The sequence below is a fragment of the Trachurus trachurus genome, assembly GCF_905171665.1.
Source record: "Trachurus trachurus genome assembly, chromosome: 6".
In the NCBI taxonomy this organism is placed as follows: domain Eukaryota; kingdom Metazoa; phylum Chordata; class Actinopteri; order Carangiformes; family Carangidae; genus Trachurus; species Trachurus trachurus.
The window spans coordinates 22,479,716-22,533,267 of NC_139897.1; the positions used below are offsets into that span (position 1 = coordinate 22,479,716).

Sequence of the window (53,552 nt, forward strand, 5' to 3'; positions counted from 1 at the left end):
TAGCCTGATATACTGATGGTTATAAACTACATTTTGAGTTAACTCCTCTGTGTCCAACTGTGCAGCCGCCCCCTGATTTGTAGTTGACATCTAGAGCCAGAAGATGGCGTCAAACACCCACAGAGAGAGTCACACAGAGTGGACGTGAAGAAGATGGTCCATGTTGATGCAGCAGAGCAGAGCAGAGCAGAGCACTCAGTCCGCACGCTGATGGATGTGGTGTTGAAGCCTCAGTGACACCTGCACATTACCTGTCTGAATCCGCACCTCTCACTGTAAATCACCGCTGGTTAAACACAGATTCAGACTGACTCTGTAATGAGACGTGTTTCCTCTTTAATGTTTGTTTTCCTGTGTTAATCCTCTCTTCTTTCTCACATCCTCACCGGTGCAGCTCCCCCTCCCTCCCTCCCTCCCTCCCTCCCATTGAGAACCTTGGTCTCTAGAGGTAAACCCCCCCCTCTCCTCCCATCCAACATGGCCCCGCCCCTCCACTGACAGAGGAAAATTCAGTTAATGTTGCTATAGTAACCATACCACATCCTCTCAAGCAGGCCTGTACCACTCCCATATCTCCGCACCGGGGATGCTGCCTAATGCACAATCACACACACACTCAGACACACACACACACACACACACAGAGTGAGTAGTATGATATTAAAAACACAAGAGCCAATCGTCATTTTCTTTCCAACACTTTCATTATTTTCTCCACATAACTCAAAAACAAAACAGAGTAATTCCCAGAAACATAAAGAAAGAAAGAAAGAAAGAAAGAAAGAAAGAAAGAAAGAAAGAAAGAAAGAAAGAAAGAAAGAAAGAAAGAAAGAAAGAAAGAGTCAAACTATAGAGAGAGAGAGAGAGCGTGGCATGCTGTAGCATGCTGCGGACTAACAGGGTGGCGCAGGGCATCGTCACCAGGCTGATGATGGCGTGGTGGTACAGCAGAGCTTCTTCTTTAGACCGGTTTCCGTCTGGGACCCAAAATGAAATAGAAACACACTGTTCTTCTGCCTCTCAGGGTGCAGGCACGTTAGACTGGATGTGGGGGAAACACCAGAGACGAACCGACTGCAGAGTTTGATTTCCGATCCATATAGTTTGAGAATTGCTGTCGGACAAAAAAAAAGAAACACAGCAATACATATATACTCTCTGCCGTCCCCCCCCTGCGCAACCCCCCTCCCCTTCCTCCTCCTCCTCCTCCTCCTCCTCCTCCTCCTCCTCCTCCTCCTCCTCCTCCTCCTCCTCCTCCCTGTTAAGTTGTTACCAATGGCAACAGGCTCAGCCATCCCATCCTATCATGTGAAAGGAGGAAGATGCACACACATGGTCACACACTCTGATGAGCATTCATGTGCACACAATGCAAACAAACACAAGAGGTCGATCTGCGTGATGAGTTCGAGGGACACGGGGAAAAAAACAGACAAACTGTCACTGGTGTTTTTCTGACTGAGGGGTCCTGGGTCGGTGGAGGTGGAGGTGGAGGAGCAGCTAAAGAAAAGTGGAGGCGGTAAATCTCGACATCGATCCCAAGCCACTGCTGCCGACTATACGCTATACAACACACTTCCAACATACATTTGCACTAAATTTCTCTGAGAAAGTTTGTTCAGAGCGTCGCTTAGCCCCACATAGAGACTTCCAGTTGGTTTCTGGCATCTGCTGTTTTTACTCAGCTCTCGGTGCCAAATAGGCCGTTCTCCAGGCGCTGCTCCTATCAAAACCTAACGTGTCGCATGTGCTTCTGAAGCATCTCTTTTTCTTTTCTTTTTTTTTGCTTTCAGATTCAATGCACAACTAAGATATTACAGTACATATACATGCATTGTTGTTGTAGTTGTTGCTGTTTTTGTATTTGCGCTACAAAAGCAAGGCAGGTGGCGAGTCGACTAGTATGTTTTTTTTCAGACATCTTATGCAAGTACAGTATAAAAGATGTTGTTGTCTTCAGGTTAAGTTTTGAGAGAAGCAGTGGGAGACTCTGGTTTATCAATATCATTTAGTCTTTTAAAAGAAGCCATATTTACGTTGTTATACACACTTCACTGAAGGCGGTGTTTCCTCTACATACTTTTTGGCGAGCAGTAGGCGAAGGATGGTCATCCTTATGAACTACCACCAACTCAGAGGAAGCTCCGTCCTCTGACTGGTGTGTGTGTGTATATGTGTGTGTGTGTGTGTGTGTATGTGTGTGTGTGTGTGGAGGAGGAAGAGAGTAGGAGGGAGAGACTGAGAGAGAGAGAGCACAGCTGTCAGCCGATGCTAGTAGGCTAGATGTGGATGAGCAGTGACTGTGTCCTCATGAGATGCTCTTGTAAAGTTCATGAACAGCGTGAAAGGCCACTGAGCTACTTGGAGGCCACGCACACACACACACACACAGACACACACACATACACAAACATACACTGATGGAAAAGACATCGAAGGTTGTCACAGATGCAAACACACTCACATTCTGCACAAAAAAAACATTTACTCAAATGCACACAGCCGGCGATACTGTATTTACACAGTACAGTATGCACACAAGCATGCACCCATTTGCTCAGGAGACACACAACAGAGCAACAGAGAGGACAGATGAATCAGAGGGTAGATGAAGTGTGCATGTGTGTGTATGTATGTGTGTGTGTGTGTGTGTGGGGGGGAGCCATCAACCAAGCATGTATCCAGACAACAGTGCACACTTGGCAGTATAAGCAACGCAGACACACACACACCTCGAACCATCAGTAACAACACCTGGGCAGGCACCTGGGCAGGTGGAGGAAAAACCGAAAAAAGGCAGGAGTTGTTATATATAAAGAGGTGTGGAGGGTTACAAAATAAAGAATATATCCATCATCATCAACGTATTTGTACATGAGAGAAAATGTTAATAAATAAATTCAAAGTTACAAATCTGTTGAAAACTATGATTTGAAGATGAAAAAGTCTGTCTTGTCAGTCCTGTCTGCAGACAGTGGAAGCAGACATCCTAGCTGTAATGCCAGATGCATCTCTCCTGGCCCGAGAGTCAGTCAGACCCGGTTCAGCCCACTTGAGTCCGGTTTCGGGACTAATTATATATCATCTTCCCCCCTTTGGTCCGGTATAAACTGGACACACGGTCCACCTTCCTTTTCTTCTCCTTCTTCTTCTTCCTCCATGTCCACGTCTTTGGGCTTCTACGCAACGTCGCACATCTGTTTCACTACAACAACTGCACCAAGCTGGTCCAAAGTTAGCCCGGGTTGGTTTAGCCCCCGTTTAGCCCTCCTTTGGTCCGGGTCAGTTCAGTCCTCGCACCGGAAAAACACGAAGTAGTGGGGGGGGGCGGGGGGGGCGGGTTTGTCATAATACTCATACAGTATGAATTTATAGTTGTTGTTGTTGTTGTAGCATAGATAGGCCGACTCTGAAAGCAGTGCTGTCTTTAAATAAAAAAGTGGATAAATAAAATAGCCACTCCTATGTTGAGCAGAATCACCATGACAACCAGGATAGAGCTGTAGGCCTGCGTGGGAGAGAGAGAGAGAGAGAGAAAAGGGGAGCGTGTCAATAATAAGGACACACACACACACACACACACAGAAAGCTGTTTTCAGGCGTTCATTATATCTAACCTGCACAACACATACTCACCCATTTACCATTCAAAACAACAACCAATACATTTACAATACAATACAACATGATATAAGAGGATTATTCAATTAGATAATAATATAATATGGAACATAAACTTCTAAACCAGCGTGTAGGTGGTAGTTTTAATGCACTTTCACTATTTCGAACAGAAAGGTCAACAACCCCGACTCCTTTATAACCATATTTCTATGAAAGTGTTCACTGGACTGCGTAACAGCATGTGCATCAATCACTGCTCTGCTGTCTGGTGAATTCTGGGAACTGTCACTTGAGCTGGAGGAGGAGGAGGCTCTTATACTAGTTCAGAAAATCCCACAGCCCTGGGGTTTATAAAAACCCCTTTTCAGAAAGAAAAATATGAGCGAATTCAAAGGCACAGGTGTCAAGTTAAATACAATTCTGTGACAATTTAGAGATGCAAGTTTTTTTCCACATGACAGCCTGTATTGAGTTGCCACAGTGTGGTTTATGTTCTCTTCGGAGGAAGCCCATCTATTTGATGACGTGAACAAAGTCTGTCCACATTAAAGCTATAAACCATGTGTGGTCATTGTTTCTGAGAAACTTGAGAACAAACGATAGAGTCAGCTCAGAGGTGAAAATAATCGTCACTTGTCGTGAATGATAGTGACGCGTATGAATATTTAAAGTGAAGAGGAAATTTTAACAGCAGCCTTCATGATTAACGCTCAGAACAGCAGCGGCCAATCAGAGAACAGGATTCACCTCACAGTTCATCCTTCAAAATCTAATTAATCCAATATCTAATTTTAATTTGTGTCAAATCCTCCATATCTCCAAAAGCAATTACCATGTCAAAGTAACTACAATCTAATATGCTTACAGTATAATATATTCAGGAAATACATATGGATGAAATAACTGGAAATGAAAGATAAAGCAAACTGCAGCTGGAATAAATTCTTATAAAGAGAATCTAGTGCCACGTTGACACTGAAAAATAAATGCCAGCTTTATATCTCTGATGCTAATCACCTTATTCTGGTTTCTACTTATTTAGCTTCTGTTGACATTGTTTATCACCAACTGTCTCAGATCTACTCGTAACCAACTCAGGAGACACCCAGAGTTGTTTTACCTTCAAAATAACTTCTAGGTTGTATGTTTCTTAATTTGTTTTATCTGCTTTCTGCTTGAGTCCATTTTTTTTTTTTACTTTTACAAGTTTGATAAACACAAGTCCCGCACAGAATTATTGTTTTGAGCTATACTCAGTATTTCAGGAAGTTCATGATATTAAACAAAGTTATGAACAAAGTTATGAAGTGATGAAGAATGAAACTTATTAAAGGGATAGTTCAACATTTTGGCAAATTCCCAATAGTTTTAGGAGTAGGTTCGTTACCTTTAATTGTCGGTGCAAGCTGTTTTTAGAACGGCAGAGCAGAGCTGCAAGCTGTTCAGAGCTACACTACGGAGGCTAATGGGATTCCTTGGTTTCCCTCATCAAACTCACCAAATACACAATCCAACAACTCCAAAACGCTCTGGTGGACAAATTGTGACCTGCACATTCACCACGCTATGAGATAATAACTGAACGTTACCAGACAGAGTTGTTTTAGAGGTAAATTCAAAACCGCTGATGCGCGTTACCGTCGGGGGCAGTTTTTCGGCAAGCAGTCTCTGAATTTACCTCGAAAACAACTCTGTCTCGTAACGTTCAGTTATTATCTCATAGCGTGGTGAATGTGCAGGTCACAACTTGTCCACCAGAGCGTTTTGGAGATGTTGGATTGTGTATTTGATGAGTTTGATGAGGGAAACCAAGAAATCCCATTAGCCTCTGTAGCGTAGCTCTGAGCAGCTCGCAGCTCTGCTCCGCCGTTCTAAAAATAGCTTGCACCGACAATTAAAGGTAACAAACCTACTGCTATGACAATAGGGATTATGGCAATGGGCCAATTTGCCAAAATGTTGAACTATCCCTGTTAGACAAATAACTAAATCCAGTGTTGATTCCACCGGTACGCCCACTTTCTCCGACAGAGTGAGGTCAGAGGTCGAGCCTGGCTGTGGCCCAGCAGCCTGTAGCTGTTGGGGGGGTCGGTGTCTTGCTCAGTGACACTTCAGCAGATGCTTGCTGACAACCTGAGTCACGTGGGTGAAGGCCAGTCATTCTGACCACCTGTCTACCTCTGGGTAAATATGTAAAAGTGAATATAGTATATTCACTGACATTAAAGCAGATATCAGCTTCACGGCCATTTCGGCTAATGCTGCGTTCAAGGCAGGCTTTTGAAACCGTAAGTTACAGCTTCAAGTCACAACTACGACTTGGTAGCGTTCCAGGTAACCCGTAGCTCGTGTTTTTACCATCCTGTTGTCTGTGAAAGTTCCCTATAACGGCCACTCGTAACTTCCGACCCGTGAACTCGTACCAGATCGAACTGGTATGACTTCACAGGAAGGAAAAACACAAAGTACGAGTTTCTTTGAACGCACCATGAGTTAGCAGCCCCCGCCCTTGTCAGGCATCAATTGGTCCTCGTGCTACGTCACCACATTCACGCGCATCCCTTGGCTGCACACACAGCCCTTCATGCCGTTCTCTCTCCTCATTGGATAACACTTGTATCCCACAAGGAAAATTTTCTCCTCGGGTTACAGCAGAGCAGAGTGACGGAGAGACTCGTGTTTAGGCTGAAATACTTCATGTAAGTGATTGCTGACGGAAAATAGGACTATTTAGGACTTATATTAACAAAAACATTCCACTGATATCTGCTTTAATATCATTGATGCAGCAGCTTTTTTGTTGTTGTTGTTGTTGTTGCATTGGTATTAACATGGAGCAGCCTATATTCTGGTTTTACTAAAGGATTAATCAAACAGGGAGGTGCAGAAGACCTATGTTTTTAATTAAGTCTACTACGGCTAAAATGATTTTAACAATAGCTGCAGCGGGAGAGAGAAAATGGGACTCGGAGTAACACTACACACTGATATTAAGCTGCATCAGTAACATTGTTGTAAATGAATCAGTCCAGAGTGGCTGCTAACAAGGTTTCTGCTGATCAAACCGGCGATAGGCTTATCCCAGATCTGTGTCAAAGTGATTACAGGACCACAGGTGATGAATCCTCTCATCATCCGTCTTTTCTGCCTCTATTTTATAAGAAAGTTATTTTTAATATGAAGCCACACACTTCAGTAGTATCCTTGACATTTAGACATTCGTATAATTTTTCACACAGGAGCTTCTATCTTTGAGTGGTTGGTTCATTACTGAGCAGTTATGATAATTATTTGGTATTTGTGTGTTTATTATCCTTCCCTCCCGGTGTTAGAAGACACATTTGCTGTTGTTGCTTTTCAGTGTTTTAATATAAACATTTAAGGGGCTATACAGTAGTTTCAGAGTATATTTTGGGGGCTTTTTGCCTTTAAAGGGGACCTATTATGCTTTTCCAGCTTTTCAGACTTTTACATATGTTTAAAATGTTGGATAATGGTTCTAGAGGCCGTGGAAGTGTCATATCCTGAGGTTAATGCATTTGGAGGTAAACCCTGCTAGATAATTGGGATTTCTCTGCACACCTGTTACACTCGGTTGCGCTGAGTTTTTTTTGACATGAGCTCGCGTCTACGTCGATGCGTGCCGGACTCCCCTACATGGTCATGCCGAGGTCTCTGCTCCAGCCGGCCCCGCCTCCTCCCATGCTGCTCTGTTGTGCCTGGTGTCACAGCGGAGAGCGGAGCGGACTACTTCCTGCTTCTTCCCTGCATGTTGTAGCGCTGTCGCGCCACTTTACTGAGTTTTATTTAGGAGTTTACGCCAACGTTTCATGTAAGTGAAGCTGTACCTGTGTGAGGAGCGATGTACCGCCGGGGCGACGTTGTTCGTCGGACCGACGTAACGCTGGACCACCGGAGCAGCGGAGCTCCGCAGCTGCAGCGGCTCCTCACACAGGCAGAGCCCGTCTGCAGGCCTCCTTGGCCGGGCAGGCGTCCGTGCTCATCGCGGTAGAGAAAACCCTCGCTAATAAACATACCCGCAGGTTTTTTAGACGTTTACCGCCGTGTGGTTAGTCTGTTTAGCAGAATGTTGGTCTCATTGATGAAATCTTGTGGCAGTTGAATTATTTTGAATGAAAAGTGAAGCTGTGAGAAGGAGGAGGAGAGGAGGAGCAGTGCTGCGGAGCTCTGTAGTCTATTGTGCACAAATCACCACATTTACATCAATAAATAACTGTTTTACAATGAACTGACCAGTCTGCATATATTTTTAATTTATTTTATATATTTATTTTTGCATTTTTATATTACATGTTACATGGTTACAGTAGCCTACATGGCAAAGACTACTCTATACCATCTTTGGTTAGGGTGAAACTAGGTCATGGGCACATTTCATGTCGACTGGAGATCTGGCAATTTGCCTACTGCAGATTTAGCTTTTGTTTGCATACTACATTTTGGCCAAATCAGTATAGGTACTAGTAGTAGACATCGCCATGGTAACGCAATGCTGAGGGAGTGGTTCATTTGCATTTAAAGGGAGGGGCCACTGAAACAGACCGTTTTGCACAGCCCTGTTTTTGAGAATGCTGTGATGTTTGATCTTTGGGGTATTTTGACCGAAGCACATCACAGACATGTCTTTTAGACACCCAGGAACTATTTTAGTTTGTGCAAAAAGGAGCATAATAGGTCCCCTTTAATTGATGGGAAAGTACTGTAGAGAGAGACAGGAAATGGGGAGGCAAAGAGAGGGGGAATGAGGAGCAAATGCAGTGAGGACTGTAGCCTCTGCATCTCCTATTTAGCTATACGGTGGCCCTTTAAGTTTCACGAAAAAAAGAAATAAAAATATGGATGGTTCGTATTCTCGTGTCACTTAAAGCCACTACAAAGAACTTTTAACTGGATATGCAAAAAGCCTCTTGTTTCTACTGATGTCTCTGTATAACCTACAACAGCAAATGACGCCATCGGTGGGATGATAAGCTATTTCTAAATAGTGTAACTCTTAACCTTCGGGAGGCAGTGGTCCGCCGGACGAAACGATTTACGGCATTCAGACTGGAGAAGACGGCACACCTGAGCATTGGGTTGTTGCTACGCCAGCCAGTAAAAACCTGAGCTCAGTTTCATCGCTTTATTTTCCTCACGGCTGCTAACTGTAGGATCGGCAAAGAGAGAAACACTACTGCTTTTGTCAGCAGGGGTCGCCACTATCAACACGAAATGAAAAGTTCTTTGCTTTGAATCTTTTTAGGGGAAACACGTTGAGGCGTCGCAGTTTATGTTGGTGCATTTTCAGCACACTGCCTTTAGTAAAAACCTGTATTTATTCATCTAAGCCTGTTCCACAGTGATGCATTTTTATATTAGTATAAGTATAGTATAGTATAGTATAGTATAGTAGTATAGTGCTTTGAAAACCCAAATGCAACAATCATTCCTTCTTCACTCCTCCAGTGTGACTTGACAGGCTTGCCAGTTGCCACTAAAAATGCTGAACTCACTACTACTGTACTTAACTGTTGTTTACTTTTCCACAACAGTGCTGGTTTATTCTTTAATCCTCCTGGTGTGTAAATCCTGCAAATGCACAGACAGAGCACAGGGCAGCAGCCCTGAGGGATAGCAAAGGTCAGGTTAAGTATGATCGCAGAGCACAGATGTCTGAGCCCTCCTCGCCTTTGGTTTCCTTTTCCCTTTGCCTGAAACTACGATGAACCACTTTGCTGCCATTAATTAAATCTCTGCACCAGCTCCCTTGACCCCCACCAAACACCTTTTTATAACAGAATGCACATTATCACGAGGATGAAGTGCTGGCACAGAACAAATAATTTCTCAGCCCACTGACATCTTCCCCTGGGCACAGAGCGCTGACACTGTGAAGCATCCATTAAAGACAAGCGTCTGAGATTCTCCTTCCTAACATTTACAGTATATACGGCTGAAATCATCATAAGGGCCAGTTTTAACAGCACTATACTTTAATCATTGTGTTTTATATTAACACTTAATCAATTGACCGAGTGGTGTGAAAATGATCCATCACTGAATTTTACTTCCCAACGTCCATTTAGCTAATTTTTTTTGCTAAATTTTATTTAATGCGCTGCATTTTGTTTCTTTTTTCACTTTTACCACTTCCAGCAGCAGATGTTTTTTGGCAGGCAACCTCTTATAAGCCAGATGTGCTCCACCTGCCTAGCAACACAGGGCAAAGCCAGATGTTTGAGACCAAAGCAGAGCTTAAAAAGAGAGTGAATAATACTGGACTTAGATTCATCAGGTGGTCCAGACCAAATGATGCTAGCCCTTAAAGGGATAGTTCAACATTTTGGCAAATTGGCTCATTGCCATAATCCCTATAGTTTTAGGAGGTTTGTTACCTTTAATTGTCAGGGCAAGCTATTTTTAGAATGGCGGAGCAGAGCCGCGAGCTGCTCAGAGCTACACTACGGAGGCTAATGGGATTTCTAGGTTTCCCTCACCAAACTCATCAAATACACAATCCAACAACTCCAAAACGCTCTGGTGGACAAGTTGTGACCTGCACATTCACCATGCTATGAGATAATAACAGAACGTTACCAGACAGAGTTGTTTTAGAGGGAAATTCAGAGACTGCTTGCCGAAAAACTGCCCCCGACGCAACCGCGCATCAGCGGTTTTGCATGAATTTACCTCTAAAACAACTCTGTCTCGTAACTTTCTGTTATTATCTCATAGCGTGGTGATTATGCAGCTCACAACTTGTCTCCCAGAGCGCTTTGGAGTTGTTGGATTGTGTATTTGATGAGTTTGGTGAGGGAAACCTAGAAATCCCATTAGCCTCCGTGGCGTAGCTCTGAGCAGCTCGCGGCTCTGCTCCACCGTTCTAAAAATAGCTTGCACCGACAATTAAAGGTAACGGACCTACTCCTAAAACTATAGGGATTATGGCAATGGGCCAATTTGCCAAAATGTTGAACTACCCCTTTAACTACAGTATCTGCCTCACACACACCTAAACGCTCTGGATGAAAACTAGTTCTTACTGGTAAACTACATGTGTATGAATTAAATTAATGTTTATGTCACAAACCTATTTAATTAATTACAGACATACAGATACAGCAAAGTCCTAATAGTCCCATCATGAAAATAACCTCCTACTTCCTGATCCTAATCTGAATTTTGAAGCTCACATATAAAGTGTCACCAACATGGCCTCTCGTTTTTTTTTTTTTTTTTGTATCATCTTAGGAAATTCTGCAAAGGTACAGCCATATCTCTCCCACGCAGATACCGAGAGGCCGATGCGTGCTTTTATCACTATCGGGTTTCACTGCTGTGCTGTAATGCCTTCCCTTTTTTGTGTGTGGCCGACCCATGAAAGCTTTAGATAAACTGCAGAGAGGCCAAAATGCAGCAGCATGTGAGCTGACTAGTATGAGAGGCCACACACACACACACACACACACACACACACACACACACACACACACACACACACACACACACACAAACACACACACACACACACACACACACACACACACACACACACACACACACACACACACACACACCTGTTTTAAAGTCCCTCTGGTAACATATTCCTCTTTGTACATTTTTAGATGCTGGTGTTAAAAGGGGAGTTTTTTTCCCTTCATACTGTTACCAGGGGTGCTAATGGTGTGGTGTTGGGTCTCTGTAATCAATATTACAAAGAGCAGCAGCTCTATATGAAAAGATTTGTGTGTGTGTGTGTGTGTGTGTGTGTTCATGATCTGCCACAGATAGACGAGTGTATAATCCTCTGGAGCCGTTCGCATCACAATCAGTCGACGCTCTTGCTCTTGAAATCAGTAATCTGTGTATCAACCGCTCAGATTTAACTGTAATATTTCATTTCTTTACTTCGTCAGCGCGTTAAGTTTTGTTATTGTCGACCATGATGGTGTCGGTCGGTCGCCTCGGGGACGCATCTTCCAGTAAATATGAGCCTCTGGGATGCACAGAGGTTCGTTTGTGTGTTCCATGATGACGACTGGATGATGTGTTTGAGTGGACACGGAGGTACAGCAGCTATTTTGGAAAAGAGGTTTCATGCTACACTGGGTACAGTAAAAGAGAAAAGCAGCAGCATCTTGTGTATTGTTGTTTCTGCATAATGAGCAATCTTACACAAAATGACGCACAAGGAATATAGTTCAATTGATGGATAGATTTAGAGAAGAACCAGTGTGTGTGTGTGTGTGTGTGTCTGTGCACATGTGTCAGAGCAGCCCCAGCGTTCCCACGGTGTTCGCGGTGCGCTCCGAGTGTGTGTATATATATCAGAGTGTGATAGTATCTGTGTATGTGCTGTGAACCTGTCTTACACAAATCTCACTTTCTTCTCTGCGGCTGCAAACACACACACATACACACACACACACACAACAAGCACCCCACCTCCATTCAACCCCCGCTACCCCCCTCCCTCCCTCCCTACCTCCACCCCTTCACTGACACACGCCCACCGATTGGCCGCTATTGAAGCAAGGCATAAGCTGTTCCCTAGCAACAGAGCGCTGGTTAACCAATAGGGGGCCTTCTGTGAGGAAGGGGCTAGTTTGCCAATCTGCTGTTACTAAGGTGCAGAGAGGACCGCCGAGGTTCTCTCTCCGCCTGCATGCATGTGTGTGTGTGTGTGTGTGTGTGTGTGTGTGTGTGTGTGTGTGTGTGTGTGTGTGTGTGTGTGTGTGTGTGTGTGTGTGTGTGTGTGTGTGTGTGTGTGTGTGTGTGTGTGTGTGTGTGTGTGTGTGTGTGTGTGTGCATGCATGTGTGTGTGTTTAAGGCTGGTACTAAATACCTTAACTCACTGCTTGGGACATATCAGTGTGTTTAAGTTTGAGTTGTGTGAGGGAGAACGGAGCTACATTTAATGGTTTACACATAAATATTGCATGTGTATGTGTGTGTGTGTGTGTGTGTGTGTGTGTGTGTGGGATATTATTCATAATATGCTCAGTGTATGTCTGTAGCGTACGATGTGTGGTTTGCGCTCGCTGCTGATTTTCCTGTTGGTTTCATTAGCTAATGCCGCTGCCGTATTATCATCCAGGATTAGTGTGTTTGGGGCCATCCACCAGGCTGAGTCAAGACGTAGCCAAAAAATTATATTATAACAGCGTAATCCCCTCTGCTAGCTCATACTGCAGAAAAAAAAAAAAAAATCTTTCTTTATTTCACAAGGTTAAACCTTGTGCCTCTCCCCCAGGATTATCTTAATATGTGGGATAACATTGTGTTATGTCATTGGGGATGGGATGTATCCTCATGACAGTGGGCAACAAATCCTTTTAGTCAAATCAATGTGTGGCAGTGACATGACAGATATGACAAATGCACCGTACAGCTGCCGACCGTCCAGTGAGAAATTAAGGCCAAACAAAGCCACGCAGAGGTTGAAACTATGAAAACCTGAAGCTGCTAGCATCAATGTTTTCATATTTTCAATGACTGGTAAAATGACTACATGTAAAAGGAAATGGGTTTCTTTTAGTGGGAGAATTATCAGCGTTTTTTTTTTAACTTTGTAGATGTATTGTTTTGGTTAGATTTCAGCATCAGAAGGCAGATTAAATTAGATACTAGATCGTGAAGAATTTAATCGATATTTCCCTTCAATGAAAAACAGCAAAATGCAAAGTTATGCTTCATCATGGTTGCGAGAAACGTCAACAAATGGATGTTAACGTTTCAACAACACGTCTCTGCAGGGTGTAAATTGTAATTGCATGCCGAACCCTCTGCAATGTCAACTTTATAAGATAAGGTTTTCCCAGTTTAATGTGAAGGACGTTGACACGGAGCCCCATGTAATGAGCTCGACTCCACCCGACACATTAAGAGTGAAGTGGAATGCGAGCCAGGCGGCGTTATTGCTCAGCATCGGCAGCACAGTCTTTACTAACGCTGCTGCAGCTGAACGGCCGAGTGGCAAAATCCCTGCAGCCAGGTTCTAACATAACATCTGGCGGAAAGCCTTCCCGGAAAAAGTGGAGCCTGTTGCAGCAGCAGCAGCAGCAGCAGCAGCAGATTATTGCTTACGGTTTTGGAATAACATGGTCATCAGTCATAAATGGGTCAATCACAAATGGTGCAATGTTCACAGTGCCGACATGCTTTGGGCCATATTGTGCAGCATGATCAGCTTTACTCTTCACTGGCTAAATAATTTAGAGTGGAAGCTGTAAACACTGAAATATTATCACTTTTGATGCTGACATGTAGGAAACGTTTACATCCAGCATATACAGAACAATGTTATTGCTCATTTTTAGAGTTGTGTTTTATGTGCACCTGATGAATCTAGGTCCAACATTAACTAACTTCACCGGAGGGAGATATCTGAATTTTGAATTTGGCTCTGTAAATTAGTTAGTTAGTTAGTTAGTTGGTTAGTTTCAGTTTATTTCGGACATGTTGAAATAAATAAGAAATAATACAGTAATGGACAGACTAGACATAACAAATAAATACTTTACAAAGACAACACATGAAAAAAAAATAATAATAATTGAAAATGAAAATAATTAGATTTTTCATATCCGAAAAGGAGTGGGAAGAAGTGAAACTTATCTACTCCTACCCCCTATTCATAAATTAACTATCAAGCTTCCTTGTCATTATAATCTATACAACAAGTTAATTTAGCTGGATTTTTTCTAATATCACTAATCTTTATCTCTCTAATATATAGGCATGTACATATATAAAGAAAGACATATACAAACACACACACATACACAGACAAACTGAAGACAACACCAACAGAGCAACAAATAAAACTAAGTGAGTAAATACCCAAATAATTAAATAAATAATAATACATTTATACCTATAGTGTAATGCCTGCACATGAAAAAAATGTTTTAAAAGATGATGATGACTGATGTTTTAGTGTTGTATGAAGTGAGGTGTGATATTATGGTTGCACAATAACAACCCCCCCACCCTTTCTTATCTCTTCTGTTTATGTATAATGTTTGTAGATTATTGTGATTATAAACATGTTTCCTATGATAGCAGTGCTATAGTTCCCCAGCATTTAATTTATCGTTAACAGTGTAATTAGAGTTAATTAGCCTTTAATTTAACCGTGTGTAGCCTTTGAAGCTGACAGATTGTGTGTAAGGTATATTTTGTTTGTATACTATGATTGTAATTCATCTCTGTGTTATTATTGCACTGTGCTAATCTATGATTTATTTATGTGTTTATTTATTAAATATATTGTGGTAGCTGTGATAAAACTTAAGAACTGAACCAACGTGAGTGTGGAGGAACTTCTGATCCTGAGGAAATTGCCTGCTGACCCTCTCCACAGGGAGGTCAGAGGTCAGACTCAGAGCTGCAGACGTAGTTTCCTGAGTGTGTCTGCACCGCCGACACCTCGGCAGAGTGGGAGCTGTTTGTTTGGCTCTCGGCTCGTGCCGTGCCACATAGTGCTGCTAACCCATAACAGTGCACCCAAAAAACTATTTAATCCTCTAATCCTCTAGGCTGTGGGTTTTTTTTTTTTTTTTTTTAAGCTGGGAATATTCACAGGGTTGCGGGTTTTTGTGTAGTTGTATTTTGTGTCAACAGGCTCATAATTGTGGCAGCGTTATACAGCACATTAACACAGATTAAAAGCTGCAAAAGTCAACTCTGCTCCAGTTGAATGTTTGTAGGAAACTGTTTATTTACACTGGTCGGGGACACTCAGTCCCAGCCTGTGGCCTTAACCCTCCTGTTTTCCTCCTGGGTCTAGGAAGGAAGGAAGGAAGGACGGACAAAGGGAAAGATGGGAGGAAAGAAAGCTGGAGGGAGGGAACAAACCAGGTCAATTTGATCAAAAGAGGAAGGAAGGAAGAAAGGAAGGAAGGAAGGAAGGAAGGAAGGAAGGAAGGAAGGAAGGAAGGAAGGAAGGAAGGAAGGAAGGAAGGAAGGATTGTGGAAGGAAGGAAGGAAGGATTGTGGAAGGAAGGAAGGAAGGAATTAAGGGGAAAAGGATTGCGGAAAGAAGGAAGGGAAAAAGGAAGGAAGGAAGGAAAGATAGATGGTAGGGAACAGACTGGGTCAATTGGGTGAAAAAGGAAAGAAGAAGTAAGGACGAAGGAAAGGAAGGGAGGGAAAGAAGGACGGGAAAAGGGATTGTGGAAGGAAGGAATGGGATTGTGGAAATAAGGAAGGGAAAAAGGAAGGAAAGATGGAGGGAGGGAACAAATCAGGTCAATTTGATCAAAAGCGGAAGGAAAGAAGGAATGGAAAAAGGATTGTGGAAGGAAGGAAGGAAGGAAGGAAGGAAGGAAGGAAGGAAGGAAGGAAGGAAGGAAGGAAGGAAGGAAGGAAGGAAGGGATTGTGGAAGGAAGGAAGGAAGGAAGGAAGGAAGGAAGGAAGGAAGGAAGGAAGGAAGGAAGGAAGGAAGGAAGGAAGGAAGGAAGGAAGGAAGGAATTAAGGGGAAAAGGATTGCGGAAAGAAGGAAGGGAAAAAGGAAGGAAGGAAGGAAGGAAAGATAGATGGTAGGGAACAGACTGGGTCAATTGGGTGAAAAAGGAAAGAAGAAGTAAGGACGAAGGAAAGGAAGGGAGGGAAAGAAGGACGGGAAAAGGGATTGTGGAAGGAAGGAATGGGATTGTGGAAATAAGGAAGGGAAAAAGGAAGGAAAGATGGAGGGAGGGAACAAATCAGGTCAATTTGATCAAAAGCGGAAGGAAAGAAGGAATGGAAAAAGGATTGTGGAAGGAAGGAAGGAAGGAAGGAAGGAAGGAAGGGATTGTGGAAGGAAGGAAGGAAGGGATTGTGGAAGGAAGGAAGGAAGGAAGGAAGGAAGGAAGGAAGGAAGGAAGGAAGGAAGGAAGGAAGGAAGGAAGGAAGGAAGGAAGGAAGGAAGGAAGGAAGGAAGGGGAAAAGGATTGCGGAAAGAAGGAAGGGAAAAAGGAAGGAAGGAAGGAAGGAAAGATAGATGGTAGGGAACAGACTGGGTCAATTGGGTGAAAAAGGAAAGAAGAAGTAAGGACGAAGGAAAGGAAGGGAGGGAAAGAAGGACGGGAAAAGGGATTGTGGAAGGAAGGAATGGGATTGTGGAAATAAGGAAGGGAAAAAGGAAGGAAAGATGGAGGGAGGGAACAAATCAGGTCAATTTGATCAAAAGAGGAAGGAAAGAAGGAAGGGAAAAAGGATTGTGGAAGGAAGGAAGGAAGGAAGGAAGGAAGGAAGGAAGTAAGGAAGGAAGGAAGGAAGGAAGGAAGGAAGGGATTGTGGAAGGAAGGAAGGAAGGAAGGAAGGAAGGAAGGAAGGAAGGAAGGAAGGAAGGAAGGAAGGAAGGAAGGAAGGAAGGAAGGAAGGAAGGAAGGAGGAAGGGAACAGGAGGGTGAAACTTGCCTCTCAGAGTTACGTCAGTGCGGTGTGTGTGTGCGTCTTACCGAGTTGCCTTTGCTCAGCGTGAGGCCGTGGTCCTGCTGCTCCGGCGTGATGGGTGAGGACTTGAGAGGGGGGGAGAGGGTGAGGTCCCGGCGCAGCGGCCGCGGATCCATCTTCTCCCCCGGTCTGTCCAGCTTGTGCACCGAGTCTTTACTCCCCTCCTTCCCCCCCTCTCTCCCCTCTCGGTTCTTGTGTCTCTGTCGCGGCGCGGCGTGCGAGCGCCCCTCTCCGTGGGCGTGCGAGCTGTGCCCCTGCGGCCTCTCCTCGCCCCCGTGCCCATGGGGCTTGTGGGTAGTAGCGGAGTCTCTGGGCTGTAAAGGCTTCATCTCCATCTCGTAGTTGCTAATTTTCTCCTCGTCCTGCTCCAGCAGCCGCCCCCCTCCCCCGCGGCCGTGCACGCCCCTGTGCCCCGACGACGTCCAGGAGGCCGACGACGACGACTCTGTCCACCTGTCCGCGCGGGCCTGTCTGTGATTGGACGAGCCGTGCTCCCGCGACTTGTGATTGGAGGAGCTGTGTTTGTGTCCGTTGGTCCGACTCGCCCCTCGGCCGCTGACCGCGCTCCCGCTTTTTGACAACATCCCTCTCCTTTTGTCCTCGCTCCAGCTGTTGGCCCGCGGGTACTCCCCCTTTCCTCCTCCTCCCCCGCTGCCTTCGCCTCCTCCCTCCATCAACACCTGGATCTCCGTCTTCCCTCCCCCAGCTTTCTCCCCCCTGTCCCCTCCCTCCTTATTCCGGTCTCCGTGGTCGACGGCGGTCTGCCGGTGGAAGCGGGCGCTCTTGCTGCGCTGGGTGGGCCGGGCGGGGGGAGGCGGGGTGTGGGGAGGCGAGGAGGACGGGGGGCTGAGGTCGGGGGTCGCGGCGTCGTTGGAGGGGTCGTCAGATGCGCCGCTCTTCACGTAGAGATCGGGGCTATCGGCCGTGCCGGCGCTACTCGACAACCCCTCTCCCTCCACCTCGCTGGACACCTGGCGTTTGGGACGCTGCACCTCCATGCCTGCAGGAGACAGACGGACAGAGAGGAGGTGATGCTGCAGTCATATCATATTTTAAATGGGACTTATACTCTTTACTCAATTTCACTCAGCTGTCAGACGTCCAACTAAACTGTATTCGAAATGTATTGCCCCAAACTGATCCGTGGTCCTGACTGTCGGCTGTCTAAAAGTCGCTCAAATGAGCTCTACTGAGAACAAGCTGTTTCTGTGCCTGCACCTTTAAGTAACATGGTTACTGTACACGGCAAAGATTATTACCACTTTATGACTTAAAATTGGTCGGTATTTCATCAATTTAGCTCAGGAGAAATAGACGTGGTAGGTGTTTTATCGCGCTGAGGGGCCGGCTTCACTCCCGTCGTGACATCACCACAGGAGCTGAGTCTGAACAGCCTGTTTTAGCACCGTTTTACCAGTCGGTGGGCTGCAGAGTCGATGCAGGACCCGTTTGCTTTCCTCATTCTAGGAGTTGGTAGGCTCAGGGAGGATCAGTTTATGTATGTAGAGACCAGAGAAAACCAGTTTTTCATAATATGGGACCTTTAAATGGGACATATTATGCAAAACTCACTTTTTCATTGTTTTAGTATGTGTATTTGCGTATCCGGAGTGCCTCCTCACCCCTTAAATGTAAGTTTTGACAACTACGTCAACATTATGTAAACTGCCATAGTCAGAAAATGTGTCTCTTAACTAGCCGTTTTAATTTCACCCGGTTTATTACATCACAAGCCGGGTGATTTGAATATTCCAGCCTTCGCTCCCATGGTAACTTACCATGGTTACCTCAGCTACCAGAGCGAAGATTCTAAACCGACCGTTTAGAGCAGGGCTGTGAAACTGGTGTGTAGAGAACCCAGCTGTGCTCAATCTTTTGGTTTTTCTGACCAAAGCACGTTACTAACATTAATTTTAGACATAAAGGTACCATGTCAAGAAGCAGAAATGAGTATAATATGTCTCCTTTAATATTATCCACAAGTTTCCGAACGTCATCTATGGTCAAAACCGGAAGCCGGTTTTGCATTTCCGGTGGAATTTTACGTTTAAGTTTCCATGGTTTTCAGTCGTTGTCTAATAGTTGCGGTAAATGCATGGATCTATAAACGCTGGCTTTTAACATTTTTTTTTAACATTGTTAAAAGCTGGTTTTACAGAAAAAAAATCCATGCATTTACCGCGACTACCGAAACCATGGAAACGTAAATTCCACCGGAAGAGCAAAACCGGCACATGTTTGTGACGTTCAGAAAAAGGTGGATAAGTCCATGTTAAATTAAATTTACAATTTACAATCAATGCATTTCATTCTAGTATTTTACTTCCATATCTGTCATGAATATGTCTTGACAATGATGAAAATGGATTTTATTTACACTCTAGCTTACACATAAAAGCCAAGTGAGATAGAAAATGATCAATAGTTATTAGCAAATGAAAAAAAAACAGGTTCTGTTTTGTGTTGAAACTAGAAAATGGCCCCCCCAAAAAAAAATGTAATGAGAGAGAGAGAAAAGAACAGGCACCTTCATGTCCTCTGCTATGTTTGGACGTGAACCACCTACAAATGATTTTAGTTTTATTTTAGGATCATTTGTTGAGCATTTTGTCCTCATTCGACAGGAGAAACTGTTTTGATATGCAACAAGAGCTGAACAGCTGGAACTGAGTTGTCGACAAGGCAATTATGTGGTTTGTGCCTTAATCATTAGCCTAAAATATGATGTTTGAGAGAGGGGTTACAAAAAATATATATATATATATTTTAAGGGAAAACAAAACAAAAGCAAGATTTCTGATCATATTTTCTCTGGGACCTTCTCACAACCTAAAAATAATACGATCCCTCACAGTCCATTGTTTTTATCTGGGAACAGATGCGAAGGAAACTCCAGGGTATGGGATGATGATACGCGGGATATCAACACAAAAACGTTGCAAAATGTCAGCGCTGATGCTTGTTGACATAGATGTCGTCACAATAACACGGACAAACAGACAGCTGCTGAGAGCGGAGGAGAAGGCAAAAGAACAATCACTGTCATCTCAGGTATGTGTGTGTGGGAGTGTACAGTACATGTCATGAAGTCAGTGTGTGTGTGTGTGTGTGTGTGTGTGTGTGTGTGTGTGTGTGTGTGTGTGTGTGTGTGTGTGTGTGTGTGTGTGTGTGTGTGTGTGTGTGTGTGTGTGTGTGTGTGTGTGTGTGTGTGTGTGTGTGTGTGTGTCAGGATGTTCATGTGGGTTGGCTACCTGCAGCGCTGTACAAGTGTGAGTGACAAAGACAGAAACTCAAAGCTAGAGGGTGGTTGGCACTGACCTTTATCACCAACCCACACATACACACACACAACCAGGTATATGTGTTTTGTTTGTTCACACACGTGTACACGCATGTGTTGTTTGTTGGATGTGTCTGCTTGGCTGCACTGCTACATTAAAGGGATAGTTCAATATTTTGGCAAATTGGCCATTGCCATAATCCCTATAGTCATAGCAGTAGGTTCGTTAACTGTAATTGTCGGTGCAAGCTATTTTTAGAACGACGGAGCAGAGCCGCGAGCTGCTCAGAGCTACGCAACGGAGGCTCATGGGATTTCTTGGTTTCCCTCATCAAACTCATCAAATACACAATCCAACAACTCCAAAACGCTCTGGTGGACAAGTTGTGACCTGCACATTCACCACACTATGAGATAATAACAGAATCTTACGGTAGGTAAGAGGTAAATTCATGCAAAACTGCTGATGTGCGTTCCCGTCGAGGGCAATTTTTCAGCAAGCAGTCTCTGCATCCCATGAGCCTCCGTAGCGTAGCTCTGAGCAGCTCGCGGCTCTGCTCTGCCGTTCTAAAAATAGCTTGCACCAACAATTAAATGTAACGAACCTACTCCTAAGACTATAGGGATTATGGCAATGGGCCAATTTGCCAAAATGTTGAACTATCCCTTGAAGGGATGTTGCTGCATATGGATGCACATGTTGTACTCGGTCGGTCGGTCTCACCGTTTCCCGGGTGCTGGAAGGACGGGGAGAACTGCTTGGCGGTGACCCGGGCCATACGACTCTCCTCCTGGGCTTTCTGGGCCGCTCCCACCGCTGCCTCCGCTTTACCCTGCGCATGGGCCGTCCTGACACACACAGACGACAGGGGACAAAGTTGGACAGTATACAATAAATGAAGCAAACTTTTAATCTCCGAAAGCGAGAGAGTACAAACAAAACACACAGGCTGGAGAGTCCAAAACTAATTTGTTTGAAGAACAAAGTACAAACAGATTGGAGAGAGATAAGAAACAGAATAGAAAATAATCGTCTAATAAACTGTAGGAGAAAGAAAGAAAAAAAAAGAGAAGTTGACATTCAGGACAATAACAGTGACAAACAGTTCACCTCCTTATTGTGTTTGCTACTCAAAGGGTGACAGTACTGTATACCTTCCAGTGTGAATGCATTGATTTTTGATGGTTGGAGGGAAAAAAAGTTAAAGGTCAGCTACCTGTGTATAAGCTGCAGCACATTTGTTGCTAGATTTACTAACTCTCCTTCAGCAGCTGATTTAGTGACAACAAGCAACAATTTCTGAACAAACCTTAGCTACTTTCCATACAAGAGTGACTATTATCCCTCAAGTATCCCCCTGGGTAAATGTAGCCAGAGTCACAGGCACAGCGTTATCTAGATTTTTTTTTTTTTTTTTTTACAGACAAAATCATAATTATGAAATCAGCATTTTGAGCTTAATTAGATTGGAAAGTTACTCTTTCAGGCTTGTTAAGTGGGTGACAAAAGACATGGGAAAACATGCACATAACAACTTTATTGGGTTCAAAATGTATTAAAATACTGTTTCTCTCTAACATTATGACATCAATGCATTATAAAAATTAAAAAAAAGACCCACAGTCTCTCTAACAAGTCATATATTCTATAATGTTATTGTGTTACTTATAGTTACAATAAATTATTCTCTTTTTTCTGGGGACCCCAGGAACTCACTCAACAACCCCTATGTGGTTCCCTCTTTGAGAAGTCAAGGACAGATGTGATTTTAGTGGAAAACTTTGCATTAAATTAGGTTGTATCTTTTTAAAGGTTGTATCTTTGCTGTGCATTATTACTCGCCACTGTCATTTTCTCGTTTTCCCCTGGTGATTACACAACTTAAATAATCCGTCTACAACAATCACGTCGCCGCTGCTGCTGCTCATATGAAGCATTTATTTCCAGGTGTTTTTATTGAAAGAATAAGCAGCTTCATTTATATTTGAGTTATCTGTTCTAGTGTGTCTTGTTATGCCTGACTGATCTCATTATGAAAGACACCTGAGTCAGGGTTAGAAACACACACACACACACACAGCATGTGGACATCTACCTATTACACGATGCCTCACACAGTAGCAGGAGGGAGGACAATTACTCCAGCAGCACCGTGTGATGAGACAGTATGTATTCATCTGTTTACTGTCATCTTTTGCTAGAAAATGAATTTACCATCAAAAAATAATTTATCTCGCTGTGTCTGTGCCTGAAGGTGCTTTTCACATCTCCCTCATCTTTCTAACTCCTCCTCTACATTCATCTATTCATATCTCTCTTATTCTTTCTTTTATTTCTGCCCATTTTCTTTTCTCCCTCTCCCTAATTGCTCCTTTCTTCTCCGTCATAATCCCCCCTTTTCATCTGCCTCTCATCCCACCCTCTCGTTTCTTTCTCTCTGGCTATATCAAGTAGATGTTTTCTCTCAATTACAACCTTCTCCCTCACCCTCACCTCCCTCGCTCTCTCTCTTTCTATTCACCTGTCTGTCTGTCTGTCTCTCCGAAGTGGCTCTCGAGCCGAAGCCTCTCCCTCCCTCCCTCCCTCCCTCCCTCCCTCCATCCCTCCATCCCTCCCTCCCTCTCGCTGGACAGTAACAGTCTTGATGCAGTGTTGCATGTCGATGGCTATTGATTTTTTTTTGCCTCTCTGCCTCTCTGTTTCTCTTTACCCCTCTCTGCACTCTCTGCCAACACTGCTATGCCAGGCTCACAGTAAACTCAACACCACTGTGTGTGTGTGTGTGTGTGTTTGTGTGTGTTTGTTTGTGTTTGTGTGTGTGTGTGTATGGCTGTGGAGCGGAGGTGTGAGGAAGGAGAAGAAGAACAACTTCACTCTTTCTCAAGACACAATCACATGTTGAACTGTGACATTTAAAGGGATAGTTCAACATTTTGGCAAATTGGCCCATTGCCATAATCGCTATAGTCATAGCAGTAGGTTCGTTACCTTTAATTGTCGGTGCAAGCTATTTTTAGAACGGCGGAGAGGAGTGGCAGGCTGTTCAGAGCTACACTACGGAGGCTCATGGGATTTCTTGGTTTCCCTCATCACCACGCTATGAGATAATAATGGAACGTTACGAAACGGAGCCATATTCGAGGTAAATACAGAGACTGCTTGCTGAAAAACTGTCCCTGAACGCAACGCGCATCAGCGGTTTTGCATGAATTTACCTCGAAAACAACTCCGTCTCGTAACGTTCCGTTATTGTCTCATAGCGTGGTGAATGTGCAGGTCACAACTTGTCCACCAGAGCGTTTTGGAGTTGTTGGATTGTGTATTTGATGAGTTTGATGAGGGAAACCAAGAAATCCCATTAGCCTCCGTAGCGTAGCTCTGAGCAGCTCGCGGCTCTGCTCCGCCGTTCTAAAAACAGCTTGCACCAACAATTAAAGCTAACGAACCTACTGCTATGACTATAGGGATTATGGCAATGGGCCAATTTGCCAAAATGTTGAACTATCCCTTTAACGAGGTTTTAGACAAAAAAACAAAAACTTCCCATGCAAACACACTGCTGCACACTGGCACAACCTGCTCTCACCTTGGTGCTCAACACAACACAAAAGACTCCTTTAATCTCTTTCCCTCATTCTCGCTCCCTCTCTCTCTCTCTCTCTCTCTCTCTCTCTCTCTCTCTCTCTCTCTCTCTTCCCTCCACAACTTCCGAGCCCACTCCTGTCTTCCCCAGGAACAACCTGTTTCTGGATGAATCAACTGCCTGGAGAGAAAAGAACTGCCTGTTCAAAGGAGGCTTGATTATACAACACAACATCCTGTCCAGAAGAAGGAGAAGAGAAAAAAAAAGAGAGAAAGAGTTGCAGATGGATGGAGGGCAAGAAGCGAGAAAAAGAAAGAGGGATGGAGGGAGGGAGGGAGGTGACGAGGAGGGAGGTGGTGTATGACGAAGGAGAGAGGAGGGTGAGCATATAATGGAGAAAGGCACAGGGAGAGACTGCAAAGGAAGAAAGAAGAAGATGGAGTTAAAAGGTGTTACATATTCAACATTAATGAATCATTACCAGATTAATTGTGAGCCAGCATAATTATAGCGGCGCCTCAAAGACTGACAACCTCTACATTAAAGCTAAAGGAGCGGAGGGAGGACAGGCAGCCAGGTCTCCTTTATGAGAGGAAGGCGCCAGATGATACGAAGACAAAGCTACCTGTTGTTGCTGGTGTGGTCTCATGAGGGCCTGGAGGATAATTGGTTATCAACATATCTACTTTCAATGTGTAGGCTATGACATTGCTACTGTATGATGACCATATCGTCATTATACGAAATAATCTATAAAACTCTGTTCGCCCCCACGTTATCAATTCCAAACACATTGTAACATTAAACTGATTGTACATTTGAAAAGTTTTATAAGTGATTGTGCATTCATTGTTATTACCGTAGGCCTATACATTTTTAGTGGCCTATTAGTATGATGATTATTATTAGTAGTAAGTTCAAGGTGCATTGACAAATACAAAAAAGAAAGGAAGTCAAAACAGGAAAAATTGTAAAACAAACAAAACAAGGAACTATTTACGGCAAAGAAATCTAACAATCTTTCCATAAAATAGGCTATTATCAAACAGCCTATTATCAACAGTGGTGAAATAGTTAATTTATTGGCACACGAATGTGTGTGTGTCTGTTGCAACCAAATTGCCCTCCAAGGGACATTTAATAAAGTGACTTGACTTGACTTGACATGAGCATACTAACGTAGCCTACTCATCGTGACAGTGCTAGCATGATTTTATTTAGCATACTGTACAATATTTCACGAGTTCACCATTTTAGGTTGATCTGCTGGCGACGATGCTCGACACAAAATAAAGCAGAGGCCGTTGAGTGTATTAAGCTTAGCAGGTATTTCGTCATGAAATAAAGTAAATAGTAATAGTAGCAATAAAGTAGTAATTTGTTACATCCTCTGTTTCACAGAGAAGTAAACAAAAGCACTTTTTTGTCATTTCTAGTTCATAGTAGATTCTGGCTGCTGAAATGTAAATATATCACTTGTGATTAAGCACAATGTAGCTGGTTCTAACATCTTCAGTTGGCTGAAAACTGTTTAATGTTTCTAAACATGAACACAAGTAAAGGGCTGTAGGCTACATGATATTGTGCTTAATTGATACTATTGGAAAAACATAACAGCAAAGGTGACACTTGTTACTGTATGTAGTACCTGCCAAACTTGCTAATAGTTGGTATATGATTTTATGTTTTGATTGAAAACGTGTGATTTTTGCTACACGGCATCAACATGTGAAGAAATCCAAAGTCTGAGAGACCTGGCTGCGCCTGGGTAGCTACATTAGCTGAGCTGTGATGGGATAATTACTGTTTGTTTGGTTTGATTTAGCAAAAGGTCAATTACACTGAAGTATCACAGCCGCTTTGACAAGAGTTATGTTGGTGATAAAAATTTAAAAAAAAAAATGCTACATGATGTGGCACCTTTCAACCAAAACAAAATGCAAGATGAAAGAGATAGAGGAAGAAAACCACGTAGGCTACGATGAGGATGAGCAGAGAGACGGGGAGGGAAAGTCTAATCCAGGACTCAGGCACTAAGCTCTTCCATCATGTCACTCTGAACCAGCTGATGATGATGATTCATACCTGAATATCTAACAGAGCTTTCCGGTCCGCATCATGGCTAATAGTGTGTGTGTGTGTGTGTGTGTGTGTGTGTGAGCTTGTGTGTGCGCAGCTTGCGTGTGTTGGGCTCTAGGCTTGCTGATGAAACGAGGTCACAGGATTGCAGTGAACGGCTCGATCCACGGAGCGCAGCGAGTCGTGTTTGGCTGGTAACTAGTAGCTACCTTATCACAGGTACAGAGATCAGCTCACATCATACATGTTGTCACACACACACACACACACACACACACACACACACATACACACACGTCGTACACAAATGTATAAATCCATGATTCACTGTCACACCAGGAAGACAGACAGCTGACACAGTGACACGGCCCTATGGCGTTGACGTTTGACCTATCAAGTATCACTAGCACCACCATGCTGAAGAAGAAGCCGGATGTCTATCCAGAAATGTCTTTAGAAACACACTTTAGGAAGTTAGTGAAAGAGCCGCATCATCCTTGAACCACTTTGCCACAGGGGCTTTCGTTCAGCTCCAAGAAAGAATATCTGCAGCAATTATCCTGTGACTGTGTTTCACCTCTCAGGGCTTCTCCTGGTGTTCCACAAGGAAATACCCTGTTGTTCAGTTCTGGGACACGCAGGGAGGGAAAGAACGAGGGAGGGAGGGAGGGAGGGAGGGAGGGAGGGAGGCTGTCCTGTCCTGGGCCATGCTGCTGTCTGAATCTGGGTTAGACATCTCTGTGTGTTTTACAGGCCAGGCTTTAACTGTATGTACAGTTAGGTTAGGGCTGTATAGTGTGAAGTTGGATTTCTGGTTATTCAATAAAACAAAAAAAAACACACAACGTATAGTGCAGTGCAACACCTGTCTGCTGGACTGGCCTTAATCGGCAAATATTCAGAGCGTCGCCAACACTTTGCTTCTGGTCGCATCAGTAAAATCGACATGTTGCCTCCTGCTCCTGCTGACGGTGAGGTGAGCACTGAGCAGCACCTTCAAAAAGCTGATACCACGTCGAGAAACGTGCTATGACTTTTAGATCTCGTACAAATTTCGAGCTTTGACTTCTTCTAAACGTACAAATAGAGAGAGGAGTGTAGCAGATGAAGCAAAGAACATCTGAACTGAAATCTGTTGAAGCAGATCAGAGTTAATAATTATTTAAACTTTTTCATTTATTTTCTCATTTCAAGAGCTAATTTCAAGGTGTTGTTTAGCTCAGCTCTGAGATGAATGGCAAAACACAAAGATCCCTCGCACAGCTTAATCACTGACACACTACACATCATGCCCTCTCTGTCGATACTAAGCTGAGAGCTTAGAGTCATCATGTGTTTTAGATCACCTGTTTAAAGTAAATGAGAATTTGGTTTTTTATCCCAGAGGCCGGTAGACTTTTGGACTGCCACTTGGTTAGGTTTAGGAAAAGATTGTGGTTCAAGTCAACAAGCAGCTTTTTTTTAATGTTGTAGGACCTTTGCAAGAAATAAAATATGAAAAAATGAAAATACTGTAAATGAGAACAACTTGATTGGGAACATTTTTGAAAATACAACATGTGAGCACAGAGGCGCTAAGTAAACAGATGAAACTGGCTCCAAATTGGTTAGAATGCAAATTTACTGTGCTTTACTGTAGCTACTCTCCACTGAAAGAAGCTGTTTACAACCTTTTTTAAACTATGTCATCAATATTGCATATACAGTGCACCAGGTTCGGACAAGGTCTTGTTTTTCCTTTCTGCTACTCCGCCTGAACTCACCGTCTAAGTTCATTTAGTACTTTTTGTGTTGAGATCTGGGTTTTTATCTGCTTTAAGCATGCATAAAGTGGCACCCTACTTTAAACAAGGACACTCTGTCCCTCCCCAAAAATAATTCAAGGCCCCCCTTGTGCATGAGCTGCTGCCCTCCAAATATCTGAGCATGATTCTCCTCAACACAGATTTCCTTTTACACCTACCAGAGTGTCTTCATTTGTGTTTTTCATGGCTTAACCCTGACAGATCCACTTATGGGTTCAATGACAACTCGTGTGTGAATAATTTCTCTCACACACAGAATTATATTTTAATTAAAAATCTGACAGAGGCCCCAGAGTACATGTCATCGTTGTAACTACAAAACTGCTGTGTGGTTAATGCCACGATTCAATATTTGACTTCTAATAAAGTGTCAGTCAATTTGGTTATTGTTTGTCTTATCATAAGACACATTCAGTAGTAATATCATCCCTGCACACCCATAAAGAGCTCCCACATGAGATTAGCTTAGACAAGCATTAACGCAGCTGTAGCTTCATCTAGCCTCTATCAGAATAACATATATTGCTGAGTCAGTGTTAGGAAAGTAAAGGCATAGTTCACTACTAGTCAAGTGTGATGTTACAGGTTCAGCTGTTGGAGCTCATGTGTTACATTTGTCTCCTTTTCTGTATCCGAATGCACCAGAAACAACATGTAGCTGGCGGGTTTCCACTCATTTCCAGAGTTACTGCTGAGCTAACACGTCCATGAACAATGAATCACAGTGATGACGGATAAAAAGCCAAGTGGAGAAATTCCACTTTAAGAGGTGAAATAACCAGTGACCTAATTACAGTTATTATTACACATACCTGCTGTTGCCCACCTGCCACACCAGCCAACTTTCTGAACCACTCATTTTTGCTTTTTCTTTGGAAATGGTTCATTTATGGCATGTTTTGGTACTCTAGCTGAGCTCAAATTCATGTTTCTTATTCCTACTTCAAAAAAGGGCAATGAAGAGTCCAATAGACCTCTTTATTCATATTAGGTTGGCAGTAGATGATCTTAAATCTACTCAAAAATCAAGGCTACAAAACCATTTAAAATACGAGCAATAATAAACTTTCGTATTCAGAGGAACAGAAATGACCCTAATCTTCCTACTTCAAGCCAACTAAGTATAACCTAAAAATAGCAAGTTATGGTGAATAGCATCAAAATAGTGAATTAAGATCTGATAATTATTTAACCACAACTTAATTTTAAATTACACAAGAGGAAAGAAACCTTATCACCACCTGACAACTGATGACTGATGCGCTCTTTGCCATCCCTGTTCATCTCTTCCTGTTTCTATCTCTGCCTTTTTCTTCTTGTGCGTGACTTATCAACAGTGTGAGATGAGTTAGGCTGAGCAGCTGTAGCGCTCTGTGGTCGTGCTGCGTTCAACAGAAGACTGTCATCAGGACTAATAGGATTGGATCTTCACTGATTCAGCTCATGTGTCCTCTTGCATGCACACTACACAAACACAGGCATGTCCAGCAGCAGCTGCATTCAGTGCGCAAGTAAGCTTATAAGCATATAAGGAGGAGCAGGTTCGTGTGTGAGCGTGTGCGTGTGTGTGTGTGTGTCCCTCTAGTTCAGCCTCCCTGCTCTCTCAGGCTGCATGCCAGCATTGTTGGCATAATGCGGAAATCTCTCTCTCTCTGTCTCTGTCTCACTCTCTTTCTCTTTATCTCACTTTCGTTTTTCTTTCCTGCCTAACACCATTTCTTTGTCAGTTCTCCATCTCCATCTCCGACCTCGACCATCTAAGCCTCGAAACAGGTGATCTACTCCTGATTTCATGCACGCACAGACATGCACACACACACTCAATACATGCAGAGTAAACATACATATACTGAACATAAGTCACAGTTATTGACCATAACGTCAGCGTGCAACATCACCGCTCTATTCCAAGGTCAACTGTTAATCAGATAATAAGAACCTAACCTCTTTTCAACCACATCATTGACTCAGTTGCACTACAACACTGTCTGAGGCTGTTTTCACTCTGCAGCCATTTACTTCAGTTGTTGCTCCAATAGAGGCAAAACTGACTGACTGTCTGGATAACACTGAAATTATACAGTCTGCTTATTTTTTTTCTCTCTCTTCCCATTACTGAGTGTTATGAAATAAAGTTAAATGCAGGTTTCATGCAGATTTGGTTTTGTTGAACTTGCACATATAGACAAGTTATTTATGCTGAGTTAAGATAATTACATGATAAAGCGGCAGGTTAAAAAACAAAGAAAGCCAGTCTTAGACCAGCCATGTGGTAACATCTACATACAGACAGATTTGTGCATGATACTGGTCCCCTGAACTTTCACCCAGAAAGTGAAAATTGGTTTTTACTATACCATAACATCAAACGATTCATTGTTAACACTACTTGTGAACTGCAGCTTCATGTAAACTTAAACCTAACCCTGATCCTAAACATAAACCTTTTCAATACTCAGTGTTAAAGAACATACAACACACTCTTCTCCTCCTTTAAGGGTGTTAAAGGACAATACAGCCAGTATAGGTAGGTAGGTAAATCATCTCATGCAGTACACAAATTTTTATTCTCTGGATTGATCTGAGTAGTTTAAGGTTATCCAAACTGTTCACCTTGGTACTTGTAGCATTTAAAAAATAAACATTTTAAAAACGACAACTGCTGCGACAGAACTACTGCATCTATGGCTCCTATAACCTTGTTCCTTGAAACAACAAGGACTGGGACCAAAATGGGTCATAGGCCTACTTCTGATGGGTCCCCACATGACAGGACTATCAATGTGTATCCATGACTACTGGTCCCAGGACGACTAATTAATTTCTGCTTTGAGTTTCTGAGCTGAAAAACAAAAATTGTTGCTTTTTTATTCCTGTCCAAAAGTTTCTTGCCACTATAAAGAAGGTCAGGCCATGCCCATTAACATCATAACCCCAACTGTGCTCATTGTTTTAGTTGAATGAGCAGAGTTATAATGAGAGCAGGCTCTCATTTCCATTCAGCAGAGCACCTTCATCAAAGTCTTAACAGCTCCAGACGGTCTCGCTTCACTCGCTGTTTCAGTCGTACCATCACCCCTTAACCCTTCTTTCACCTTAACCTTAATCCTGTTCTTAATCTGTCATTGATCTCAATTAAATAGAGGAACCGAAGCCATCCACAAGTGTTTACAGGCAGGGTCATCTTCCCCAGTGATTGCTACAAACGCAGGGCATCAGCTGCGTGTGGACACCGATACAATACATAATAACAAAAAGAGAGGGATAGTAAATGACAGAGGAATGAATCAGATTATATGACCCTAACTCTGCTACAGTTTTATTGGTGGAAGTCCTGTGAGTCTCTTTTTTCAACACATCCTCAAAGAACATGGCAAGAAAATAGTTGGGTTGGTAGTTGGAGTTTACCAAAGTTTTGGAAGAATCCGGCAAAAGGGTTTAAATTTCACAAACTGATTCGCACACTTCTGTACCTACACTAACTACTTTGAGTGTGTAAGTGCGTTCACACTGACAAGAATGGCAAAACGCAGTAGCATTGTAGGTACCCAGACGGTGCACTGGACACCTCTCACCCTCAATGATCGCCATCTCGGCTACGTAGCCAAATAGGAGGGACTTCCACGGTCGGTATAACCACAGTTACGGACTACGCCGTACTGTACAAATGCGTCGGATAGAAGCCATTATTGGGTTCAACAAAAACAAAACAAAAAAGGTTGTTCAGAACAAATTCATTTGATCTCTGTTTTTAGCCTTGTTGTAGCAGTAGCTCCCGAGTGAGATTTGATGCAAGACGTTCTTCCGTGTTTACATCACACATCCAGTGGTTTACAACAATGAACGAACATCTCACAGCAAATCTCACGCATGTGCACAAACATCAATAGAGCCACTGGGAGCTACTACTACAACAAGGATAAAAACAGAAATCAAATGAATTTAATCAACTTTTTCATGTTGCGGCTTCAGGACACTTGGGTCAGTATGGATGAGCAGTTCCCTTCCTTGGCATGAAATTGGTGAATTATTGATTTGGAGGGAAGTATCCCTTTAAAAACTCACTGCTAACCCTCCTCCCTCCCCCACTGGCCATGTGTATTTGTTTTCAACAAAGCCAGCGAGAACACAATCCATGGAGCTACGTCTACCGAGGTGGGTAGCGATTACAAGAGATTACAGATTACCAGTTTGTGTCGTCGTGCCGTAAAGCAGTCCATGTTTCTCATGAGACGAAATCTGGGACACCTGATCTTGCAAGGTTGGTTTTTGGCCAAGAGACGCTATAGGTGGAAGGCAGAAAGCTCCCATTCTCCCCATCACGATTACTCCAAAGCTGTTTAATTAATGTGCAAATCCTGCATACTTGTTCCTTTTTAACATCTGTTGCGTTCCAGCTGGAGAAACAATCTGACAATCAGCTCTTTCTCATCACTCTCCTCACTTTGGATTTCTGTACCCTTGGCAGCACACAACGCACACACACTAAAAAAAAAAAGAAATGACAGACACACCGACTCATCCACAAACCACCATAGAGCCACTACCTTGACAGAGCAATCCCGGACTTCTCCTGGGCGGTCTTGGCGGCCTTCTGCGCTCCCTCCACAGCCCGGTCCACCTTCTCTCGGATTTTACTGGCCCGCAGGGGGATCAGGTTCTTCCTCTTCCCGCTGACCAGGATGTTCTGCTTGTACTTCCCTTCCTCTTTCGTGCCATCGGGAAACGTAGTGCAGCCATACCCGTGTCGCTTGTTGCTGAGCCATTCCCCCTCGTACTGCAATCCGTCGGACCGCCGACTCACGCCAAATCCTGTCCGTTTGTCGTTCTTCCACTCTCCGCAGTAGGTCTCCGTCGCCGTGGCATCCACATCATCGTCAGCGACGGCCAACTCTGCATCTGCATCTCCGAGACTGGAAAGATGAAAGGTTATAGTGGTTTGAATGGTGAATTCAGTCCGACATATTTATAGTATAAGAAGGTTTGAGAAGAACTGAAACAGGTTGGACCAAAGTCTTGTACTTAAAGAAACCCTGAGGAGTTTGCTTATGGTTATAAAAGAGTCTCATATTAATGTGGACGAATCTACGTTACCCACTTGTTAATGGGTCCATTTTTGATAATCGTTTTGTCTTTATAGTTATTTTGATATTATTATTTAGTGGTCAACTCGCCCAGCATTTCCTAGTTTCGGTTTCCCGGACGCTGTCTGGCGGGTAATGGGAATAACGCCGCCGCAACGCTAGTTGGCATCGTTTATGGTCGAAACTACAACGGTATCTGATCGTCTTCAAACCTCCGACTTTCGTTCTTGATTAATGAAAACACTCTTGGCAAATGTTTTCGCTTTCGTCCGCCTTGTGCCGGGTCCAAGAATTTCACCAAGTGCGCGGAGGCTCATGGGAAATGTGGTGCTAAAGTAAACACTTTGCTTTCTAAAACTCCTCACAGTCCTAACCCTAACCCTAACCCTTTAATATGTAAAAAGGGAGTCCAGGAGGATGCTGTTCTGGTGGGTCAAGATATACACACACTCTCAGTGAATGCGTTATAGACTCAAGAAGCAGGGATGGTTTAAAAAAAAAAGACTTTATGGATCAGGCCACAGACCAGGATTTCTCTGGGTGCACCTGATGAACCGGTCTGACCATGGTCTGAATCCAATTAAATAGGCGGCGGTCTCAATCTGGGAGGTCTCTGATCCTATCCTGGTACATATTAGCCCTGCTTTTGTCCCTATATATGGAGACAATACCAATCCTTGGTATAATACTCCCTAATGGAAAGCCACAGAGCAGTTCCTCCAGTAGGAAATAATATGTCTTCCTTTAATAGGATTCAATTGTTTTCATCTTTCCTCCTTGTGACTCAATAAGATACGACTTACTTTTAGTATGTCTTCACTAGCCAAGCATAAGATTGTTACAAGGTGCTCATAATAACATGCACCATTAGATGACAAAAGTAAATTGTATATTGTTAAATAACTGATTAGACAGTATACTGTATGCAAATTAATAAATGTTGTATTTCATCTTTGATTCATAGTACAGACGCTTTTCTCTGCATGTTTACAACAACAGAAAGGAAAAAACCTAGAAGTCTATCTCACTATCTACGTTGCTAATTACTAATCAGACCTGATAAGCTGCTGTCAGCCACTGAGCCAAGACAAGGGTTAAGAGCTGCCGGAGCTTAGGCCACCATACTTGGAATTTGGAAGTCCTACACGATTGATTGATCACATCCGACTGAAATAAACTCTGGTTAACCAAACAAGTTACAGCGTACACCAGGACGTCCCACTCTCTGGTTGGCTCCGATCTGGTGAGCCCAGTATGATTGGTGAGATACGTAATGTGAATATGTATAACAGCAGAGCAGGAGGACATAGATAACAGGCTTATCGTCGAGTTACACTACGCACAATCAGTAACTTTTTTTTTTACCAGACACCGGAGCAGCTGACCAGCAAATTGACTTTTTGACCCATAAGCCACTTTACACTGCATGACAATCCATTTTAAAGGCACTTAAGTAGGTCAGGTGCTCGGTGTGCCTTAAATCTATGTCCTCCAGATGAAGGACAGTTCCCATTCGTAGTACACCACCCTCCCTCGTCCTCTCACTCCACCTTTCTTTTCCCTACTTTCTTTTATTTCATGATCTCATGACACTGTTGACACACTTCTTTCCAAAGTCGCCTATTATGTAACTTTTTTTGTTTTTTAGGCTTCACTCACTCACAGAGGGACAGTCGAAAGACCGCAAAGTCAGCCAGTACATTATGGGGTATTAAATGGGGTTAAGTTGTTTTTTGTTTTGTTTAAATCTCATGAAATTATCCAGGCCTCAGGATAGAACAAGACAGTGTCAGTGGTTTAAGCTTTTTAACCCCAGAGAAACTGTAGTTTTCACGTGATATGTAAAAACATTGTTTCACATACAGTATACTGTTTTTACAACAAGAACGCACTCGGTGTTGGAGTGGTTAAGAGCACATCCCATGTTGGCAATGCCCAACGTAGTGATCACTGGAGCGTTTCCCAATCGTCCTGTCTCTCTCCACAATGGTAAAAATCCCCCCCAAAAAAACAACCCACTTTGCAGGCAAGGACGTCATTTAAGATTATTCCACAGAAACCTAGTTGATGCTCAATCGGAGAGTTTTTGGTTTAGGGGTGTTTTTATCTGCTGCAAAGTTGGACATTTTAGCAGGGGAAGCTATAAGGGGTTGACTTGCTATTGAAGCCAGCGTCAAAAGTGGTCAAGTGCAGTTTTAAGGCTCGGGGGTAAACATTAAGTGAGGATTTGTGACACCACAAACTCCAGTTTTCTGTAGGCTACAAAGAAAGACTTATTACGCTGTGCTGTAGCCTACATAATGCATTGACACTGTGAGTAGCCTATGCCTGTTGGGATTATCCATGGACATGATTATACCAGATATTGGGTTGGAATCCAAACCAAAGGTCAAAATGTATTTTTATTATCCAATTTTAATTCATTGTATCCTAGTGAGTCTCGATAACTAATTATAGACTGTCTGAGCGGAAGCAGAGTCTGCTCATCCCCTCCTGTTATTACCTGATAGTAGAGTTGATATCGGACGCAGCTGAGGACACAGTACTCATCCCAGCCTCGCTCCTGAACGAGCTCTGTTTAGATCTCTGTGAGGCCAGAGAGCTCCTGGACTCGGACTTCCTGAGCTTGAGCCCGGACAGGATGGACCTCCTGAACAGCCCGCCTTTCCTCTTGCCCTTCAGCAGCTCGGCCTCGCTGTGCGCCATCAGCACGAAGCCCCCCCGAGACACCGCGGGGCTGCTGCCGCTGCTGCCCGTGCTGCACATGGACACGCTGGTGGTCAGAGTGCCGGGGACCGGGGGAGGACCGGGAACCACCGCCCCGGTCCGGTCCAGCAGAGCCGTACCGTTGCTGTGCTCCGAACCGGAGCGGAGAGAGTTTATGGAGGTGCGGAGCGGGGAGCGGATGACGGCCGCCATGCCGTATGGGACACTCTGACGGACTCCGGAGCCATGTCGCATCCCGCCAACCCACTGACCCTGAAATGTTCCTGGAGAGAGGGAGAGAGAGAGCAACACGTTTTATACATTTATAGGCCTGTTATGACTCGTTGTAGAGAAAAGTGTGATGCTCTTTGAGGGAGCCCAGTGACAACCACTAATACATTCAAACTTTGAACCAGTGCTGCACAATTAATCACAATATAGGCTAATCAAAATGTGCAATATCCAAATAATAGGAGCTAAATTTATCATAATATTATTGTGCACACCCTGGACAACTTATATTAGCCTATCATATGCTAAACTTGTTTGTTTAGGACTGAACCAAACTCACATCATCAATGTGATATTGTTTTTAACTGTAAGTGAAAAGTAGAAATAACCACTCCAACTGAAATTGCAATTACAATTTTGTTTTTGTTTAGTTTTTTTGCATATCTTGCAGCCCCACTAACATGATTGATCATTTTTTATAAAACAATATAACCTAGTCTTGTCTCGTCAATATGACTGTGAGCATATTCTCTGTGTAAATGTGAAAATATTGAAACTAGACTGAGATGAGACAAGAGGTTATATTGTTTTATGAATCTATCATTTTAGTAAGACTGCAAGATATGCAAAAAACACTGTACTGTAATTGCGATTTCAGTCAGTCTGGTTTCAATATTTGTTTTAATAACAGAATATTGCTCACAGTCCTATTCCCAAGTAGATCAGTGTTTTTTTTAAAACAGTATTTCAGGAAAGAATGACCTTAGCTGCGTCAGTGTCTTCCCTCTGTAAAGCATTCAGCGATTTATAACGTTTCCATTGCTCCATATGTCTTATGCATAGCCTGCATTGGTGATAAAGTCATTGGGAAGTCTGTGTTGTGGGTCTACGAATATCCCAAAACTAAAATAATACAATGTTTGATTTGTGTGTAGGACATTGTGCACAGTTATACTGTAGTTTTATTAAAACAATGTTAAGTTTTAATGCGAGTAAGAGTAGTAGTGCATGGGAGTGGCCTCCCTCCCTCTTCAGTCCATCCATCCCCATTCATTCACACCATGTCCCTGCACTACCCGCACTGACTGCTGCTGCATAACAGTCCTTACATCTCCATGTTGCTGAAAAGTAGGGCAACCGAGTGTGTGTGTTTTTGTGTGTGTGTATGTGTGTGTGTTTCCGTCATTCCTCTCTCTCTCTCAAACGGAAGTGTGTGTTCCAATCAGAGAGCTACTGATCCATCCCGCCTGCCCGTACCTCTGATGTAACAGCACTCTGATTCATTCTGTAGCAAACGCACTTGCTCCAACCAAACTACATGACCATATATGGGCTGCAATCACGTTCTCTGTCTCTATCGCAAACACACATACGCAAAACATCTCCCTGGTGGGCTCAAGTATCAGTGAAACTGGAACTGCTGAATGAAGCCGATCTTATGAGCCAGTTGTAACGTTACTTACATCGAGAGATTCACTCAACAAGCAGATACACAGAGTTTTTTTCTTGTTTGTTTTTTACACAAACTTCTGCAAAACGATTACAAAGCGGACACAACAAGGTGCTGTTTCTGAACCTGCCCTTGTCATTAGGATGACATGCTGCCTCTTATCCCCTCACACACACACACACACACACACACACACACACACACACACACACAAACAAAAACACACAGAGTCTGAGTCGTAGACAGCTGGCCAGCACATCTGGCCAGGCCTTTGTAATCATGTCAGTACACAGCTGTACGACCATATGACAGACAGATCAAAGAACACACACACACATACACACACACAAGCACACACCTACACACAAACGTCCATGCAACTGCGTGATGAGATTACCATGTCATTAAATGGCTGCTGAGCTCCTGAGTGGGAGACAGAGGACAACAGGAGGAGAGAGAGACAGGCCTGAGCATCTGGAGACAGACAGAGTGTCTCACCTGTGTCTCTGTGAGACTCTCTGGGTTTGTGCTGACAGTGCAGAGAGGTGATGAGATTACTGAAGAGCTCATAAACCAAAACAAACATCTATATTCAACAAAAAAAAAAGTGATGAAACAGTATGCCTGATAAAAAATTATTGATTTTTTAAAAGATGCTTTTGATGTCCGATGCTGCTCTCAGATGGAAAATAATACAACAATAACTAAACCACAGGTGAGAATAGCTCCAAAGATCTTAAAGAAATACTTTGACAGGAAATATACTCTCACTTAGCTTAGCAGGCTGACCACAGGGAAACAGCTATGGATGGATGATACCAAACTATCTGAACTCAATATGACACCAATACTTTTACTCTAAGTATTGTAACTGTGCCAAAAAAAAAAAAACTCTTCAATGGGTTTGCAATTCTTCAAAAGAGACCATTACCTCTTATCATAAAAGTATGGAATAAATTAAACTTACATGAATGTGTTAATAAGTTAAACATATTTTAGATAAATGCTGTGACTATAATAATAACAAACATAAGTAATATGCATACACTATGCACTATGAGTGAATGAATATGAATAAAATAGAATAGAACAATATAACTTGTAAAGTATTGAGGATTTCTTGATTTTCTCACATAGGCCATGATTTTTACAACTTCAACTTTCACATGAACCAATTTAGGCTGAAAAAAAAACCCATTCTGACATTTTCCAAAGTTTTCTTTCAGAAAAACTTTGTGAAAACCTTTAACACTTCCTAACAGCCGGGGAAGGGAAACTTACAGTTTCCTTTACACTCTTACATTTCTTTAGAGTTCTCAATGAATATAAGCTGATATTTTACATGACTTGTAGTTTTGGTGTTGAGGAAAAGGAAGGTGTTAACATGTTTCACCTCTGAATAATTGTCTCTGCTGCCTCCCTGTTGGAGCAGAGGTTGCAAAAATCCTGACGTGTCTCTTTGCCACTTTGCTGAGCACCAGAGATGTGCTCTCATGTCTTTTTCACCAAAGCAAAAAAGGTCCTCACTCCTTCGATTACTTTTTTCCTCCTTGTATCTTTGCATTTCATAGTTTCCCTGTGCGATTCGCGCCTGAAAAGCTGTAACAAGTGTGTCCAACTCCTGCCATATACTGTAGTCGTCAACTTGGATGTCTAATGGTCCATAATTCGATGGTTTCCACATTTCCAATAAAACAAAAGACTATTTTTATGAACCTAATGTCCCAAAATGTGGCGGCTGCAAGAGGACGGTTGCTTTGTGCAGCACTGCAAGTTGTGAAACCAGTCTTATTCTTCTGCACATCAGACATGCTTGACGAGAGGTTTGACTGAAATGGTACATACGGCTCCGCTGAAACTTCCTGAGGGCTTCAATGGTTTGTGCAATCTGGGACATTTCTCATGTGTTTTCTCCCAAGAAGACAAAGTGCTGGTCATCATTCATACAGTCTCTCAACCATATAAAACACCAATATCTTCTGTGCCCACTGTTTTGGTTATTCCACGCTCTGGCAAATGCATTTGTGAATAATACACTTGTTGTAACATGTCAGATGCTCTGGTGCTGTGGTAGAGAGACCAAATGACACCACCACATTTCTCCAAAAAAAAAATTGTCAGCCTAAACAGAGTCCTTCACAACTTTTGTTGAGTGAGTGTGAAAAACAGTGGGTTTTCCCACACAGCTAAGGCCTCATAATCTGCCAATTCTGGTCAACAATGTTAAAAAAAAGAAAGAAAGAAAAAAGATTATAACTACATTTGTTCTTATTACTACCACCAAGTATTGCTTTATTGCGGCTCAAGTGTTTCTGATATTTCATCTTTAATTTAAACAATATAATTCAATAGCAGCCTCCAAAATGACCATTAAGTTGAATCAACAACTCTCTAAACAGGAAAATGAAATGTTAAACAGAAGCTGAACTGAAGCAGGAGCTACAACAGGTCTGCCGTACAAGACTGCATTATAGTTTCAAAGAAGGTGCAGTTAAGTGAGTAAATGAATGAATACATGTGGAGCAGTGTGTGTTTTTCATGATTTCTTGGAAGCATGTACCCTTCCTCAATCAGTAATGCTTGGATGAATAAAATATTCAGTGGTTCACTACACTTCTTTTTTCAGTGTCTGCCTGTCGCTCTCCATGGTGCTGAAAAATAAGCTCTGCAAAGCAAAACAGTTGGTGGTGCTTTTCTTCAAAATCAAACCTATTTTGAGTATTTATGTGAAATCAGTCGGTGACAAGGCTCTAAAAAAAACAAAAAACATAAACATCAATCGGAGCGAGGTGCAGGATTTGTAAAGTCATATAAAAAAACACTTTACCCACTCAATGACAAGAGAGACATGCAGCAGCAGATCGGGTTATCCCCCTTTCATTATATTCACTATGAACCTGTCACAGTTGTATTAGGGGGAGAAAAAAAAAAGGAAAAACAGACTTCTGGATATATAAATGCTTCAACCCCCGGCCTACAGTTTGCGAGGAGAATCCGCTTCACAACTCGCACGCCAAAACGATTTCACTGATTCTGCCTGGAGGCCAACAGGAAGTGCTCTCAAATCATATGGGCTTGTAACCCAGGCCGAGGCTACCGCGGGCACGAGGCAGCAGCACGGAAAGAGTTTACGCGGAGAGATCAAAGCTGCGGAAACATCACAGAGGCACAGTGATTTGATCACGCGCCAACCCCCGGGCTGAATTCATAATTGTCTCTTTAACAAATGCGCACGTCTGTCCTCTGTTTCTAGGTTAAAAACCATCTGTCTCTTAGGGCCTTTATTTCATTCTAAGGATGTGACACTGGGAGACACTTGTCGAAGTCTGTAAATCCTGCTTGTTTGTTTGAACTCTACTTGTCCTTTTTTATATATATATATTTATAACCAGAATACTACTGTATTTATGATGACATTATGATGACAAGACCTCAAAAGTAAGTTCATTTGCTGCTGCGTTATTGCGTAGGAGCACAGGCTGCTACTTTCAAAGTATTCATTTGTAAGGCACAGGCAGCACAGTAAGAGAAGGACGAGGCGTGGAGCAGGACAGACTGTGAAAGAGTTGAAATTTGTTATTTTGTGAATTATTAATATCCTCTTTCCTCCGTGTCAGCACTTGCATGTCTGCAGAATGTCTGTCTTACTGTATGTGAGCGAGATAGAGAGAAACAACGAGAAACATTAACAACATGAGACCTAGGTTGTACCAGTAGGGGTTTCAATTTATTCCCAAGCTCCTATATAGGGCTGATGATCCCGGTATTGATGATAATAATAATGAATAAGGGACTGTAGATTTAGATTCTGCTCTTGACTACAACACCCTTCCCCCAGTTCCTCCGAACAAAGCAGCAGTGCTGGTAGAACAATGCTCCATTACTAATTTAAAGAGGTAAACCATGAATAATTCAAGATGTTGGACCCTCTCGCCAATGTTTGACCTTTCTGTGTCATTCCCAATATTTTATAATTCATCTGCAAATTAAAATTTGAAATGTGAAATTGACTCTTCCCCCAAAAAAGGAGGAAAATATTCAATACTCATCCTTTCTTTTTAACTCTCACTCACTAATTTAATGTTCAGATGTTCCCTAACAACGAAGAGTTTTTACAGAAGTTGCAGCACTGTGCTGCTCCAAGTGTTGTTGTTTTTTACCAGGCAAACGCGCTCATTAGTATGTGTAGTTAGTTCTGTAAGGGCAGACATCCAAGATAGATATTTTAGAGTTTTCATGTTTCAGACAGCACCGCTAATCCTCACTACAAACATCAAACCACTTCCATTACATAAGCTAAAGCCTGCAGTGGAGTCGTTGTGGTGGTAGTGGTGGTAGTGTAGTGTAGTGGAGGAGGAGGAGGAGGAGGAGGAGGAGGTGTGTACTGTATTTGCAGTGGTCCTGACAAAACCCAGAGCAAGTGATGGGAAAACACTTGTTTCCTAACAATTGTGTGGATGTAATGTGAAGACAGGGGTCAATCTAGTCAGATGTGTGTGTCCTTGAACGTCTATGCATCTATATTGTGTAGCCGCACTTGCTGTGAAATGATGCATTGCCTACTGTAAAAGTAAAAGGAAATAAAAGGGACAGACAGAAACAGATTTACCCCAGGACGACCCTAAAGAGGAACAGGCAACACAGACACATCAGCTGGGGAGAAAAAAGAGCAACAGCTGCACAGGCAACAGGGAAGAACCAGAGACAGGTAAGACAAGACAAGTGACAGGCAACAGGCAGGATGAATAGCTGGACAGACACGTAGCTGATAGGGTAGAGGAGGCGTGCCGACAGTCAGACGAGCTAAAAGCAAGGAAAAGTCAGTTCAGACCTAAACCTCTGCCTGCGTAAATCACTGTGTGGGACCATGATCCGTTTAAGGGATTTTGCTTGGGCCCCTTTTCTGTCTGAGTCTTTCAGATTGCAATTGGAGGATTATTTATCTGCTAAAAAATGTCATGAAAAAGACCCATGGGAAGATGCCACAACGTTTCAAAATCTCCGCATGTGCTTTTTTTTTTTTTTTAGAGGATGCATCAGCATTGTGGTTGTTTGAAAGCAACTGACAACTTGACAAAATTACTTTTAGTACAGTTGAAGTTATAATATTACACCATGCTCTATAGATCCTGTATTTCCATTATTATCTTGATTAGTAGTAATTTCAGAGTTTGGGCATCTTATGTAAATGTGTGAATGTGTGCTATAAACATGCACACACCTCAGTGGTGCCACTGACAACCAGGACTGTAAGGGGTTTTGGCCATAAAAGTAGGAAGTGAAAAAGCAAAAGCAGCCGTACTTAAAGGGGACATATTACGGAAATATCACTTTTTGAAGGCTCTTTAACATAGGAGGACCTGACTCCGTAATAAAAGATTATCTATATATTTGGGTGTTTGTCTTGCCTTCCTGCCCCTAAAATGTGAGAATTGACAAAAAGATCTGTAATTGTCAGGCTCCTGAGGTTGAAATGTGGTTTTACAAGCTGTTCCCTCAGTTGTCTTACAATGATGTCATTTGTTTTCGAATTTGCATAACACCACCCCTACCTGTGAGTACTGGTACAGGTAGAGGGGGTGGGGGGAGCAGTGGCTCTTTTGCATTTAAAGGGACAGGCACTGAAACCAACCGTTCTGAACAGGGCTGTTTTGAAAGGATATAAAGAGCTGTGATGTTTGATCCTCGAGGTATTTTGACCAAAGCATGTCACAGGCATGTCTTTAAGACACCTGGGGACTATTTTAATTTGTGGAAAAGGGACACAATATGTCTCATTTAAGGTGAACAACACCAAGAAACTACATGTCCAGACCAGGATTAGGCTGCTTATCAACTCAGTCCGTTGGCGGCCTCGATCCCAGGACACACTGCCATGCTGCAGGATGAGCTCTGGCCCAGTTGTCTGTCTGAGACTCTGGCCTCATGTCGTCTAAGATAGTTTTGCCTTGAAAGTGATAAGTATACCACAGCAGTGAGAATATATACAGTATTGAACCACCTGTCAGGCTATGTAATATAAATAAATAAATAAAAAAATCCTACTCAATATTTTCAATTTGAACATAAACCAACCACATCCATGGGCATGAAACACTGTTAGCTGGCACTGCAATCTGAAGAGCTTCCTCCCACACACTCAAACAGGCTGCAAATATATTCTCTCAAATACACTCCAAGGAAAGAGGGATTTTGACTCAATTTGGTTTCCCACTTTAAGTAGAAAAAACAGCTATCATATCTCAGTGTTGATAATGGTTTATGTAGTGAAACATGAGAAGCGAATCCATTATGTTTTTGCTTACATAACGACGTGGTCAGAGCTGGAATAATTACAGCGCTGATAGTGGCCTTTAGAGAGCCGGCGAGTTATGTTGATGTAGGACAATTATAATGTTGTTGTAGCGTATTTGCCAACAGCTGGAGGGACAAGGCAGGACAGGACAGGACAGGAGAGTCCTAGGACGCCTCCAGGCCTCGTGTCATGTCCGTGATTGGATGTGATTGGATGTGACATTGTGCCATGTGATATAAACACCACGCCACACATAATAAGATTTTGTCTTCATACTTATAGGCTAGCAGGACAGTCGGTGTGTGTGTGTGTGTGTGTTTGACGTTGTGTGTAGTACATTAGCTTGAAAACCGGTGTAATCTTTAGCTGTTGTGTTGTAGCTACACATCGACAGTTGTAATCTCTACCTCTCCCATTGTGACTCACTTCATCATTTCTCGCTAAAATGATTACTTGCTGTCTTTTTATGCAAGTGTGTGTGCATGTGCATGTGTGTGTGTGTGTGTGTGTGTGTGTGTGTGCATGTGCATGTGTGTGTGTGTGTGTGGTTGGTAATCAGTCAGCTTAGCTCTTCATCTCAGTAAACAATTAGCCCCGGAAGCCCGAACCAGCCAATCAGAGCTCAGCAGAGCCGGCTAAGTGGCCAATAGCACCGAGGAACACTGAGCTCCCCCCACTTCCACCTCCTCCTCCCTTCCTCCTTTCCTCCTCCTCCTCCTCCTCCTCCTCCTCCTCCTCTCCCTTCCTGCTTTCCCTGTGACATGCTGACCTGCTGCATGTCAGTGAGCGTTGCTATGGCAACCCTACTGTACAGAGTGGCTCGGTGATAACGCAGTGAGTGAAGCGAGGGAGGAAAGAGACAGAGAGAGAGGTGGGAGGAGAGGAGAGGAGAGGAGAGATGGAGGGATGATAGCAAACGTAGCGAACGAGGAAGGAAAAAGCCAAACAGCAGCGATGAGAATAAATTCCTAGAAATGTTGTGGCATCAGGTGTAGTTGGAGGGAGGGAGGGAGGGAGGGAGGGAGAGCAGGACGACGCCAGACATGACTGTGGGAAACGACGCCGGGCTCCAAAAGTGACACAGCGTGTTCAGAGTATGAAGTATGTAGCTACATATAGACTAGAGGCCTTGGCGACACAGCATCTTCTTGATTGTTTTGGCTCCTCGATCTTATTCTGCTTCAGACACGACAGAGTCCTGAGGTTGCAGAGGTGGACTGCCAGCTTTGATCTGAGACTACGTCGTCGTGCTCAGCAACAAGACGATGATGATGATGATGATGATGATGATGATGACCACTTAAGGAACTGCGTCCCCTCTCGTCGCAGAGTTTATTTTAAAATGCCTTGCGTTATGTAGACAGGTCACATTCAATAACTTTGTCTTTTTCATTTCACAGACAATGAGCAGGTGCCAAATTTCTGTGACCTATTTAGAGCTACAGCTATTGACTGTGGGTGTTTATTTACCTGTCGTCATTTAACCACTTAAATGCTGCACCATAATTACTGTGGATTTTGAATTCCAGTACACAAAGATTGAGTCTTGTTGGGTTTTTTTAGACCACAATCACTCTATTCATGAGGTTACAGCTACACAAAGTTATGAATTAATTCACATTTAAAAGTAAAAATCAAAATGTACAACATTGCTTTCATAGCCCACTTTACATGGGACAGCTATCCAGTGTTAGTAGCATACAAAATGCTTTCCTATAACAACTGTTAAATGACTGAACAACCACCATAAACTGGCAATTATGTCACTAAAATTGACATATGACGTGTTAACTTTGCTTACAATTCAATGATATTGTAGCTCTGCGTCTACTGAATGTAAAATAAAATAAACTGTAAACTGTAAAACGATTTTGAGGCAATCAACGGGAATCACAATCGGGCCTACAGTAGCTACGTGTTAACTTGTTTTAAAGATAATCTCTAGAAAAGCGACTGTAGCTTCTTACATGGAGCTAAAGGAGGAAAATTTGCCATAAAAACACACAACAAGAAGTGTAAGGTTTATCATTATTATTAGTTTTGATGAGACTATTTGAGGTTATTTAATAACCACTTGTGATTGTGTACACTAAAATAGTTAACTGTAATATGTGCAGTAGCTACTTAGCTTGTTTTGAAGTTACTCTTTATAGCATTAAATGTATGAATTAGCCAACACCCAGCCACAAAAAGTCAAAGTACACATTACAAGCCTTGTTCAGGGGCTCTGGGTTCGATTAGCTACCAACTAGCAATCGGGCAAACCTATGCAGTGGGAAATAGCACTAAAGCATCAGGCGTGGAGCTAAAGGAGGAAAATGTGCAGCAAAAACATCAAGTTTAATGGTTTATCAATATCATAATTCATCATTATCAATGTCATTATTAGTTTTATTGAAGAGACTATTTGAGGTTATTTCATACGATTAGTTTGACTTGTGTTTTTATTACCTTACATATACAGTATATGTAAAAGTCAAATGCTTGCTGTTATAATAAGGACACTGTGTACTGTTGGAGCGAGATCAACACTCATAACTAGGCCAATCTCTGCTGCATTTACAGTATGTGGGTTCAAATACTTCACAGAGCTACAGTGTTCGTATCCACCACCAGATGTTTGTTTTTTTTTCAATCCATTTTTATCTTTCTCTTTCTTTTCTGTAATGACCTCACTCGGCTCCTGATTAGAGTATCTCTCATTGCAATCATGATAATCATCCATCGTGCCAGCCATTTTTCTATTATCTGTTCATCGTTCGACTGATCCATTCATCCATCAATCACTACAGCTGTCAATCCACCTTTCCCTCCCTCCCTACATCCCTCCATCCCTAGTACGTCCAATCCATCTGTCTGGTCATCTATCAAGCCGACTTCTTCTTCTTCTATGTCCTGATTCAACCTCTCATACCAGTCTGGCCTGCGGATTTTGTGGATGTGTATGTGTGTGTGTGTGTGTGTGTGTGTGTGGTCCAGTCTGGCATTGTAAAACGGCCTGCTAGTTGTAGAGTTATTATGTAACAAGGCTTTAACTGCATGTATGCTACTGTCAGCTCTGTGGCTCAATTCAAACTCACACTCCCCAGGTTTCACATGTGTATTTTTGCACGTATGGATGGGTGTGTGTGTGTGTGTGTGTGTGTGTGTGTGTGTGTGTGTGTGTGTGTGTGTGTCGTTATTTTTCAATCAGGGATCCATATGGTCTCATGGTCTCTCAACAGCGACTGAATGAGCTTTAGTCTGAGAGATAGGTTCGAAGAAGATTCCCGGCATTGATTTTTTGATTTCAGGGCCAATCTGCACAGATTCAATGGATATTCTGCAAAATTTAAACATCTTTTATAATATTATATATATTTTTTAGCTTTTTCTGCAATAAAATTAAAGACAAAAGTCATATGGCCAAACTTTGCCATCGCAATTTGATTTTTTTTCTGCTCTGTCAGAAAATACTCCACTCTAAACTAATGTAGAGATGCAAACGCCGGCCTGTTTTACAACTGAGGACGCAGGTATTATAAGTATTATATAGTATAAGTTATTGAGAACGTGGCCTTAGTCTTGTTTTGTGTAGTAGACATTGAATACCTGAAATCATCTCTATTGAGGTGAAAGAATGGTTGAAAATTGGCGAGCTGCACTGCCACATGTTGAATTGATGTCTCTACCTCTTTTATTAGATCATTACAACGCCGTAATGTGTTTTCTAAAATGCTTCATTATCTTGGGACTTGTTAGTTGAGAGCTACTGTCCTTTTCTGTCTCTCTAACCTTTTACTCATCCCTTAAGACTGCGTGGCCTGAATTGAAGCCCTGCAAATACAGCGCGTCCTCATGCAGCTGAATAAAAAGGGAGGAAGGAGGAAGAGGGGGGAAATGAGGAAAAGAGGAAAAGAAGAACCAGGCGATAGAAAATGAAGGGAACAGACCAGATTGGGTATAATTGTCAAATCCTGTCCTCATGCAACCCCTGCTGCCTCTGCACGAATGTGTGTGTCAGTGTGTGTGTGTGTGTGAGAGAGTTGACAGGGCGCGGCAGAAGAAAGGATGACCCAGGAAGACCTCCAGACAATCTCCTACTGTACAATCTGTCACCTTCAGTGTCACCAGTCTGTCAATCATTCTCTCCACTATAACAAATTGTTTCCCATACTCCCCAAATACAAAACACCCACAATGCACCCCTTCTTCTTACCTCCGTCTGAGTACGTCTCTGTCCCGTATCCGTCCTGCAGCCCGTTGTTCCACGTCCCCTCGTACTTCCCGCTCGTCCCCGTGCTCTCCCGTACGCCGTAGCGTCCCTTAAAGCCGTGCGTCCACTCGCCCTTGTACACCCAGCGGCCTTTGTTCTCGACGCCCACCCCGTGTCTCTTGCCCTGAGCCCAGGTGCCCTGGTAGGTGTTGCCGCTGGGCCAGGTGTAGACGCCCAGCAGCTCGAAGCCGTGGGCCCACGACCCGCAGTACTCGCCCTGGCCCTTGGGCCCCGTGCAGATCCCGTGGCCGTGCGCCTTGCCCTCCTCCCACCCTCCGCAGTATGACCCCCCATCGTCAAAATTGAACCTGCCGCCAGTGGACATGCATGAAACAGGTCTTGGCAATTCCCCTGAAGCCTCGACAAAAAGAAAAAGAAAAGAAAAGAAAGAAAACAAAGGGAGGAAAAGGAAGGACAGGTTGGTGCTAGGCCCGGTCCATGGAGCTGAAGTTAAGAGTTCGGTGAGGTCAGGGGTGAGGAGAAGAAGGAGAAGGAGGAGAAGGAGGAGGAGGAGGAGGAGGAGGAGGAAGTTGGGAGGGAGAGGGAAAGAGCTCCCACACAAATGGAGGAAAAAGCCACTCTCTGTTTTCAGCTGGTTTTGGAGGAGAGAAAGGGAGAAACAAGGTTAATGACAAAAACTTTGGCCCCCTCACAGGAGCGTCAGGGGTTTCCCGGCGTGGTGGTGGTGGGGAAAAGGGCAGCGTGATGCCGTTCAGTTCACACCATCCTCCTCTTCTTCTTCTTCTTGGTGGTGGTGGTGGTGGGCGCTAGTTTGGAGCATCGGCTAGCACTTCCCAGCTTCTCTGTGGGAGCCGCAGGTGAGAGAGGAGGAGGAGGAAGAGGAAGAGGAAGAGGAGGAGGAGAGTGGGCCCAGAGCTGCCATTATCCTCTCTCAGCAGGAGATGAAACCATCAGGCAGCTCCACCGGCGGCTTGCTGCCACCGCCACCATCATCATCATCATCATCATCCTGCTCCTGCTGCCTACACACAGTCAGTCAGTCAGTCTACGACACAGATGCAGAACTCTTTTCCCTCCTACTCCTCCCTCCAATCCGGCTTTCCGCTCAGGCCCACTCGCTCTTCTGCCACCGCCGCCGCTGCCGCCGCCGCTGCCGCTGCCTCCTCCTACCTGATGATGATGATGATGCCTCCACCTCTCTGGGGTGCAGAGCCAAGAAGAAGTCTCCCCTTCGGTGGCAACCCTTCAATCCTGCTGCGAGCTTCGAGCATAGAAGCCACCCTGATCAGCAGCACCGACCGGGACCCGGCTGGAGCTGTGACATATGAGTCGTGTGACGGAGAAAGAGACTCTTCTCTTAAGAAATGTTCTTTCTTTCTTTCTTTCTTTCTTTTGAGTCTGCTCCTAATGATCAGACATTTAAAAAAAAAAAAAAAAAAACAGTCAGGCTCTCGATGTGTGGCTCACTTCAGGCTTCACCATCCTCTTCTTCTCCACACACACACACACATACACACACACACACACTGTGTCTGATCACACAGCGAAGGGTCACACATGCATAGAGAGAGGGAGAGATGAGATGGGGGAGAAAAAAATGGGAGAAAACACACAGGGTAATCTGCTTGGCTGCTTTTTTTTTGTTTGTCCTGTGGTGCTGGAGAGAGCAGCAATGCAGTCTCCTTCCTTATGCACGCACACACACTATGCAAGCACGCAAACACACACACTTTCTGACAGCAAATGCGCACGCCACAGACAATGAAAATAAACAACCGAATTGATTAATTTCTCCTGCTCTGCTCCTGCCCCTCTCCCTCTCAGTCTGTCTGCAGGTCTTTAATCCACTGCGTCCATAAGTAGTTTATCCTCTGCGTGGGTTGCCTTCAGGTTGCCTGGCTTGATGAAATAACATCCATCTACGTGATCCTGTTATGGAGCGTTCTGTCCTCTTCAGCATCTCCTGCTCGGCTCCATGTTTCCCTATGGAGCGCCGGCTGACGCACAGCCTGCCTGCCTGCTGTCTTGGTCTTACAATCTCCTCTCCTCCTATGGCTGAATCCCTCTGTCTCTCTCTCTCTCTCTGTTGCTCCTGCTCCTGCTCTCTCTCTCCCGGTGTAGGTCTATCTCTCTCTCTCTGAAAATCTGCTCATTAGAGAGGACTGTTCCACTGCAGCCAGCCACCCCTCCCCTCCTCCAGCTCAGTAGCATGCTCCGGCTCTTAAAGAGACACACACTCCACGCAGAGAGGAACCTCTCTCTTCCTCCTTCACCTGTAGCTTTTATCATTACAGTTTTTCTCAGTCGCTTTGGTGCTATTCTCACATCACTCTTAACATTTGCACAACAGTTAGTGCATTTCTCAGAACAATTATCACAAACTGCAAAACCTAGTGGATGACCTGCAAAAGCGCGTCACTTGCTCAAAATGGATTGTCCATCCCTCAAAAGCAAGTACTCATGTCAATGAAACTGTCAGTGCCGTCAAAATGAGAAGTCCTGACACCATCGTTTATGAACAAGATGGTCAAATGGCTTTGTCATGTTTTCATTAGGACACTTTATTCTCTAAGTGTTTTCCAATGCAGAAAGTGATGATACCTGAAAATGCTCCAGACAGCACTATACACTACTAGTACAGCCATGTGAAAACTACAGTAAAGTTACACATTACTGTATTTAGTGGAGATACTGAATATGTATGTTTCACATTTCTACTGCATATGCTCTTTGCAATTCTGATTTGTTCACAGCGTTGTGCAAAGGAAAAATACACTACAGTCATCTACAACAAACATAAGAAACACTCTTTGGGTACAACTTTACATAAACAATGTTGCAGTACATATAGTAACTGAACCTACAGAGTACTGTAAATCATTCCTGCACATCCAGACGTTCCAGTCACATTTTCATCTACATCACTCTGTCAACTGTAGCGATTGAAACAGATTCAATATTCCCAAAGATACAGTAATGTCATCCTTACATTGTATCTCTTTCAACCTTATGCCATTGTTTGTAATGGGCTCAGTCTCTTCCAACTCTGTGAGGTTGTCTTGTAATCCTATGTGATGCAGAGTAAAATTACAGTAATGTACAGTACATGTACTGCATCAACCATTATTACTGTAGTGTACAATACTGTCAAAGTGCTTCCTACTTATAAAATGCTGTAGTACAGTACCGTACTGTAAAGATGGGAAATATTTACTGTGGTTGCTGTAATACATTACAATACAGTAAATCTGTTCTCTAGTGAAGCTGTAAGTCTAAATGTAAATGTAAAAAAGTTCTTGTCCCACTGTATCTTACAGTAATGCCTGACACAATGACAGCAGTGCAGATTGTTTAGTGCTGAATACATACCTGTTGTTCCTTACTGTAAATGTTTGAATAATTGAATTCACAGGGCTTCTCCCAACATTTAAAACTAGTTTGACAGATTTTGAAAACTAGTTCAAGAATTTTGTATGTAATGACTCAAGCAATGAAATGAGGACTATTAGTTTTATAGGGAAAGACTATTCAGCGTTCAAAAGTATAGTTCATTTTGACTGACATGACATAAACAAATGATAATGTTGTAAAACAGCAGAGAATTGTATGAGAGCAACTGATACATGCCCAAAAGCTTTGCAATTTGTTCAGAGGAAGGAGAAACTGCTACGATGATGTGGACAAATGACTACATGTTGTGGAGGTTGAACTAATAGTTATGAGAACTTTCATTCTGATCTGAGAATAGCACCAAAGCGACTGAGAAAAACTGTAACTCAGCCTCTCTCTCTCTCTCTCTCTCTGTCTGTCTCTCTGTCTCTCGCTCCGTCTGGCCTGATCTGAGACAGGCAAGACGACGACTGCAGTGGTGGTGATACATACATACAAACACCCATCAGCCATAACGCCAAAACCACCTGCCCTAAAATCACTCAGGTCCGCCTTGTTCCACAGAAACTAACCCATCGAGGTACAATATATGCACTTCATGAGACCTCTGAAGGTGAGACGCTTAAAGCAGAAGTAAGCAGAATGTTTGTGTTAATATAAGTCTTAAATAGTTATATCTTCCGACGGCAATCACTTATATAGAGTGTTTGGTCTGAAACACGGGTCTGTCAGTCACTCTGCTCTGCTGTAAGCCGAGGAGAAAACTTCCCTTGTATCCTACAACCTTTATCCAATGAGGAGAGAGAACGGCATAAAGGGGCGGGGTCCTCTCTGTGTGTGCAGCCAAGGGATGCGCGTGAATGTGGTGACGTACGGACGAGGACGGGGACCGCTAACTCCATCCGCTGACAGGAAGTTAGCCAAAACGACCGGATCGCTTACTTCTGCTTTAACTACAAGTCGTAAGGTTGGGCGTCTGTGAGTCAGACTGATGTTCAACCAGATTCAGATCTGAAAACTTGAACTTCTGCAGAGTGGCAGCACATTATCCAGCTGAGAGACACCAGTTGCACCAGGGAATAGATAGATAGATAGATAGATAGATAGATAGATAGATAGATAGATAGATAGATAGATAGATAGATAGATAGATAGATAGATAGATAGATAGATAGATAGATAGATAGATAGATAGATAGATACCTTATAGCCACGAAGGGCTGTGACTGACCATTGGCCTCTGAGCAGGAGTTTAACGGCTAAAGAGCAATTCATCGTGTCAAACTGAAAACCAATCGCTGCTGCTGAATTCTCCCTCAAAAGGAGACATTTCCGGTTGAAGCAGTAAGTGATTGCTGGGATGTTTCTTCATTCGACAGTTGGTATTTTGATTTGTGGTTTGTGCTTCATTTCAATATCAGATGTCTCCACAAAGGGAGCAAAGCCACGATGCTCAGAAGATTAGATATTAGATTCATCCACCCATCCATTAGCTATAACGCTTATCCGCGCAGGATTGCAGCGGATGGAGCCGATCCCAGCTGACATACAGTACTGTCGGTCGAGGGGCGGGGCACACCCGGAAATAGGTGGCCAGAACCACATTCAAAACTATGAGCGATTTAGAGTCACCCGTCACCTATAGTGAATATCTTTGGACCGTGGGAGTAAGACGAAGAACCTGGAGGGAACATGCAAACTCCACATACAGTAGATATCGAATACAGGATTTTCTTGCTGTGAGGTTTTCCAGTGTAAGTTCCTACCTGGGAGCATCTGCCAGAGGGGTCCAGGGTTTGGGAAAGTCTATGGAACAAGTAGAACAAAAACAATTAACTAACTTGGTTCCTCATCATTTTCATTCTTAACCCTAACCCTTATATACGTATATATATATAAAAAAAGAGTGGTAGTATGTTGGTGAGAATCTGTATAGAAGCATCAAGGGCACAAAACCAACTGTGGCAGTGGGTTCGATCCTGTAAATTCAGTTTGTTTAAAGATTGGTCAGATGTCAAAACACTAAACAATAGTTTGTTACTCACATGCAGCATTTTTAACACTTGCTGAGCATTTTATTAGGAACATAAAGGAGGACTTTACGGACTCTGTCCTTCATTGGATCATCAGCAATGAAAGGAAGTCATATTTGTTCTCAATAACAGTTTGTTAAATTGTGCTGGTGCCATTTTGCATTATATTATGAGGCTGAATCTCTGTCAGCTGATATTTTAACAGCAGCAGGTGACGGAGAAGCTGTATTAAACATTAATTTAGTCTTTATCACATATTTAAATGTTGGTAAAGACAGTACATTATCGAGATCTATTCCTTTTACAGTATCACTGATGCTGCTGTTGGTTCGTACA

The 53,552-nt window shown here is 43.2% G+C and overlaps 1 protein-coding gene across 1 annotated transcript; it reads right to left on the minus strand.

Moving 5' to 3' along the window:
• Positions 1–3,427: 3,427 nt before the first annotated feature.
• Positions 3,428–48,157, minus strand: jph3b (junctophilin 3b; the record flags this gene model as incomplete). Its single annotated transcript, XM_083974250.1, has 6 exons — positions 3,428–3,508; positions 17,069–18,063; positions 21,068–21,192; positions 32,359–32,724; positions 35,399–35,885; positions 47,776–48,157. 6 exons carry the CDS (start codon positions 48,155–48,157, stop codon positions 3,428–3,430), a joined length of 2,436 nt encoding a protein of 811 aa, XP_083830376.1.
• Positions 48,158–53,552: the final 5,395 nt, after the last annotated feature.